The sequence below is a fragment of the Ursus maritimus genome, unplaced genomic scaffold (genome assembly GCF_017311325.1).
Source record: "Ursus maritimus isolate PB19 unplaced genomic scaffold, ASM1731132v1 scaffold_11, whole genome shotgun sequence".
In the NCBI taxonomy this organism is placed as follows: domain Eukaryota; kingdom Metazoa; phylum Chordata; class Mammalia; order Carnivora; family Ursidae; genus Ursus; species Ursus maritimus.
Window position 1 is genome coordinate 51,958,475 of NW_024423453.1, and position 59,640 is coordinate 52,018,114.

The 59,640-nt window shown below is 42.7% G+C and overlaps 2 protein-coding genes across 5 annotated transcripts; one reads left to right on the forward strand and one right to left on the reverse strand.

Moving 5' to 3' along the window:
• The first annotated feature begins 11,597 nt into the window (after positions 1-11,597).
• Positions 11,598-17,260, forward strand: LOC103658125 (putative tripartite motif-containing protein 75). Of its 4 annotated transcripts, none has more exons than XM_040626414.1 (3): positions 11,598-11,703; positions 13,679-13,752; positions 14,406-17,260. In XM_040626414.1, exon 3 carries the CDS (start codon positions 14,717-14,719, stop codon positions 16,124-16,126), a length of 1,410 nt encoding a protein of 469 aa, XP_040482348.1. In that variant the 5' UTR covers positions 11,598-11,703; positions 13,679-13,752; positions 14,406-14,716; the 3' UTR covers positions 16,127-17,260. The 4 variants fall into 4 exon arrangements, with proteins under 4 accessions (XP_040482348.1, XP_040482350.1, XP_040482349.1 ...); XM_040626416.1 differs by having other exon boundaries at positions 14,504-17,260; XM_040626415.1 differs by lacking the exon at positions 13,679-13,752 and having other exon boundaries at positions 11,613-11,703.
• Positions 17,261-34,591: 17,331 nt separating this feature from the next.
• TMEM192 (transmembrane protein 192) lies at positions 34,592-58,709 on the reverse strand. The gene is made up of 6 exons (XM_040626417.1): positions 58,548-58,709; positions 51,896-52,042; positions 44,971-45,235; positions 41,333-41,467; positions 35,266-35,368; positions 34,592-34,957 (listed from the first exon to the last, which is right to left on the reverse strand). The coding sequence occupies exons 1-6, from the start codon at positions 58,572-58,574 to the stop codon at positions 34,819-34,821; spliced, it is 816 nt and encodes a 271-aa protein (XP_040482351.1). The 5' UTR covers positions 58,575-58,709; the 3' UTR covers positions 34,592-34,818.
• Positions 58,710-59,640: the final 931 nt, after the last annotated feature.

Genomic DNA, 59,640 nt, shown 5'->3' on the forward strand with positions numbered 1-59,640 from the left:
CTGAGGAGCCGCCTGAGAGTCAAAGACATTAAGTTAACTCAACATTACAGGCCTTAAGAACACATCCCAGGAATGTAGCACTTTAGTCTACATAGACATTCAACACCTATTTAGTGAGTACCTTCTATGAAGTACATTGTGACAATGTAGGAAGAAATGGGAAATGTCACCTAGGTTACGTGTCACCACCACCAAGTATAAACATGGAGAAGTGACTATTCAGGGATGTCAGAGAAGACTTCCCAAGGGAAGTGTAACCTGACAAGGGCAAGGGTGGTGATGTGAGCAGTTTGTATTTGGGCTTGAGAGTGGGGAACAGAGTAGCAGGCTTGGGTCAACTTTCACAGGAGAGCTCAGTGGTTGCGGTGAGATCTGAGAAAAGAAAGGGGTTCCTAGGCTGGTGGACGTGCAGTAAAGAACTAAGCTTGCCCAATGAAAGTCCTTTGCCTCTGGCTCCTGGGAGGTAACCTCTAAACCCTTGCAGTGTCCTGCCTGAAAGTCATGTCTTTGTGTATCTGGGGGCCATGAGCCAAGCCACATAGCCCAGGATAACAGTGTCATTTATGGTGCGAGCCTGGGGCCATCTAGTATCACCTTGACCTCTGGAGGGGCTAGAGACCAAGGGTGAGCCAGGAGGGCGGTTAGCTGTGTTCACCTGATCAACCCCTGTAAAAACTCTAAACTCTGAGGCTCAGGGGAACCTCCCTGGTTGTTAAACTTCATTGCTGGGAGATATAAGCACTGTTCACACAATTCCACTGGCAAAGGCTCACCGAGGCTCCCTGCCTAGTCTTTCCCTGACACTGACCTTCTTCTGTTCCTGGTTTTAATCTGTGTCCTCTTGCTGTAATAAAGGTACTGGTTAGTGTAACACTCACGGGGGGGTTTGTGATTCTGTCTAGCAAATTATTAAAACTAAGGGTGATCGTAAGGACTTCCTAAATCTGTAGTGGTGATTGGAAAACCTGTGTTTTCCATTACACCAGTCTGAGGTTGTGCCAAAAAGACGGGAAATGGTTTAGAGAATGATATTCACCACTGAGTAAGCTTACGGGTGTCAGGCACTGCGGTAAACACTAATACAGCTCTTTTCTTTTTTAATGAAATACTTTTGAATACATATAGCATTTTAAACTTTTCTTTATAAAAATACATGGTTTTTTAAATTTTTTTAAAGATTTTATTTATTTACTTGACAGAGAGAGAGACAACCAGTGAGAGAGAATACAAGCAGGGGGAGTGGGAAAGGAAGAAGCAGGCTCCCAGTGAAGCAAGGAGCCCAATGCGGGGCTTGATCCCAGAACCCTGGGATCACGCCCTGAGCTGAAGGCAGACGCTTAATGACTGAGCGACCCAGGTGCCCCAAAAATACATGTTTAATAAAGAAATGTGCAAAGAACCTGACATTAAGAGAGGAAAAAAATACATTTGTTACTGCATCCCTTACAAAGAACCCCTCAACGTATTAATGCAGCTGCTTCCAGCCTTTTGTCAGAGCATTTTTAAAAAAAGATTTATTTATTTTAGAAATAGAGAGAGAGAGCGTGAATGGGGGGAGCAGAGGGAGAGGGAGAGAGAATCCTCATGCAGACTCCCCATTGAGCACAGAGCCCAAAGCAGGGCTTGATCTCACGACCCTGAGATCATGACCTGAGCCAAAATCAAGAGTCTGATGCTTAACTGACTGTGCCACCCAGGCGCCCCCAGAGCATTTTTTTAAAAAACACATTTGTTTCTACACGCTGTGAAAAAATTTAAACTGTTATGTTTTATCTCTTATCATATTAATATAAGCAATTCCATGTGTTAAATAAAATTTTGACTGAGTATATTTTAAAGATCTAATTGGCTTTATTAATTGATTGATGAATTGGGCAACATCCCATCTAGCAAGTAGAAGAGAGCTCCAAAGGGCTACAGAAAAGGAGAGGTCTTTAAAGGTAAAGAGGAAATGGAGAAAAGGAAATTATTAGCAAAGAATCCATTCTTTTAGGCAAGGTCGCCTTCCTAAGGGAACGGAAGGGGTCTATGAGTAAATTTCCTAGTGCTGGCTAAGAAATCCCCATATAATGACTGGGTAAAGCTACATTGGTGGGGGGTGGGGGGTGGGGATGGGGCATGGGTTGTAACTTCAGTCACATTAGGTATTAAGTCTTGACTTACTGACTTGGGGCCTTAACCTCAGTGATGATATTTTGGGCCTGTGGGTTTTTTTTGTTTTGTTTTGTTTTTGTTTTTAACACACGTAATTAGGATCTCTTTTAATACATCATTTTAACAGTTTGTATAACATTCCAAGAGTGGACATACAATAAATGTTGAGTTGATAATTTACACTTTTTTTGCTATTGTATGTAATGATATGGTGAAAGAGGCGGCAGATAAAGCTTTTTATTTAAAAAAGATTACTAAGTCTTGGGGCACCTGGGCGGCTCAGTTGGTTAAGTGTCTGCCTTCAGCTCAGGTCAGGATCCTGGTATCCTGGGATCGAGTCCTGATTTGGGCTTTCTACTCAGTGGGGAGTCTGCTTCTCCCTCTCCCCACCCTGCTCGTGCTCTCTTTCTCTCTCTCTCTCTCTCTCTCAAATAAATAAAAACTTAAAAAAAAAAAAAAGATTATGTCTTTAGGAGAGAATTCTAAAATAAAAGAAGAAATATAATAGTTTTGATTCATACTGTCACATAATTCCCAACAGGGTATGCTCACATCCCTCATCAGTGCTTATATCCTAAGGCATCACCAGCCTCAGAACTTTCATTAGAAATAAAACTTGGCTAACTTAATTCAGCAAATCAACAAAATGTCACCTCATTTTGGATTTCCTTCTTTACTAGAGAAGTTGGCAACTATTTCACATTTTTTCAGTTTCATTTCTCTTTCAGGAGTTGTTGACTCATTGTTGTTGGTACCCCACCCCTTTTTTGAGAAAGGCTTAATTTGTTTGTGCCCTTTAAAGTTGGAAAATATTTGTGGGAAATAGGATTCCTCCCTTTCTTGTAAATTTGTTGTAGGAGGTTTAAATTTTGAGATGACTTTTGATCTTTTCCATTGTGATTTCTTTCTCTTCAGATAGGTCAGGAAATGACATTTTAAGCCACCTCTAGGCCCTCAAGCCTCTGCTCACGGTTGAGTCCTCTCCCTCTCTGCCACATCCACCCTTTTCAATGAGAGAACGGCCAGAGGTGATCTCCATCTTATCACGGCCTTCAGCTCCAGGTCTCTGAGATTCTCTGGAAGTGCACTTCCCTCAGGAGTGCCAGAGCTCCAGATGGGGAATGGCTTCTCTGCTGGGCTGGAAGGGGCCTTTGGCAGAGAAACCAAGCATTGGACAGTAACGTGTTTCTGCGCCAAACAGACAGAGTGGAAATAGCAAATAAAATGTTGGAGTGATTACATGGGTGTAACTTTTAGAACTGGTTTCTTCTTGTTAAGATAACTTTCCTCTCCCATAGAGTTGTTGTAATTTGAAACCCCAACGTCCAACCACATTCCCCATCATCAAGCTTCAGGGCTAGCCTTCCCTCTCCATTTCGCTGCCAAAAAAAAAAAAAAAAAAAAAAAAAAAAAAAATTCCCAGCAATTGTGGCTCATTGGATTTCTCCTAAGCAGTGACAGAGAAACAGTATTTGTCCTTTCTGTCTAACCTTTATTTCTAGTAAAGATACACATGAAGATAAACCTTCCGTGTTTCTATGAGGCTTACTCCTGTCTGTGACTGCTGTAATCACTGCTAGTTTCTAAGAAGCCACCACTTACCACTCTCCTGATCTTTTCATTCTCCCCTTCCCCTTCTTTCCTTCCTTGTGTTTGTTTTATTCCTAAACTAAATCCAAAATTGTCTAAACACCCCCCTTAATTCATTCAAATACACCTGGCCTTCCAGCACTTGGTCTTGCAGGAGCCCCTTGGGGAGCTTCTGACCTGCTCTGATCCAGAGAAGTTGCTCTGTGGGCTGCTGCCCAGACGTCATCCTGAGGATCCCTCCGGTGTCTTCCTTGAGGTGCTTTCCCTTTCCCAGCTTCCCAGGTGCTTTTCCTTCAGAGGTCAGTCCCTTGTCCTGGTGGATTGTATTTTTCAGCAGCTTCTGGGGGAACGAAGCGTGGGACAAAAATGTTGGGAGTTCTTGCATGAAAGTCTTTCGTCTATCGCTATGCTTAAGGAAAACCTTGTCAAGATTACTTTAGAAGAGTAACAGCAAAGCTTACAGTGGCGAATCCTCTGGCAGGCACCACCTTCGCCAAAATGACCTCAGTTCTTGTTTCCGGTAATGATGGTAACCAAGGGTGTGTGCCTTTCCATACGATACACTGAGTATTAGCATTACTTCTCTGCTCATCCTGCTAACAGGCAGACCTGAATCAAATCGTGAGGGAACATCACACAGACTATTGGAAGGACAACCTACAAAATAACTACCCTGTGCTCTTCAAAGATACCAAAGCTATGAAACAGACAGAAAGCCTCAAAACTCTGCCAGATCAAAAGAGACTAAGGAGACACGAAACACACAACTCCCTCTGGCTTTCTCCAGCATTATAATTAAGTTTCTTCAATATTCCTACACCCATGTTTTATATGTCTATAAATATGCAAACAAAGAAACACTCTTTAGTTTGTATTTATACCAACGGGAGAGCAAGTTCATGTAGTATTCTGCATGTTGCTTTTTTCACTACAATATATCTGGAGGTTTTTTTCATACCCATCTGTGTAGATTGATTTCATCTATTTTTTTAAGCTTTTATAGCCTCTTCCATGAAAAGCCTGAATGAGATTTATATTTATGGTAGGTTTTTTTTTTTTTTGAAGTCTGAGTAATTATTTTAGAATTGCAGAAGAATTTGTATTGATTTTCATACCTTCCTTATAAAATGGACATAGCAAATACCAAGATGCAGGTAATCTTCCAGAAACAGAGCGACAAGACTGTCTTTTGGCAGTTGGGAAAAAATAACAAAACTTTGGTGGGGCATAACCCTATAGGGTGGGACAGACCTACCCAGTCAACTAACGAGATGTGAACTCATGAAGGAGTGGTTGTTCCTTTCATTTCACGGTTAACCACACCACCTGGCAACCCCTACCACCTACTCCATTCAGTGAGCCCAACATAGGTGAACCTGTTACAGTGCAGAATTCTCCACTCCCTTACCTTTTGGAAGAGGAAGAAGTGGTGGTGAAGCTTTTAAAACCAGTCTCCAGAGACTTTAGTTTAGTTTGACCCTCAACTTCCTCAGAGGAGTAAAAAATATAAAGAATCTGAAAAGGCTGCCACTGGAAATTAGAAGACCACCCTAAGCCAACAAAGCCCTGATAGCTGTCGGCGGTACACGCTCAAGACGTCTTCCCCTCTCTCCTTCCTTGCGGGGTCATTGAGCATGCGCAGGCCGACTACCAGCCCCCTTCCAGGGGAACAGCCAATCACCACACAGAACACATCGGCGCGGCTGTGGATAGAGCCGGCCCCTCGGGGGCGCGCTGGCGTCTCTGTCTTGCCCTGCCGCTGGTTCTGAGCACCCTGTGCAGTCTGCGTCCTGGGCGTCTGAGCTGCTTGCTCCAGGTAAGGCCAAAGGGCAGGAGAAAGGGCCAAGCAGAGCCCGACGTGAGGTTTAGCTGAGCAGAGACTTCCTGAGTGTCAGCTGGGCTCCAGATCTCGGGGCTGTGACTTGTCCACGCTGGAGTCTCCTCAGGCTCTGTGGAAGGCTTTTCAGAAATACTGATTCCTGGGCCCTCGCTCAGACCCATTAATGGAGGTGTTAGGACTGCGTTAACCGGACTTCCAAAGAGATTCTGTCTCTGGCCTGTTGGAGAAGCGGCAAGGAGATCTCGATGGCATTATTGTTGGGGGCGTTAGGGGAACATCTACCCCGTAGAGTGCCAGCATCTCCCTAGCAGATTCCCTCATCCTCTAGACTTCACGAGGATTTTGCCCAGGTCGGGAATTATCATTCACATTTTACAGATGTGCAGTTTTGCTCAGATGTGGGAAATACCAACTAAGGTCACAGAAAGTCGAATCTTGGCTATTGGAGCCTACCATAGGGTTATTTCTTAGCTTAATATTTATTCAGCCTAAGCTATGAAATAGCGATAAGAGTAAGAATAGGTAATACAATTTTGAGTGAAAACAAGGGAGAATTCAGATCATGAACCATATACTCCAGGGTCGTGTCATTAACCAAACGTTGACAAAAATAAATGTAAAATCTCAGCTGAGCTGTGTGGTATGAAAGATATATGGAGCCAAAAAATGGGACTTCTCTGAGATGTTGGTGTCCTCTAAGCCTTATTGTTAGACTAATGAAAAGCTATTCCATTGCTTGAAATTGAACATAATAGTATTATATTTGAGTTTGAAAAGCATAGAATTAAAGAACTGATAGAGGGGATGGAGTAAAGGGGGTAGTTATAGTAGTAGGCTCATGTTCGTAGCTTCAAATAGGAAAATGAAAACCTTTGTTTTCAGCCTCAGTCTGGAAGGTGAGTTAGGGAAGACAGTTACGTGGGTGGGGAGGACCCATTAGGAACTTGGGTTTGTATGGGAACAATCACCCATCTCTTTATTTTAAATGAAATACTCTTTTAAAAGCAATATAACTGGGGGCGCCTGGGTGGCTCCATTGGTTAAAAGCTTCCAACTCTTGGTTTTGGCTCAGGTCGTGATCTCATAGGTTGTGGGATCTGAGATCAAGCCCAGAGTTGTGGCCAGCTCCACGGTCAGCGAGTAGTCTGCTTGAAGATTCTCTCCCTCTGCCCCTCCCCCTACACGAGAGCTTTCTTATCTGTCTCCCGAATAAGTAACAAAACTTGCAAACATCTAAGATACTCTTTAGTAGGTGGTAGGTAAATAAACTATGACACATCCAGAAAATGGAATATTATGCAAGTGTCAGAAGGAAATAAATTATTAAGCTGTCACAGGATTTCTTTTCCTTTTGTGCCCGAGGTTCTTGGTCACGCTGCTTCAAAGAATGAAGAGTTAGACCAGACAAAGGGTGATTCGCAGCAAAGCAAAGCTTATTGAGCAATAGTAAAGTTTATTGAGTGATAGTACAAAGCTCCCAAAGAGGGAGGCGACCCGAGAGGGTTGCCAATTTGGTAATTAGATCTAGGGGTTTTTATGGGCTTGTTGGCAGGCTGTTTTAATCTGATTAACCCTCCATGTGCCTGTCACCCAGTCAGGTTTTTGTCATCTGTCTGTCACCTGGGAAAGGGTGGCGGGCTCCTTCCAGGGTGGTGTGAAGTCCTTTTAAAGGTGGTTTCCTAACAGGGTGGGGGCCCCTTTCCCTGCCTGCCTTTCTTCCAACTATCCTTCAGTAAAGCCGTGCAAAGTCATGGCGGAACCTTAAATGCACAGTGCTAAGTGAATGAAAAACCAATCTGAAAAGGCTACACACTGTATCGTTCCAACTATGTAACACTCTGGAAAAGGCAAAACTGTGGAGACAGTAATAATTGCCAGGTGTTGGGGTGAGGGTCGGAAGAATAGAGCGCAGAGGAGGTTTAGGACAGTGAAAATGCTTGTATGCAATTATGCTGATGGATACATATCATTATACATTTGTCCAAATACGTAGAATGTACAACATCAAGAGTGAACTCTAATGTACAATATGGACTTTGGCGATTATGGTAAGTCAACATTGGTTTATTAGTTGTAACAAATGTACCACGGTGGTGGGGGATGTTGATAATAGGGGAGGCTGTGTACATGTGGGGGCAGTGAGTATATGGGAAATCTCTGTACCTTCCTCTCAGTTCTGCTGTGAACCTAAAACTGCTCTAAAATGTAGTCTAACTACAAAAACAAACAACAAAACAGAACAAAAGAAGTTTAGAAGAGAAATTTAATCATTATATTCGCAGGCCCTTGGCTTAGTTACTGGCTCACCATAGACCCTCAGTAAATCCTGGCTCTCCTTTTTCATCTGGTGCCTTGGGAAAGCTCCTCCACCGTCCCGAGCCTCAGCCTGCTCCTCTGGAAACACCCGGATGGAGGTGGGGACGGGCAGTTTGGAAGGTCCTTTCCTCAGCTGTGAACTGCTTGCACTAGGAACAGGCATGTGCAGAATAACTGGTCTCCCCGCCCTTCCCAGATCGGCCTTTCTCAGGGCCGCCCTCTGCCCCGGTCTTCTCCCTCTCAGTCAATGGCAGCTCCTGTCTCTCCCCAGCTAGAGCAAAAACCTAGTGGCATCTCTGCTTTGTCTCCTGTCAGCGCGTGCTGTTGTCTGTCTGCTGCACTCTGTCCTTGGATTCTGATCCCCCCTCCCAGGGACACCTGGGGACCCCTTCCTTCTCTGGCTTGCCTGGCTCTGGTCTGACCTCCCTGGCCTAGTGGACCCCAAGCATCTGACCTTCACCTGGCCCCCTGCCTCACCTAAGCCAAGTCTCCCCTGCCCGCCCTCTTACCAGTGCTGCACACCTCCTAGCATTCTTGCCCTTCCAGCCACCTCATGTCCCTTTCTGCACCAGAACGCCCTTAATTGTTCACTTTGCCTGGACTGGACTGTCCTGTCTCCTTTGCCCGGATCACCGCTGCGGAGACTGGACTTCACTTGACCTTAGTCACCCCCAGGGGGGCCCTCGGTGGCCCCTGTGTGCTGGGTGGTGGGGTGAGCCTGTCACCCGCTGCCCAGTCTCCTGTTTTGTCATCTGACACTCAGCATGTCTAGTGAAATGGCTCAGGTCGTGCCCATCCTCGGACTCGACTGCAAACTCCCTCGTGGACTAGCAACTCAGGGAAAGCAGAGACTGGGTGGATCCACCTCTGTTTGACCAGAGCCTTAGCATAGTGTCTTGTGCAGTCATTGTTGGGAGAAGGAACCCGTGAAATGATGCCACAAGAATGAATCCAGGGCACTCAAGAAAACATGACCTTTTAGAGGGAAGATCTTTGACCCCTGGGGGATAAAGCTGTGGACTCCACAGGTAGAGGGAGTCTGAAGAAGATGTCCTCAGGCAACTAATGTGTGAACTTGGGGCGCCTGGGTGGCTCGGTCGGTTAAGTGTCTGCCTTCGGCTCAGGTCATGATCCCAGGGTTCTGGGATCGAGCCCCGAATCAGGCTCCCTGCTCAGCCAAAAGCCTACTTATCCCTGTGCCCTCCCCCCGCCCCCGCCGCCTGTGCACACACGCACTCTCTCTCTCTGTCAAATAAATACATAAAATCTTAAAAAGAAAAAACAACAAAGCTAAACTCAAGTGTGAACTTCCCCTGACAGGCTGCCCAGCTCACCCTGTTTTATTTCTGTGAGTGAGAAGACATTCTGTCCAGGCTCCTGCCTCACTCTTTATCCCATTAGCTGCAGTTTTATCCTTCCCACACTATGGCCACATATCCCTCCGGTTTCCATTCTCTCTTTCCTCCCCACACCCTGGGCACCTGAAATCACTGGACTTGGGCTGACTGGGGTTGTAGAAAAAGCAACTGTTTGGATTCAAATAGATGTTACACGGATTGGAGCCCGTTCTGACTCCTCACTTGAGGCTGTGTAAGCTGGTTGGGGTGAATAGTTCAACCTTCCTGACAAGGATTCAGGGACGCTGGGTAAATCTCTCATCTCTTTCCTACCTTGTGAGGAAGCCAAAGGAAGAACGTAGAGAGATCCATTTTTAAAATGCGTCTGTATATCAATACAAAGAAAATACAACAAAATAGTCTAAAACAATCCTTGGGTTGGGGAGGATTTTGACATCCTTGAGGTTTTTCAGACAGGCACTCAAAAGAGGGGCTGGGTCGTTCCTAGTACAGGGCCATAAGCTGCTAGAAGTCAAGTTAAAGTTTGGTCAAGGCTGAGTGCAGTTATTGGAATGGAGTGTCCATTTTGATAGTTTCTGTAGTTCTCACCATACAGAAAAAAATGTCTGGATATACATATTTCAGAATATCATTATTTCTGGATAATGGAATTACTTCATTTTTTGTGTCTGTGTTTAGGTATTTTTAAGCTATGATGTTATTGTAGCAATGATATTAATATTCCACATTATTTTTATTTATGAAGCTCCTTGCATACATCCTTATTTTTCCCATACTTATTTTTTTAATTATAAGAAATTTCAAATATATTCATAAGTAAAGAGAATAGGATAATAAACTCCCATAATCACTTATTCTCAATAGTCATCCACATGTGGCCAATCTTGTTTTATCTGCCGACTCTGGTCCTGCCTCTCCCCTCTTCACTTAGATTATTTTTAAATAATATATCATTTGAAGACATGATATCACTTGATCTGAATGAATTTCAATATCTATCTCTAAAAGATGAGGAGTCCTGGGCACCTGGCTGGCTCAGTCAATGGACCGTGCAGCTCTTGATCTCAGGGTTGTAGGTTCGAACCCCATGTAGAGTGTAGAGATTACTTTTTTTTTCTTTTTTGTAGAGATTACTTTCTAAAAATTAAAAACAAAAGATGAGGAATTTTTTTCAAAATAACAATACCAGATTCACCCTTTAAAAAGTAATTTATTTATTTTTAAAGTAATCTCTTTGCCCAACATGGGGCTTGAATTCATGATCCCAAGATCAAGAGTCACATGCTGTATGGACTGAGCCAGCCCAGGCACCCCCACTCTTAAAAAAATTCAATGTAATTCTAACATCAGCAAATATCCGTCTGTTTTCAGATTTCCCATGCTATCTAATAGTTATTTTTTACAGTTGGCTTGTTAGATACAGGGTCCAAACAACATCTACTCATTGATGTATTCTTTACTTAGTACTCAAGTAATTCTAGGGAGAACTGTGATCAAATATATATGCCTGTTTTCATATACAGATGAGAAAAACAAGACTTAAGGAGGCTATAAGAGCCTTGTCCAGAGGCTCCTGAGTGGCACAGTTGGTTGGAGCCTGCCTTTGGCTCAGGACATGATCTCGGGGTTCTGGAATCGAGCCCGGCATGGGGCTCCCTGCTCAGCAGGGAGTCTGCTTCTCCCTCTCCTCCTACGCCTTACGCGCCTGCTCGGGCTCTCCCTTTCTCTCAAATAAATAAATAAATAAAATCTTAAAAACAAAACAAAAAATGGGGTGCCTGGGTGCCTCAGTCAGATAAGCATCTGCCTTCAGCTCAGGTCATGATCCCAGAGTCCCAGGATCAAGCCCCAACTTGGGCTTCCTGCTCAGCAGGAGTCTGCTTCTCCCTCTGCTCCCCCCCTCCACTTGTGTTCTCTCTCGAGAGTTCACTCTCTCAAATAAATAAAAAATCTTCAAAAAAAGAAAAATAAACTAAAAATGAGTGAATGGGGCTCCTGGGTGGTTCAGCCGTTTAAACCTCGGACTCCTGGACTCAGGTCATGATCTCTGGGTCCTGGAATGGAGCCCTATGGGGCTCTGGCCTCAGCAGGAGCAGGGAGTCTGCCTGAGAGATTCTCTTGCCCTCTGCCCCTCCCCCCTTCTCTCTCAAAAATAAATAAACAAAAAATGAATGAATGAATGAAACTGCCCTACATGGTTATTATGAGGAAGACTCTAACGTTTTCAGGCCAAAGATACTTAAGTGCTTATTATAATTACAGGAACCGCCCCTCCCCCTCACCCCTTCTGTCCTTCCCTTGTCCATGCCCCTCCCACTTATAGGAGGAACCGTGTTTGCTGGGTGGAGTCCTCTGAGCTCCTCCTTTGCATACATATGGGGATTTGCCTGCCGCGTGTGGTTCCCTGCGTAGATAAGGGAATCTTGGCCCGAGGTCGCTGCTCAGGTAAGCCCGGAGATGGGAGGATGTGGGTGCAGGAGGCTGGAGTGGTAAGGTCTGTGGCCCCCTGAGTTAAGTACTCAGTGCCTGCGAGACACTGCGCCTGGAGAGAGCGCACCTCGCCAGAAATTCCAAACTCGGTTTGGATTATTTCAAAACCCGTCGCTTGTGTTGTGGTTCCCTGTCTCTCAAACAACATTGTTTGTTCAGAATCACCTGAAATGTTTGTTAACCACACAGATACCCAGGTCCCACCCTGTCCTAAAGGGGAATTAATATCTGTGTGTGACAGAGCCCGGGTCGGGTGGGTCTGACGTTGAATGTGTAATCTCCTTACAGGATGTCTCGGTGAGAAGTGGTTTGTGGTGAGGAGAGTGGAGGGCTAAGAGCCTTGGGCCCTGTACCCCTGATTCTCAAGCCCTGCATAGCCTTGATCTTCTTTAATTTAACCAATCTGCTTTCTTACAGAGGGCAGACTTAAGTCTCAGAGAGGTTAAGTAGTTTACCCAAAGTCACAGAGCTTGTAAGGGAGCACCAGAAACCTAATTCAACAAATACTTAATGAATTCCTGGGCTGGATGGTTAAGGATCAATTATGAGAAATAAGGATACTATCTTACTGTTTCGGTCGTTAGTGTGGAAGACAGCTTGACCTCAAAGAAAATGACAAGACTGGTTAAGGTGTCAGAAAACCTTGAATTAGGATATTGAGGACAGGCAGGAAGTGTGAGATCTGGGGGAAGAAGAGGAACAAGGGAAGGAGACTGATGGATGGGCCAGAACTTTGCTGGACCTCAGCTCAGCAGTATGTCAATGTCGTGGGGCCAGAGGTTGGTCCACTTGGAGAAAGTGAGGGAAGAACTGGGACTGAAGCTACCTTGGCGGGGGAGGGAGGGTGGCAGATAAAGGGTCAGACCCTGAGGGCTCTTGTGAGCCCAGGGAAGGACTTGGGGAAACTGACCACTTTCTAAATCCTGCACCTGCGTAAGCAGAAGCAGGAATGGCGGGGGCCTGGTTGACTCAGGCTCCAGGTCACATGGTCATCCTGAAGAGCCTACAAGTCTGAAACTCAAAACAGCTGTAAAACAAGTTTTTGATAAATTTGGTGCAAAATGTATTTGGCAAAACTTCACCTGACGTGAAGCTTTTTATAACCTATAAAGGATAGTTGTAATTACCTTACTTGGTTTGGATTTGCCATCCCAAAATACCCTCTTTTACAGCATAATGATTGTTTAAAGCTAATTATTTTTCAAAGGCAGCAAATGCAGGAGAATCGTTGAAAATAGAATAGATGTTGCCCTTTTGTGAGGGAAATTTACATTCGTCAGAGAAATATCCATTTGTAAGGGTTTCTTGCCTGCTCAATCAGGAAGAGGGGCAGGACTAATCTCTAGAAACATTTATCTTTGGAGAGGGACTCAAATCTGCCTAACCTTGCCCTTGTTTACTCTGTTTTGCCTCCGACTACCCTCCCACCCCCAACGTCTTTCATCTAGCTGGGGATGGTATTTAAGGTGGTGGCTTAGGCCATTTGGGGGAGTTACTCAGTTTTCCTGAGTATCTCCCTTGTGTACAGGATGTATACATATTATAAAACTTGCGTTTGTTTTTCTGTGTTAATGTTTCTTTATTAGAGTGGAGTCTCGGCCAAGAACCTAGAATAGGGAGAAAATAGTATTTCCTACCCTATACCTCAGGACCAAGGATGACAAAAGCAGACCAAATTTGGTATATGTGAATTCAGAGCCATCAGAAAGCTATGTTTCAGGCTTCAAAATTGAGATTTCCTTAAGTTCTGTACTCTCACAGGGCAAAAATTTATAGTGATACTATGGTCCTTATTTACCTGATTCTAAGAGTTTGGGATTGTAGGGGAGGAAAAATTTTCCCTCCTGTCCATTTAGGTTCTGTGGCTAGTCTAAGAATTGAGATAGAATAGATTAACAGGAAAAAAATTTAATAATGTATTTGTGCACAGGAATGTCATAAAGATAGACTCGAAAGACCACCAGACGAATGAGACTTCCATACCATCCAGAGCTCAGGAAAGAGGTAGGGGCCTGGGACTTCCGGCCTTGGGGGAGGCAATTCCTGGGAAGGTGAGTGGAAAAAAATCTGTGGTAAACAAAGATTGTCACGTTATGCAGATAAGTCTCTTAGGTGAAAAAAGTTCTCTCTGGAGAGGTAATAACTCTCTTTTTGCTATGAGCCCCCTTAAAATGTAAACTTCCTTTATAACTACAGATTTCCCCCACGAATGGGGAAATTATTTTTTGAAGCCAGTTAAGATGGAGGTAAAGGGCCTTTCCTGATTCTGCTGTGTCTTGATTGCCTTCATCTCAAAATAATTCCCATACTAGTGGCATACTTTTGGGTGGCATGTTCTGAACGCTTTCAAGATGTGAAATGAATTCCTCCAAGTTAATGGATAGGTGACCAAGGCTATGTCTTAATTTGGGTGTTAACACATCTATCTGTCCCACAGCTCATGCCCTTCCCACAGCCCAAGTTGAGGTGAATGGGAGGTAGATGGGATGCAGGGATTGTGGTACCAAGTGGGTAGGGATAGATGGGGCATAATAATAAAGGCATGGGAATAAAAGATTGGGTTAGAAAAGGATAATCGGACTAGAATGTGGTAGTGGTTAAGACCACCTGAAACAAACCCAGAGTTTTTGTTTTGTTTTGTTTTGTTTTGCTTTAAGGAAGTAATCCTCTCTCCTCCTCCTAAGGACATGATGTGAGGAAACAATCATTTTCCTGGGAGAGCTGCTTAGCTTGGCTTTATTTTCTCCGTTTCCAGAGGCTGGAGAGTAGTTGTCCAGCTGAGCTGTGACTGGCTGCAGGCTCTAGGACGGGCTCTTGGCAGCTGGAATTAAAAGGCCTGAAGATTCATGGGAACTTAGGAGCCGCCAGCAAAGTGAGGCCTGAGATTTTAGGGTGTAGCCACTTGTCACTGGGGAGCCCACGCTCCTGAAGAAAACCCACCTCAGTGCAGTCCTTCATTCACAGCTTAATGGCGGTCCCAGCAGCCCTGGCAGGACTCCAGGCAGAAGCCAACTGTCCCGTCTGTCTGGATTACCTGAGAGACCCCGTCACCACCGAATGTGGGCACAACTTCTGTCGCTGTTGCATCCAGCAGTCCTGGGCCGATCTGAAGGACAGGTTCCCGTGCCCTGTCTGCCGTCACTCGTGCCAAGAGAGGCACTTGAGGAGCAACACCCAGCTGGGAAGGATGATTGACGTTGCCAGGCTCCTCCACGTCGCCAGGAGCAAGAAGAGGAGGCGGGAAGAGAAACACTTGTGTGAGAAGCATCACCAGGTCCTGACCCTCTTCTGTGAGGAGGACCTCGAGGTGTTGTGTCCCGAGTGCACAAGGCCCCCTGACCACCAGGGCCACCAGGTGAGGCCCACGCAGGAGGCCGCCTCTCATCACAGGCAAAGGCTCAGCCGCTACATTGAGCCGCTGAAGAAGCAGGTGGAAGATGTTCAGAAATTAATAAACATTCAAAGCAAAAAACCCTTAGAGCTGAAAGAGAAGGTGGAAGACCAAAGACAGGAATTACTCTCTGAATTTGAGTGCCTGAAGCAATTTTTAGAACGTGACCAAGAAGCAGTTCTTTTGAGGCTAGCTGATGAAGAGAGGGACATTGAGCAGAAACTCAGTGCAAACATAACTGCATTTTCAAAGTACATCTCCACACTCAGAGGCCTACTGAGTAAGGTAGTAGAGAACAGTGTGCTGTCTGAAGTGGAATTGCTGTCACAAATTAAACATTTCTATAGGAAGTCTGAGGATGAGATCAGCCCATCAATTTTCTCAATCCAGTTAAGAAGAGAAGGCTGCAGCTTTCCTCCCCAGTACTCTGCTTTGCAGAAAATTATAAACAGATTCAGAGTAGACATTATCCTAGATGCTGAGACAGCACACCCTAATTTGATTGTCTCGGAGGATAAGAAATATGTGACATTTACAAAGAGAAAACAAAACGTTTCTCATTTTCCAAAAAGGTTTAAAGCCAATACAGTTGTCCTGGGTTTTCCATATTTTTATTCTGGCAGGCATTACTGGGAGGTGGAAGTGGGAGACAAGTCTGAATGGGCTGTGGGGATTTGCAAAGACTTCCTTCCCACAAAGGCCAAGAGATCTCGGTTGGCCTGGCAGGGGTGCTGGATGATTCAGCGGCGGGAAGACCGCTGTGAGGCAGTGGGAGCTGTTCCAACCCTGCTGCCCTTGGACGTGAACCCCAGAGGCATTGGCATTTTCTTGGACTGTGAGCTGGGTGAGATCTCATTTTATAACAGGACCGAAAAATCTCACATCTATACTTTTACTGACATTTTTACTAGGCCTCTTAGACCTTATTTCTATATAGGACCTGATTCAAAACCTCTCAGGATCTGTACGGAAACAGATTGCGAATGAAAACTCCCTGGACCGTCTTAGTTGTTTGTTTTAAAGAATGGAGGGTGGATAGGCTATTGTATTAATATGCCACTAAAGCTAATCCTTCCACTCCCCCCAGATTTTTCTTTACCAGTTTCTTCCAAGAAGACAGTATTATTGAACAACTCTCTAGAAAATAGTGCTAGTAATGCCTCACTCAGGAATGTCAGCAGGGGTTTGCTGAGTGGGAGGGTGAGTGATCATCAGAAAGTGCAGACCGAGTTTGCAAGGGATTAACCAGAACAACTGGTCAGCTTCACCACAGCCCTGTCAAAGTTGTGCTATGAAAACGTTGTGCTCTTCCTGCCATGTACGAGTTGTGTGCTAGGCAGGAGCCAGTTGTAACCTCGGCTTTCCGGAAGGGCACAATTGAAAGGGGTGGGGTGGGCATCCGGGAGAGCCTTTAACGTAGCAGGGTTTGACAGCTTTTCCCCTTACCTCGGAGGGGCCAGCTGCCGGTGGCGCTCCCCACATCTGCGTTCTTAGAAACTCCGCCTAGTTTTCATTTCAGTCTGAATTCTCGTTCTTATGCGTTGTATTTTACATCATGGGGACTTAGGCATTGAAGAGAATTGGAAAATCTTAGGTACCGTGCCAGAGTCACCAGGTAATAAAAACTATTCAGGCACGATGGCGTATCTATTTTTATTTAGCACTTTCTTAGAAGTGCAGCTAACTTTTACTGAGCCCTAACTGTGCCCCAGGAGTTACCGAATTTCAAAGCTACGGAGTGGAAGGCTCGGCTGCTAAAGATGCCCACACGTGTACATGCTGAAACCCTGGGACGCTGCACTAACTTCACCAGAAGGACCTAGGTTCTGCTCATTTTCTATGATGGACTTAAAACTAGTTTGCAAGATAGAGATAATACTTTTGCATGAAGATTGTATATATATATATGTGTGTGTATGACGCAGAGTTAACTTTCATATCTTTCCCTGTTTTGATTAAAACTTTATACCTTAGCCTCTTATTTCCATCTTGATAGCGATGTCATTTCCTCTTGTTTTTCTCTCCCACCAAAAATCTTCATATTTTTGAAGAAAATAGAATCAATGAATGTGGGTCATTTTTTGGAGCTTGATCTGAACAACTAAAGACTTTGTGACTCAGGGAAATGGGACTCGGGTGGTGTGTTAAAGGTGTGCTAAAATGGAGATTCAGGAAATGTTCTTACTCTTAAAAATTCCTGGTGAAATATAATCAGGGTGCAGTTTTGTTTTTATGATTGCCACTAAAGAACTCCAGCAAAAAGAGGACGGAGGGCAATACATGAGTGAAGTGTGACGACACGCTGATAACTGTGGACTCTAGGTGTTGGTGTGTGGACACTTGAGTGTCCTCTTTCCTGTAACTTAACTTTGAATCAAAAGAACAAGCCAAGGTGTTTCCCTTTATCTTTGCTCTGAGATAAGGTTTGAAGGCGTGCATTTGCAATTGAATGAACATACTTACTCCCCAGCTGGTCTGAAATAGGTTTATATTGTTGATTTTGGTTAGTCCAGATTTCGTGAGTTAGGAGAAATGAGCTGTTATTGAACTACAAATTTTAACTGCCCATTTCCTTAGACTTGGCGGACTGGATGTCCTTTGAACAGTTACCAAGTGGGCTGTGGGTTGGCATTTTATATATATATATAGATATATATATATATCTATATATATATCTATATATATAATTTACTGCAATAATAAAAGATGCTTTCCCTTTTCTATTGTCTATTGCCCAGTTTTATATAGATGAATTATGAACTTTTCAGGATTACATTTTGCTTTCCTTTTGTTTTTATTGGACAACTTTTTTAAGAGGGGGGGAGAGGGAGCGAGGTAGGGAAGAGGAGGAAGGGGAGAGAAAATCTTAAGCAGGCTCCACACCCAGTGTGGGGCTTGATCTCTCAACCCCGAGATCGTGACCTGAGCCAAAATTAAGAGTAGGACTCAACGGATTGAGTGACCTAGGCACCCCTGGACAACTATTTTTGGCAAATTCCTTGGTAATACAACATGGTTATGCCAGTAAAAAAGAAAATAGGCATATAGAAATTATTGGTGTAACCTCCTCCCCTTCTCTCTCAATGATAGAGGCACACACACAGTAACAGTGCTAACATTTTTGTATATAACTGTAGTGATTTCTTGGCATACATAAATTAGTATAAAGTCCTTTTTATGTGAACCAATTTGTAATAAGGCCAATATTAGGGAGAGAAAGATTGGAAGAAAGCAGACCTGTAAGGAGCCTTGCAAGTATATTAGGATTTAAGCACAATGGCAAGCCACGGAGGGGCTTGAAGTAGGGAACTGAACGCAGTCAGATTTCTGTCTCACTGGCTGTATCACTCTGACATTCAGATGAGTGGTGTGAGCTGGAGATAAAATTCAGGAGTCCTCAGTAAATGCTTAGAAACTGAAGCACTGGGAGTAGATAAAACTTGGAGAAACGATATAGATTGACAATGACAAAATTCATAGGACTGGCTGAGAAGCCATCAGAAGACTGAGGAGCAAGGACTAGGAAGATAGATGGAAGATTAATTTTCCTCCCCTAGAAGTGTAGAGGGGTCCTGAGGACAAAAAACAAGAACCTTAAAGTTTAGAAGGAAAGATGGTAAAGAGGGTGAATTGTGTGGTGTCTAAATGGGATGTCTCTCCATCAGATGGGGAGCCCCAAATGTGGGGCGACGATCGGGTAAAAGTTGGAGGGAGGTGAAAGAATTCACTTGAAGCAGGACAAAGGAGAAGCTGATTGAATACACAGCTAGGGAGCTGTGGGCAGGACCGCAGAGGAGAGGTGTCTGCAACCAGGCAATGCGTGGGGCTGTTTATTTAAAGGGGAAGGTGAAGAAGTAGGGGGACGAATGGAATCTTACCTTTTTTGGTAACTGCCTAGTTGTAAGTAGCTCATTGGTCACTTAGCGCCTACGGCTATTTTGAGGTGAGTCACCTGATGGGCCTGTCAGTAGTCAGCCAGGGGGTCGCTGTGGGGCCTTTCTCCAGTCCATCACTCAAGCCTGTTTGCCTAAAGCGGGCTGTATAGATGGGATGAGATTTGGGTCTATTATGTTCATTATAGAGTTTGAGGGATTTCCCATCTGATAGGCTGTATTTTTTAATCTGCATATTTACATTCTTATCTACATATTTATTTACAAATCTTTTTCTTGGTATGAATTACTATAAGACATTTAAAATTTTGTGGGTTCTGGTTTCAGGTCATGCTTAGAAAGTTATGCCTATACCAAGATTGTAAATTTTGGTATCCAGTATTTTCTTAGATCCTTATATTAAGGTTAATTTTAAATGTCAACTTGATTAGACATGGGGTGCCCAGATTAAACATTTCTGGGTGTGACTGTGAGGGTGTTTCCAGAGGAGTTTAGCATCTGAATCAGTGAATACTAGAAGGTCACCCTCCCCTATGTGGGTGAGCATCATCCAATCTGTTGAGGGCTTGAATAGAATAAAAAAAGGCTCAGGAAGGAGAAATTCACTCCTTTTTTTTCTGCCTATTTGAACTGCTACACCTCTCATCTACCCTTGGATTCAGACTGAATCACATAACTGGCTTCTCTAGGTTTCTGTTTGTCAGCTGCCATGCCAGTTCCTCATAATATATATGGTTTTTATACCTGTCTTCTGTTAGATACTAAATCTGTATAACAGAAAATATCTGTTTCTCTCTTCCTAAGATATTTTATGCTTTTTAAAATAGAATATAATAAATACATGCTCCTTAAAAAAATTCAAGTATTATAGGAATATATAACTTAGTAAATGAAAGACTAAGTTCACAAAAGAACCCTTGTTATCATCTAACAGAATTTGGTATGTATCCTCCACCATTTTTATTTTATAAAAGTTATACATGCACATACTTCAAAGTCAAAAAGTCCTCCACAACTTCTAAAAAACCCCAATCTCTAGTGTCCCCTACTCCTCTCTCAGAGATAACTACTTCCAGCTCTTCAGAGTATCTTTGGGTATTTATCTTCATATTTCTTAATAACATTCTTCTATGGCTACTTGTTTTTTCAGGCTTAGCCCCTGTCTACCAACCTACCTCTCCTTCCCAACCACACACATGCAGTCTTTTCTTCCAAATCTCCATTTACTTTCATTACAATTTTTGTGAACTTAACAATTAGTGTTTAAGTTACGACAGTGAATGCTTTAGTCACTTTTTTCTCCTCTGATCATTTTTCCTTTTTTACTCACGTTACTTTTTCTCAAGTTAATCTTCTTCCCTGTGAGCTTAGTGTTCTATGTGTTATTTATTACTGCTTGTTAATGCACCTTCACACTGCCGGTTCTGTGTCTCTCTCAAACATTAAGGATGACATGAACTTTTTTTTGCCCTGAACAAAGGCAAGGATGGTCTTGCTGTTGACTGAAATGGGGAAGATGGGTGGAGCAGGTTTGGGGTAGGAGAGATCAGGAGTTCAGTTTTGAAAATATTAATTTTGAAATATTTATAAGATATCCAAGTATCAACCATACAATTGGACCAGCAGTTCTGGAGCCCAGGAGAAAGAATGGCAATATAAATCTGGGGAATCATTTAGGCAATAATACTGGATGAAATCAGAAAGGGAGTGTGTGTAGACAGAGATGAGAAGAGGGCCCAGGACTGAACCTTTGGGCTCTCCAACCTTGAAAATCCAGGGATGTCAACCAAGTTTCCTGCTATAGTGTATCTCTCCCCTGATTTCAACTAAAAACCTGGACAAAATATAAAAGCAATTATCTGAGGACTCTGAAAAGTAAATAATAGCAGACAGACTGGGTTCGTGGACACACTTGAAGAGCCACCTGTAAGGTGGTAGTGACTTTCCTGGGGCTTTTCCCTTTTTATCTCCCAGCTTTGATCTGAGTGAGATAATGAATCAAGATGCAAAAACTCAAGAGAGCAATCCGTCTTGTGAGAGGACCACAAAAAAGGTCCCTGGGAATGTGATTTCTTTTTTTGTTGTTGTTTTTTCTTTCTCTTCTAGTTCTGCCCAGAAGCCAGACCTAACTCCAGTTGGGTATCTGCACTCCCAGGCAGTGGGAACCAGGAAAGGGGACCCCTACTTGAAAGGAGTGGTGGAGGAGCCCCCTGTTACTTTCTTGCCTTGTCCAGAGTGCAGGCCCATTTGTGTGGAATGGTACAATTGCATAGAAGTTAAATGTGCAAAAAAGCCCCATCTATCCGGCCACAGGTAATTGGAAAAGCGAGTCAAGAGAGTGGGGAGGAGAGGCACCAGGATGGCTCAGTCGTTAAGCTTCTGCCTTCGGCTCAGGTCATGATCCCAGGGTCCTGGGATCAAGGTGCATCCCATCGGGCTCCCTGCTCAGCGGGAAGCCTGCTTCTTTCTCTCCCACTCCCCCTGCTTGTGTTCCCTCTCTCGCTGTGTCTCTCTCTGTCAAATAAATAAAATCTTAAAAAAAAAAAAAGTGGGGAGGAGAGGAGGAGAAAGAAGGGAATTTCCTTTCTGTGACTATTTCCAGGCTCGCCCCATAGCTGAGCATAAGGGAACAACCCGAAGAAGCAAAGCAAATGCTTTGAGAAATGCACTACACTGTAAACCCCTAAGAAGTCCCAGGTGACTCCTGAGTGGCTCACACAAGGGGCAGATCAAATATAAAAACAGTTAAAAATCAACACTAAGAAAGCAAGCAATCTAGTAGAAAATGGATAAATGATTAGAACAGACATTTTATCGAAGACCCCAAAGACAGGGCAAATAAGCACACGAAAAGATGCTCAGGACTGTAACCAGTGGTTAAATGAAAATAAAGAACACAGTAAGATACTACTACACACCTATTAGAATAGCTGAAATTTTTCAAAAGTGGTAATGTCAGGCACCGGCGAGTGTGCAGAGAAGCTGGAATTTTTATTATGGTGCTGCTAGGGATGCAAGATGGTACAGTTATTTTGGAAAATAGTTTGACAATTTCTTATAAAGTTAAAGGTATACCTACCATAGTGCTCGGCAAGCCCATTCATAGGTATTGACCCAAATGAAATGAAAACATCGCTTACATGAAGTTGACACAAAAACATTAATGCAAATGTTTATAGCAGATTTACTCATAGGAGCTTTAAAGCGGAAGCAACCCAAACGCCTCAACTGAGCAAAGGATACACTGGTATGCTCGTCGAATACTGTTCAGCAGTAAAAAGGAATAAACTATTGATAATCATAACATGGATGGATCTCAAATGTATTAGCTAAGTGAAAGGAGACGGACCTAAGAGGCTACATATCATGTGATTCCATTTATATGACATTCTGGAAACGACAAAACTATAGATAGAAAAAACAGGTCAATCCTCGTCAGTGGCTAATAGTTAGGGGAGGGTTTAATTACAAAGGGAATATAGATTTCGGTATTTTTGGGGAAAGGGCTGATGAAGTTATTTTTCTGGGTTGTTGTAACAGTTCCTATTGCTGCTGTCACACGTGAGTCACACCTCTGTGGCTTAAAACAACACAAATTGTCTTCCAGTTTGGAGGTCAGTGTTCCAAAACCAAGGTGCTGGCAGGGCTGCGTTCCTTCTGGAGGCTCTAGGAAAGAGTTCCCTCCTTGCCTCTTCCAGCTTCCTGAGGCCGCCTGCCGTCGTTGGCTCGTGGCCCATTCTCCATCTGCAAGGCCAGCAGTGGAGCACCTTCACATCTCTGACTTCTGCTTCCCTTGTCACATCTTCACTGACTCTTACTCTCCTTATAAGGACCCTTGTGATTACCCTGGACCAACACAAGTGCTTTGAGATAACCTCTCCATCATTCAGGATACTTAATTTCATTACACCTGCAAATTGCATGTCAGTTAACATACAGGTTCTTGGAATTAAGACACGAACATCTTTGGAGAGGGGCCGTTATCTTGCCCACCACAGTTCACTCTCTGCCCCCAAAGATGCCCGTGTGTCCCACATGCAAAACACGTTCACTTAGGGGTGTCTAGCTGGCTCAGTCGGCAGAGCATGTGACTCTTGATCTCGGGGTCTTGAGTTTAAGACCCACATTGGGCACAGAGTTTACTTACAAATTTAAAAGAACAACAAAGAGAAACCAAATCCCGGCTTCCACCCCCACCCCCGGCTTCTCCTCATCTCAACCTCCCCAGACTTTCAACTTATTACTATTGTGGTATTGGTCATACAACTTTATCTGTGTTTTTTTCAAAAGTCACAGAACTTCACACCAACAGTGAATTTTGCTGTATATAAATGTTAAAACTGGGTCTACAAACCGGGACACAGCAAAGGAGACAGAAGAAATCGCTAGTAAGGTGAGAAGAAACCAAAAGTTTGTGGTGTCCTGGAAGCTGAGTAAAGAAAGTATATCAGGGAGGCCATGATGAACTCTGATGTTACTGAGATCCAGGACGGTGAGGAGTACCGATCGAGCAACGTGGAAGCATCTAGTCAACTACTTGACAACAGTAGTTTCTGGGGAGCAGTGGAAGCAAAAGCCAGACAGAAGTGTGGGTTCAAGAGAAAAGCGGAGAAGTAAAGACAGTTCATGAAGACCAGTGCCACTTAAGTAGCCAGTCCTTGAACCACTAACAGTTACTGGTCCTCTAGGAGATACGGAGTACACACTGGAATTTAAACCAACACACTGCTTCCTGTGTTCAGAAATCTTGCTATGGAAAGAAAAGTCCCCTGATCTTAATGCTTAGTGACAGAGTTGATTTACCTACTGGCTCTCCAGCCTTCCCTTCTCATGGACGTGTTGCCCTTGCCGGCACCAGACCAGAGACCACACTTGGAGCAGAACCGGCAACACTCCAGAAGTGTTTTGCTGCTTTACGTTTAAATAAAAAAAATGTTCCCTCTCCTATTCTTCAGTGTTCTGCATTTATGTTTAACAAATTCTTCACTGTCATTTTAGTGGGGAGGAAACAGTAGGAAATTTGTGTAGTCCCCACCATCTTTTCTTTCAAGTACCAGGTTTTCTTTGTATGTACAGCATGCACTATTACTTAAAAAGCAGTTGTGCTAAATATACTGAGTTGTATCTTAACATTTTTTAATTTACTATATGTTGAACATTTCTTTATTACTTAGAAAATAATAGTCACTGTAAAACTTTTGAATTATACAAAAATAGAATAAAAAGCCAAAAATCCTTTACTTTTATTTTATTCTCCTTCAACCCTTCAACCCTTCAACCCTTCTACCTTTCATTCTCCCATTCCATAGTTACACACTCTTTACAGTGCGAACTATTAAGTTTATTTTATATCCTTCTGGACCTACTTCTGTCTTGGCTCTCTCTCTCACACACACACACACACACACACAATTTTTAACCTAAGTGGAATGTCACAACATTATACAACTATGTTGAACAACATGCTTTTTTCACTTAACACTATATTAGAGGCATTATTTCCTGTTTATATGTGTATATACATATATTTTTTTAACTGTTGCTGTATGTTTCATGCCATGAATCTATCATAACTTCTTTAAGGATTCACCTACTGAATCTATGTTATTTCATATACTCAGTATGAAAAAAATGAAGTAGGGGCACCTGGGTGGCTCAGTCGGTTAAGCGTCTGCCTGTGGCTCAGGTCATGATCCCAGGGTCCTGGGATTGAGCCTCGCATCGGGCTCCCCACTGAGCTGGGGGGTCTGCTTTTCCCTCTCCCTCTACTCCCCCCTCCATGCTTTCTCTCCCAAATAAATACATAAAATCTCTAAAAAGAAAATAATGAAGTAAACCTTCACTCATATAACTTTTCACACATGAATACTTTCGTAGGAAAGATGGTTGGAGTCAAAATTATTAGGTCAAGTTACCACTAAATGATTTTCCATTTATTTGACCATTATTGATATATCCATCTGTGCACACCCTGCCAAAATTGGGTATGACTAATCTCATTCTTGCTACTCTTTTTTTAACTTACATTCAATTAATTAACATATAATGTATTATTAGTTTCAGAGGTAGAGGTCAGTGATTCATCAGTTGTATATAATACCCAGTGCTCATTACATCGCGTGCCCTCCTTAATGTCCATCACCCAGTTACCCCCACCCCCTCCACTCCAGCAACCCTCAGTTTGTTTCCTATAGTTAAGAGTGTTTTTTGGGTACAAAATGGTGGTTTATTAAAGCACCGGGATAGGACCTGGGGGCAGAAAGAGCAGCTGCACTGGGGTCTTGAGGAGTGGTCATTATATACTTGGAAGTTGGGGGAAGAAAAAGGGAGGTTTTCAAAAGAACATTTTTATAGGCTAGAGGACCTACAAGATACCAGAGGCCTTGCTATTGTCAAGTTGAGGTTGTTTTCCCCTCTGGCAAGGTATTAACATTAAGATAGTTGGGAGATTCTGGAAGAATATGACACATGTCCCACGGTGGGTGGGAAGGTTGCAGGGTGTAAGCTTATGCTTTGTCTTCAGCTAGACTTCTGCTCCCTCATCGTTCCTCCCTGAACAATTTTGACCCTTAAATCTTTAAGGTTGTGAAAGTGGAAGGTCTCATCTGTAATGTCTTCCTGATGAATAGGGGTGTAGAGACGTCCCTCCCTATGGGTCAATATTGGTCAATTGGGGAACATACAGGGGAGTTATGAAAGGGGAGGCAGCTGAATCCAACGCCGTCAACATATATGAACCTCTAGGTAAGAGTTTCTTATGGTTTGTCTCCCTCATTGGCAATATACCCTGTGTAACTTCTATTTCCCAGATAGGTAATAAGGTGGAACATTTTTTCACAGGATTTTTGGCGACTATGTTTGATCTGTGAGCTGCATGTTCTTTTTAAAATCTTAAATGTAGGAGCACCTGGTGGGTCAGTTTGGTTAAGCGATGGAGTCTTGGTTTTGGCTCAGGTCGTCGTCTCAGTGTCGTGGGATCAGCGTCCACCCTCCCCCCATTTTGCCCCCTCCCCTGCGCACCTTCCCACCTTCCCAGAGTGGAGTCTGCTTGTCCCTCTCCCTCTGCACCTTATCCCACTGTCTCTCTCTCCTGATAAATAAATAATCTTTTAAAAAAATCTTAAATGTAATATTTGAATAGGTATGAAAATCAAGTTTCAAAATTCAAAAGGTAGAAATGGCTATACAAAGAAGTCTCACTCCCACTCATCTCGTAGCTACGCAGTTTCCCCCACCACAGGTTGGCCGAGGTGGAGTGTTAAGTTCCAACTCTCCCGGTGCCTGGGTGGCTCAGTTGGTTAAGTGACTGCCTTCGGCTCAGGTCATGATCTCAGGATCCTGAGATCGAGCCCTGCATTGGGCCCCCTGCTCGGCGGGGGGCTGCTTCTCCCTCTGCCTCTCCCTCTCCGCCCCCCCCCCCCCCCCCGCTTGTGCTCTCCTGCTCTCTCATTCTGTCAAATAAATAAAATCTTAAAAAAAAAAAAAGTTCCAACTCTTAAAGTCATGTGATTGGTCTTCCAGGCAACCAGCCCCTATCCTTCGGGGATTTCCAAAAGTCATCTCAATAACATAAACTCAGGTGTGGTTGAAAGGGGCTTCTTATGAATAACAAGACACTCCTTTCACTTTTATGGCTCTGAAACTATTCAGAAACCCGCTGAAAGACCAACTATTGCAACAAAAGATGTTCCTAGTGCTCTTAGGAAATTTCAAGGGTTTTAGGAGCTCTGTGCCAAATACATATTTACCTTTTATAAATCATAAATCGCAGTCTGTGACATTAATTGCAAATATATATATTTAAAGATTTTATTTATTTATTTGTCAGAGAGAAGGAGAGAAAGAAGGTGCACAAGCAGAACGAGTGGCAGAGGGAGAAACAGACTCCTGCGGAGCAAGGAGCCTGATGCGGACTCAAGGCGAGGACCCTGAGATCAGGACCTGAGCTGAAGGTAAGACGCTTAACTGACCGAGCCACCCAGGCGTCCCTGTAAATATTTTTTTATCTAGTTTTTATTTGTCTTCTTTTAGTTTATTCATCTCATAAAAGTTTTTGCCAAGGGAAGATTTAAATTTTTATGTAGTTAAATATATCAGGTTTTTCATTTATGGCTTCTAGGCCAGTCTTAGAAAAAGCTATCTTACTCTGAAACCATTTTAAAAACCTCTCCCATTATTTATAGTACCTTCATAGCTTCATTTTAAACAGTGAAATCTTTGAAACAGCTAGAATTTATTAGCTATGAATTCTAAAGTAGAGATATAATAATCTGTTAACCTAAATAACCTAAACCTAAACTGAAGCAAGCTCAAATGAGCGAAATTGAGCTCATCTGGGAAGAGCAGAGGAACTGCAGCTCAGGGGATGCGTGGTCTCCCAAGCTACTGGCGAGTTTGGGAAGGATTCGGGGCGGGCCGTATTTATGGGCAAGGAGCACAGGGGCGGTGGGGGGATAACCAGCTAGAGTTCATACAGTAAGTTCACTGGCTTGAGGCTGGGGAGAGATTCTTGGTCAGAAGATAAGTCTATCTTCTGTGAATCAGGCATTTATGGGAATCAGTCTCAGTTCTTAAATTCCATGCTTCCAAAGGCACATGTGAGGTTCTTCATTTCATACCCTCCAGTTCCATTTTAGACGGAAATCCTTTCACAAACCTGTTTTTTTCCTTGATGGTTTACCTAGTTGTCTCAACACCATTTACTGAATGAGCCAACTTTTGGGTGGTGATTTGAAGTGTCACCTTTATATCCTAAATTCGCATATACGCTTTAATCTGTTTCTACATTTCCTTTTTTGGTACACTGATCTGATTAATTGTGGACAGTATCTCGTCATTCTAATTATTATTATTACAATATGGCCAAGATCTTAGCCCTAGTCCTCATAGATTGAACCACCCAGGCCCCCCCGTGCCATGACTTTTCATCATGTCTTACATCTTTCAGTCATGTTTTTAAGTTTTCTTCAAAAAGATCTGCGTATTTCATCTTTTGTTGTTGTTGTTGTAAATGGGGCCTTTTTTTGAATTGCATCTTCTAGTTGGTAGTGGCTTATATAAAACAATAGATTTTTACATAGTAACTTTGCTCCCAGCCACCTTACTGAATTCCCTTATTCCTGTATTTTTTTAAGTTTTCCCAGTAGGTTCTTTGGAGATTTCTGCATCTTCATTCATATTATCTGCAAATAATGGTTATTTTATCACTTCCTTTTCAAATTATATAGCTCCATATCCTTTTTCTTATATACATATTTTGTTAGAACCTCCAGAATAATAAGCGTGGTTGTTCTTGTCCTATTTCTGATGTTACTCCATACATGTCAGATATTTCCCACTTTGTTTTCTGTTGTGTTCCTTTCAAAGGAAAATTTATGCAGGATAATGATTTTATTTTTTTCTTCTAAATCTTTGCTATTTCTGAAATTGATATGATGACATTCTAGTCAAGAAAATAAAGTGAATGATGAAATTATGTAATTATTGTAGGTGATAAGTACAGTGGAAAACAGCTCAAACAGGGTGTAGGGGAAGAAAAAATTTCCCTTCTTCCCTTCTAGATTCTTTGGTGGTCTAATAATAAATGGATATAAGACAGCTTAACAAGAGAAAAACAAATTTAATTGGATACATATAAGAGCCCCATAAAAAGATGAGACTCAAAGAAGTGACCAAAGCAGGAAGCCTTTAAACCTTTTAGACGAACAATATATTTACGAAAATTGACAAGGCAAAGGGGTTTGGGCTTGGGGGTAGTGAACTGGTAAAGAAGTAACAAGGTTTGTTTATATAGTTTCTAGCCCTAAATCCCATCTCTGGTCATATGGTGGTCTTCTACCCTCCTGGTACAGGGAGGACACCTTTCACATGGGAGATTCATAATCTCCTTTCAGGGGGACAGAGGCAGGTCAGAGAGTCCTTGCATTCACTGTTTCTCAGGTATCTTTAATTCAAAATAATCAATAAGCCAAAGTGGCATATTTTGGGGTGACAGAGTATAAACCCCTACAAGGGTAAGGGAGATAGAAAGTGCTGACTGTGGGGAAAGCTGTAGTTTTAAACAGTGGTCCAGAGCAGGCCTCACTGAGAAAGTAACATTTAACAAAGACTAGAAGGATGAAGGGTATATGGGAATTGATCATTCCAAGTAGTTGGAACAGCAGCTTGCAAAGAAAGGTCTGAAGTAGGGATGGGCTTCACAATCCAAAAACCACAATGAAACTGAAATGAAGTAAGCAAAGGAAGAGTAGGAAGAGATGAGTTGAGGGCGGAGGCGGGACATTTTTGGGGGAGGCGGGACATTTTCTAGAGCCCTGGAGTTCACTGTCAGGCTTTGGTTTTACTGAGATAGGGAGCCATTAGAGTAACATGATCTGACAGATGTTTTAGAAGAATCTCTTTGCTATTGTATTAAATACTGATGTTTTGGGGGAGAGAGAGAGAGAGAGAGAGAGAGAGAGAGAGAGAGAGTGTGTGTGTGTGTGTGTGTGTGTGTGTGTGTGTGTGTGGTGGGCGGTGGATTGTGGCAGTGAGAAGCTAAAAGACCACTTAAGAGACTCTTAAATAATCCATGTGAAGATGATAGATTCTGAATCTGTTTTAAAGGAAAAGTCAGCAGGATTTGCTGAGAGACTGTATGTGGGGTGTGAGGAACCATCACCATGGAGACAGAGAACAGCTTGGGAGGACAGCCCCGCTTTGGACATGTTATGTTTGAGATGTCTTGGACATTAGAGCTCTAGGTGAGGCAGCTGGGGCTAGGAGTCCAGAGTTCAAGAAGACCTGGCTGGAGGTACACATTTGGGAGTTGCCAACTTGTAGTCTGTACTAAAGCCACAAGATTACCAAGAGAGTGAATACTGATGGAGAAGAGGCCTAGGGACTGAGCTCTGGAATACAACTGGAAGAAAAGGAACCTGCAAAGGACACAGAACAAGAAGCCAATGAGGTCAGAAGACAACGGAGTTTGCGGTGTCTTGAAAGCCAAAATGAAGAAGATGAATCATGGAGAGAGTGCTCAGCAGAGTCTCCTACTGCTGACAGGGTAAGGAAGAGGAGACCTATGCGTTCATCCTAGCTCAACACAGAAGGGCATCTTGGTAGCCTTGACAAGAACAGTTTCAGTGGGGTAGTAGGGTGAAAAGTGAGACTGATTTAAAAATGTGGAGACAAGAATTAGAGACAGGCTTCCTTGGTTTACAAATGCAACAGTTTTCCTTAGGAAACCCAGGGTAGGTTTTGAGTTTTTTGTGATTTGCGATTGTCATATATTCAAGGTTTGTTTCCTTAAAAATTTAAGGCTTATAAAACCATCTCTGATCAAATTGTGAAGTCACTAAAATAAGTCTTTTCTGTAAAAAGGATGGGGAAAGAAAAACGTAAAGTTCATTTCATTTGCCATTTGATTTTCTGAATGGTTACAGTACAGAGAAGTTAAATTTTCTCTATAAGTCATATTTTTTAAAAAAGATTTATTTATTTGAGAGAGAGAGAGCACGCACAAGCATGTGTTGGGGCTAGGGGCAGAGGGAGAGGGAGAAGCAGACTCCCTGCTGAGCAAGGGAACCCAATGTGGGGCTTGATTCCAGGATCCTGGGATCATGACCTGAGCTGATAGCAGCTGCTTAACCAACTGAGCCACCCAGGCGCCCCCTCTGTAAGTCATATTAACATAAAGAGTGCTCCCGGAGGTCTAATTTATAGAAGAATAATCAAACTCATTAAACCCAATGGTTTGTTTACTTGTCTATTGTGTTCACGTCCATTTTCCCTCTACTCCCACCCCTGACACCATCATTAGAATGTAGACTCCACGAGAATAGGAACCTTCTCTGTCTTATTGATCCCTGAATTCCTAGCACCTAGAATACACTCCTGCACATGGTCAGTTCTCAATTAAATGCTAAGTGTTAAATGAAATGAAATGCATGTTATGGAGACATTTTTGGCTGTAAGAAATGGGGATACACAGGGGCATCCTGAGCCAGAAATACTAATAAACATCCTACAATTCACAGGATAGCCCCTCACAACAAAGATAATCCAGCCTGAAATGTCAGTAGTGCCAAGGTTGGGGAATGCTGCCTTAGAGGAAAGAGGAGAAAGAATTAGCTTGATTCATGTTAAGACTTGGATTTGAGTCCCTGCAAGAAGAAAAGGGCCTCCAGCAGTGGCGTGGGTCTATTCAGATTCCCTCAAGACACTAATGGCTCTCACACAAGAATACATTTGATGGGCTTTTAGGGACTCATTTGTGTGACCTTTGTCACCAGTGCTGCAGCAGATAAAATCTAGGCTGCAGGGTCTGAAGAGAGCATGGCAGAAGAACACCAAACAATGGAATATTTCCAACAAATAGAAACTGACGACTATCCTTACATATAAAGGAATATGTTTGTCAAGAAAAAGAATATCTCAGGAGAAAAATAAGCAAAAAACTTGATCTAGACACATCACAAAACACTGATAAAAGGCCAAAGAATATGGAGGGAGATGCTCAACTTCATTAGTATGCAAGGAAATGCAATGTGAAACAATGATGTATTTGTTTTAATTCATCAGATGGGCTGGAACGAAACAGACTGGTAACACCCACAATAGGTGAGAGTAGGGACAGCAAGCAGCATTGCTACAATTCCTTGGCACTGGGATTTCAAATGATTTTTTTCCTCATATTTTTCTTTTCTTCTTCTTCTTTTTTTTTTTTTTAAGATTTTATTTATTTATTTGACAGAGAGAAAGACAGCCAGCGAGAGAGGGAGCACAGGCAGGGGGAGTGGGAGAGGAAGAAGCAGGCTCCCAGTGGAGGAGCCCGATGTGGGGCTCGATCCCAGGACTCCGGGATCACGCCTTGAGCCAAAGGCAGATGCCCAACGACTGAGCCACCCAGGCACCCCATTTCCTCATATTTTTCAATATTGCTCTTCCAAAAAATGAGCTTTTAACTTCTAAGTCATGAAGCTATTGTCATCTGAAATAAAATCCCCAGATTATAGAAATACATATTACACATATATACATACAGACTTTCAACAAAATGTTACTATGCCTGCCCTAGTTCAGCACCAAATCTTTCTGCCACCTCGCTTCGCTCCTCATTGCACTGTGATCTGATCCTCCTGAAAATAAAGCCAACTCTGTCATTCCTTGCTTGAAACTCTTCAGTGGATCCCATTCCAGGGGATCCATCACATAGACGGCATCAGGGCACCCTCCCGGATCTGACGCTGTCCAGCTCTCCTCCCGTGTCCTCCCTCACACTTTAGGTTCAAACTTGGCACACCGTGCTTGTACCTTTGTGGCTGCCTTGCTTTACTCATTAATTTCCCTGGAATTCCTACAGCCCCGTCCCCGCTATGTTGCTATAGTTGCTTGGGCTTACAGCCATTAATTCACTTAGCACAGAGCCTAGAAATCCTCGTCCCCTTCCTCCTTACAAACCAGGGTCCTCTTAATTTTTGTATCTCCTGTGCCAGCCACTACTGCCTGGTGAACAGAATGCTTAATTTAAAGTGCTTTGTTCATTACCCTGTTTTCCTAGTTCCGATACTTTGTTGTTCATTATTGAGTTCAGAAAAGTCTTTGTGGTTCTACAGACATACATCAGAATCTGAGTATCCTAACTTTTAACTATATCTTTCTCTGTAAGCTAAAGTTCATCCTATAAACCGTAGAAACTGACTACAGATCCCAATTAGATTTACAACTAAATACGAATCATCTCCCACTGCTGTTTTCCTTTTGAAAAGGAAAATAGCTGAAGGCCATTGGGAGGAGGTCATCGAGAGGACATGACTGCCAGTTCATCCACGAGCTGGACTTGGGCCATCAGAGGCTGCTCAGCCTCTCCCCTGTCCTTGGAATGTATGTTCCGCCCACCGTTCGCACAGTGGGAGCTGGTCCAAGGACACAGCTGCGAGAGAGTAGTGTGCTGTGGAGAGCTCTGGATGGTATATGGGACTGAACCCAGTGAACGCTTCTTCATAAACTTTCAAGATTCTGGCCCGTGGATGCAGGGATCTGCTCACCTTGTAGGCACCCAAGACAAGCCTTGTAACAAGTCAGTTCCCTCATTTATTACACCTGCTACCTAGCAGTCTGGAAGGGTCTGCCTCTTTCTTTGGTCTCTCCCAGCCCTCCACGTACAAGGGCCAGTTTCAGATTATACCCAGGAAGCTCCTGAGGAGGCTGCAGACCAACAAAGGCAGTTCATAGCTTCTTCCAGAACACAGAGACAGATTCCTAGAGAAGGCAATGGCTCTGAGATATACTTATTAAAAAGGAAGGAAGGGGGAAAAAAAGAAGGGAGAGAGGATAAATCAGGAAACTTGGATATAATCTGAATTTTAAAAATACAATTTTGGCTTTAGTTTGTGAAGGTTGTCATTTTGGGGCCTCAAGGGGATTGCCTACGGGTGACACACCATCACTCTGACCTTGGTAGAAAACTTCTCGAATGTCCCAGCAATGGCTAGATCTAAAGGAAACTGGTACCCTCCTAAGTACCTCGATGTGACCAAATCAGTACACCCCCTGCCAAACAGTTGTGTATAGCTTAAGGGTTTTCAAATGAGGTCTTATTGTTCAGCTGATGACCGACACATAATCGCAAATGTCCCCTCCCCTCATATTAAGCTTTCTAGGGCAGTATATAAAGGTGCTAATGCAAATGGATAAATTAAAGGGGCAAACTAGGAAAATGGGGGAAATAATGCCCTTCACTCATCAAATACTTCATTTCACCTGGAGTTAGATATGATTAATATCTATATATAAGCTTATATGACATCTTATTCTTGTAATTTAAAAGTATAATCCAAGGAGGGGCCTGGCTGCCTCAGATGGAAGAACGTGTGACTCTTGATCTCTGGGTCATGAATTCGAGCCCCACACTGGGTGTAGAGATTCCTTAAATAAATAAAACTTAAGAAAGCGTAACTCAGGGCTAAAAAACGTTCTTCTTAGACCACCTTAAAGCCACAGAACATACCTTTCTTGATCTAATCAAGGTATAATCAATACTGAAACGCGTGGCAATTTCTTGAAGAAGGATTAAAATAAAGGGAACGTTCTCAAGTTTTCTCTGAAGTATTTTAGCTGTTGCCAATGGAAGGTGCTGCTGATGTAACGAGCAACACTGGTCAGTCTGACACTGGTCCCAGTGATCTTGATCATCTTATTCCCGGAGAACGGAAAACTGTAGGAGTTTGCATAGTAAGTCACCTAGTGAGACTGGTCCTACATGGAGGAAATTCGCTCTCAGAGCTACACTGGCCGAGCTGTCATCCCATACCGCACACGCATGTCCAGTGCGTGAAGAGGCTCTGCAGGGGAAAACCACTTCAGCCACAGAAAATAATGACTTCTCTCATCAGTTTAAGAGTGGGAAGAACTTATTTGATCAAACCCTTGTTTCAACTAGATCATCGTGACAGATTTCCTCCATATAAATAGCCAAATTATTACCGGGTTCTAATGTCCTGTGGAAGAAGCACTGGGCGAGACGATGTTTAAACTATACCTTTGATCCTAGGACAAACCAGACAGTTCAACTTCGAGATGTGCAAACACAGAGGTTCTCCTTGAGTTATCTGGGCTCTACGAAGTACCCTCCAAGTGACCCACAAGTCCCACCTCCTAAACAGCCACACAGGTGAGAGTGAAATTCAAGTTTCCAACAAAAATTGTCAGATGTTATCTGGCAAAAACTGCCATTTCCGAGGACAACTTGTCAGGTTGCCAATCAGTCTTCATTCCTCTGCAACCACTGTCCTGACCTTGAGCCCCTCACACGCGACTGGGTGGAGAGTCGAGATCAGAGGAAGTGCAAGTCAACAAGCGCTTACTCAGCAGGGCATTGTGACGCTTCAGGTAGGCGATTATGTCTCCTTGCTTTTCCACGACGTCTTCTAGGCTTGAACTAGTCCTGCAAAGAATCCACATATACACCAGTACTCATTCGTCTCTTTGCAGATGGGTCCCTCCCAGTTTGCAGTACAGCATATTGTATTTGTGACTTTTTCTTAAGATGTAAGCCAAGGTAAGATTCCAAAATGAGATTCTTTCATTAGATTTGGTTTTATCCAGCTGACTGGGTGTAAGCAAATCAAACTTAATTCTAAAGGCACATATGCATAATCATAAACTGCAAGCATTGGAATGTTTTCCAGATTACCCGGGGGGGGGGCTTATAATTCTCTCTCTCTAGTCTTTCATCCCCCGCCCAAAGCTTACCTGAATCCAGTCTCCGAGGTAATATTGCTGGGGTAAGCATAGAGTTTTTCTTCTTCAAGTACATCAGGCTGTGGTTTGGCTTTATTAAATTTTCGAATTTTCACTAGAATAATAAAGTCGTTATTGTCAGGTCATCTAATTATGAAAAGAATCTTTACTTCCATTTATTCAAATTACATTAATTGGCTATGCTTTTCAAGTAAGTTACTATGGATAAAAATCCTTCATAAAGTGAATGAACAGGTTTGTTTATTGATGTACGCAAGCCTTTGAAAGCCTGTGTGCCAGGCCTGAACTAAACACTGGGAATACAGAGAGTATCATTACTGTTGATAATAATAACAGCTATGATTTTTTTGTGAGTTTAAAACACAGAAGGCACAGGTGAACTATTGTGAATGGATGGCCTCATCCAGTTCCCAGAACCACCCCCTGAAGTAGATGCCCTTATTACTCCTACTTTCTACAATCAAGTGAAGCCCTGGAAAGTTAAACAAGTAGCCAGGTTTCTAATCCAGGAATCATGACTTTGAAGCCTCCACTGTTGATACTACTCTATAAAAAGAGCTACTAGTCCAGGGAAAAATACAGATGATAAGTGTACATTCCAAGACAGTATGAAAAGAACCCAAATCAAATCTTGCACAAGGAGCAGTAACAGCCCTGGAAAGCAGCCCCTTAACTCAGCGGGCGTGGGATGGGAGGGAGGATCATGGGGAAGGAGGATGGTAGGGCGTGGGTCCAGCCTTGAGCAAAACATAAGAACTAATTGCACACACTAGGGGAGGAGAGAAGAAGGGTGTTTTAGGTGTGTGAAGAGCCTGAACAAATACTTAGGACCTTGAGAAGGGGTGTGTGTGCGTGTGTGTGTGTGTGTGTGTATGAGGGGGTGGAAAGGCAGACATGGAAGACATGAGACTGGTGTTGCCATGCCCAGGCATTTAGATTTTGTCCTGAGAGTAAATGGGAGTCACTGAAAGGAGCTCACCATCATCCCTGAAGGGCAGGGATGAGTAGGGCCAGCTCATGGAGGGCCTTTTATGCCACACCAAGATTTCAGATTTTCTTCCTTCGGCCTTTAAGTAAACTCTGTACAGGGAAGCTTTTAAATGATCAGAGTTACCTCTGAATACAATTACATTGGCAAGAGGTAGGAATACAAATTAAGAGGACAGAGGAAGGGAGACCAGTAGGGTGCCTACTGAAATTATCCACTCAGGATGTGATGAGTGTCTAGTCGAGGCAGTGGCAGTGATGAGGAGAGACAGATCTGGGAGGCAAGCGGACTGAACAGGACTGATGATTGAGGAAGGGGAGAATAAGGTGGAAGGAAGAATCCAGGATGACCAAAAGGTTTCGGATTGAGCAAGAGCTGAGGGCTGGCACTGTTAGCTGAGAGAGGGGAGGAGGGACAGGATGGGGGAAGGTTTGGAAGAGGAAGATGATCAGGTCACTTCTGTCTTGGTACACTGGAACACCCGGATTGAAATGATCACTAAGCAGGAGAATGTAAAGGTTTGGGCGGCTCTGCTCATCTGAGGGCTGCCCACGAGTGTATAGATGGTAACTTTTAGTATGTACAGAAAAAGGACACGGGAACGCTGCAACCCGCCAATATTAAAGAGGTGGGGGAAAATCTGTTAAAAGGGAATGAAGCTGAGTCGCCAGAGAGGAAGGAGGAGAACCGGGAAAGAGCTGTCGGTGTTCACTGCCAGAAAGGTGAAGACAAGGAGAGGACCCAGGCGATACGGCAGTTCGGAGGCCACTGATGAACTTGGCAGTTTGTGGGGAAAAGTGATGTTATGGACTAAACCGTGTTCCCCTGAAAACTGACATGTTGAAGCCCTCACCCCCCATGTGGCTGTCTTTGGAGACAGGCCTTCGGTGAGGTAATTAGCATTAAATGAAGTAATAAGGATGGGGCCCTGATCTGACAGAAGAGATACCAGGATGTGCTTGCACAGAGCACAAGGCCGGGTGCAGACACCAACAGAAAGCAGCTCAAGAAGAGAGGCCTCAGGAGAAACCAAGCCTGTCTACACCTCGACCTTGGACTGGCAGCCCCCAGAGCTGGGAGAAAACGAATCTGTGTGGTTTTAGTCAGCCACTCCAGGGACTGGTCTACAGTGGCCGCAGCAGACAACTGCAAGTGGGGGGAGTCAGTGGCAAAGAGGCGGAGAAGCAGACGTGGTGAAGGCCACTGTTCCCCACTTTCAGGGGGTGACAAGAGCCCTGGACAGTTCGCACCTCTGGATAACGGTTAACTGGGCTGGGCCTCTGCCCTGTCTGAATAGTAACTCTGGGACTGGACTGGGACTAGCAGTCTCCACCAGCCCTGGGAGGCAGTCATTGTCAACCCCGACCGCACAGGAGAACTGGATGTGCGACGCCACCTGAATGAGAGTATCTGCCATGTGGGTAGGGGGAGGGGAAACAGGTTAGACCCCGGCGCTACCCTTTTTAAAAGCTCCACATGCCATTCTTCCCGTTTTTAGAGCAACTTTTCAGATATAATTCATGCAGCACGCATTCACTCATTTGAAGTATACAACTCGACGGTCAGTGTTTCAGAGACTCCTGCAGCCACCTCCACAGTCAATTTTCGAACATGTTCATCACCCGGAAAAGAAAGCCGGTATCCATTAGCAGTCATTCTCCATTTGCCCCCTGCCCCCCAGCTCTAGGCAACAGCTAATCTATTTCCTCTCTCTATGCACGTGCTGTTCTGGGCATTTCACATCCATGGTCTTCTGTGAATGGCTGCTTCCCCTTAGCACAATGTTTTCCAGGTTCATCCACGCTGTAGCACATATGAGTACATCAGTCCATGTATTCACTCCTTTTTAGGACTGAATAACATTCTAGTGTGCAGATCGAACACATTTGGTTTACCTACTCATCAGTTTACCCTGACGCCTTTGGGCTATTATAAACAGCGCTTCCTTGAACAATCATGTACGTGTTTTTGTGGTGAGGTCTTGGAGAGATGCGCAGAGTCACGTGACATTGTTTCTCCTTTTGTGGAACTGCCAGGCTCCACATACGATTCTAACGTGCACTCTCAGCTGAGAACTAGGCTCAAGAAGTTGAAGAGAAGAGGTAAAAAGTGAGAAAGTTGGGAGATGTGCAGAGGGTCCACTAGGAAGGACCAGGAGGAAGCAGACAGTATGATGCCAAAAGAACCAAGCGTGCCCTGTACCTAGGTGCCCTTGACTTTCAGGCATGGCAAGAAAGTTGGAAATAAGAAGCACCTACGGCTTCGAAGGCACAGGCACAAAACTTGAGGTGCTGCAGCTCGCACGTCAGAGAAGTCAGACTGAGCCCCGGGGCCCCCTCCAACAGGTCAGGGGGAGTGCCTGACAAAGGAGACTATGGGGCCCCAGTGAGGCAGGCAGGAAACCAGGAAAACCAAGGGCCCGGAGCAAGTGAGGGGTACACTGCCAGGAGGTAAACTGTGTCCAATGTCATCCAGTAAAGATGAAGGCCGAGAATCGACTGTGGTTACGTGACAGCTGCCAGTGCATCTGACTTGTTCAGTGTTCAAATCTTAATTCTCTAAAATGGTATCTTCCCCAAGATAATTCCTGAATAAAGGAAGAAGCTTGGAACAAGTGTAAGTTTCTTGAACTAGGGGACAGGAAATAGCAGCTATACAGTATTAAAGTAAAAGTTAGGGGACAGAAATAAAAGACACACCACAGTCTGACAAAATAAAAAGGTCTCTGTGGTCTTTCAAATAGATGACGTTGAACGCATTCAGCATTTTACAGATCACAAGTTAGGCAGTAACACCAGTTCCAGCTGCTCTTTCCATCATGAGCCAAGGAAAGCAGCTGGCGCACTGAAACATCAGAATGCTAAGAAAGATAGGTGGACTTTTCACCACTTCCATCTTCTTTCTTTCTATACTGAACCTCTTCCTGAACTTCAGAGCAGTGATACCGGCTGCTGGAAGGCTAATAAATGAGTGGCATTAACTGAATCTTGTGCTTATTTTTAAATGAACAGAGAGCTAATCAAATTTAGTATCTCAAAACTGTTTCGAGCTTTATTTTCCTAGTTTTCCCCCTAAGAGGCAGTAAAGTAAATTAGTGCTCCATGAGAAGGGCCCATCTTGGTTTCTAGAGATTAACTACTTAAAATGCAAATAAACCAGTCGAGGTTAGGTTAGAATTAGTACATCAAAGAATCATGTCCTCAATTGTCGCTATCGATGTTATCAAACCCACTATCTTTTAAAATCATTTCAGTATAGAGAAACAAGAAAAATCCATACATCAGGGAAGGAACCTTAAATTTTCTATGACACTGAACAAAAGCAATATCTGTCTCTAGAAGCTACTACCTAAATCTCTCTTGTCAGAACCTACAATACATTTAAAGGAACATTATAATTTAGTAAGTTAGGCTTACTCTTGCGGATGTGGAGATAAAACAGTCATACTTCAATCTTTTAAAGAAATTCAATATTTGCAGAAACCCTAAGTTTATAACTATGATTATCATAAACCTGTCCTATGTAAATCATCTCTTTACTTTGTGAGTCCGAATTACCAATTACCAGGTTTTCTTACAGTAGGAAGCATATTCGTTTGAAATTTAACAAGATAGTTTTGGGTTTTTGTTTTTTTGGGGGTTTTTTAGGATTTTTATTTATTTATTTATTTGATAGAGAGAGAGAGATAGAGCAACTGCAGGGGGAGCAGCAGAGAGAGGGAGAAGCGGGCTCCCAGTTAGCAGGGAGCCTGATGTGGGACTCGATCCCAGGACCCTGGGATCATGACCTGAGCCGAAGGCAGACACCCACCCGACTGAGCCACCCAGGTGCCCCTACCACACAGTTTTTAATGGTGTTTTTATTCAGATAAAAATTTAAAAATTAATGCAAATAAGGATGAAATATGCTACTAAGTCTTTGAGTATAGAATAAAGCAGTTCTTTTTACTTAGGAAGACAAGATATTAAAATAAGTGGAAAAGAATAAAATAAAAGAAAATCCTTTTGTTTAAGTTTAGGTGTCATGTAACTATTTGTGTCCAACTATAAAAATGAGTTCCTGTCAGGATTCTTGGAATATCTGTTTCCTTTGCCTCTTAGACATTCTCAGGTCTTTGTCTTTTTAACATTACCTGTCTTATTTATAACTAATTGTAACTGCTACAGCAAATCCTTTAAAAATAGTAAAGTCCTAGAGAAATAAATCTTGGACCACATTTTAACAGTATTGATTTCCCCTTACTCACATGATGACATACACGTGATCTTTGGAATACTGTGGTTACCACCTTCTATGTCACAGAGCATTCTATAGGTATTACAGAAAATACTTTACTACAAGAAAGCTTGCACCCCTGTAGCAAATAAAAGTTGTAGAGTACTGTAAAATAACATGCTAAGTGAATTCTATATTCTCAACTATCACCTCGTTTACAGCATTTGACAGACATGTTGTAGATTGGAACTGCTCTCAGTCAACAAGGTAACTCAATATTCATTTGTCATATGGGTCACTTGACTGAGATAGCAAGCTCTTTCTTATATACTGAAAAACTAACTTTACTTTAAAACTAGTCTCATTCTTTTCTAGGAAGTTAAGTGGGTGATATACAATATATTTTTTTAAAGTGAGGTACAAGATGCAATTCTCTCCATAATTTAGCTCATTGTTATCTGATAACTATAGAAAAATTTATAAAGATCAATCAGTAATGTGACATTCACATTTAAAAACTAGTCACCCCATTTGTATTCTAAATACTCTTCCGTAGGCCTAAGGAGATGCCATGTGTAATTTTTTTTGTTTTTGTTTCTTTAATGGTAAGGTGTCACTTGACTTGACAAAAATTAGTTGATGACACAAATTTAGAAGCATGACTCACTGGTCTGTTGCTGTTGGTTTGAAACTGAGGAAGTTTGGATGTGGTCAGCAATGAAAGGTACAGGTGCTAAACAGGCTCTCGGTTGCTAGAAAAACCTTGCCTCGAAGATAATGGCCAAGCTTCCCATTATCAGGGATGAAACAAGCAGTTAAAGGTCTTTAGTCCAAGAGTGTAGTTGTAATTCTCACCTGTGTAAATGAGCAGACACATCAGGGAACAGATCAGTTCCAGGGCCAGGATGGCCAGGATGAGGTCCAGATACAACCTGCTGGGCTCCGGGAAGGAGTGCTGCACGCACAGCACGAGGAGGAGAGCCGTGCTGCCTGAGGAGGAGAAAGAGGCGCGGGGTTAGCAGAGCCCCGGGGGGCCCTCAACGGCAGGTGCGCACCCAGGCCCTGTTACACTGAGCAGTGAAGGAAACTAAGGTGAAAACTCCAAACTGCTGCTCTCTTGAGGAAAAAACCCCAACACGTCTAAGAATCAATGATGCCCCTTAATAAAATTACATAAGAATCTGGATTTTCTTAAAAACTAAGAAACGATTTTTTGCTCTATAAAATTATTAACAATGGCATTGCGTGGAATCCCATGTGCATTTAAAATGGGATGCAGGGGCACCTGGGTGGCTCAGTGGGTTAAGTGTCCAACTCTTGATTTTGGCTCAGGTCATGATCTCAGGGTGGTGGGATCGAGCCCTTTGTCGGGCTCAACATGGAGTTTGCTTGTCCCTCTCCCTCTGCTCCCCACCCCCGCCCCGCTCTTAAATAAATAAATAGGGAGTTTTTAGAAATTTGCATTATCCCAGTTCCTCAGAATCCAGAGGTACTTGAGGACCCTCATGGCCCATTCTGGTCACATAATGTAACAACAGAGAACTGCACGGAGATTAGGAATGTTGCAGTTATGGGGACTGCCTGGGTGGACAACTGGGACACGCTGATGACCATGAACAAATGACCTCACACCTCTGCTCCTCAACTTCCTCTTCTGAAAAGGGGAATGACAGCACCTTCCTCACAGTGCTGTTGTGAGGAATAAATGAGTTAATATGTGGAAAATATTTAGAATGGTGCTTGGCAAGTATTTGATAAATATGAACTGTCCCCCCCGACACACACACTTAGTGTATCTCTTATTTGGTTTTGAAGACTATTAGCCTTGTTCTGTACTTTTATTTTGAAAAATACAACAAGGAAGAAAAATAAAATTCTGGAGCAAAGACGCTGGGTCTTGCCATCATGTAGGCTATGACTGTGAGTCTGCCACAGGCACCTGCTTGGAGGAGGGGTTGTATGGCAGCGTGCCTCGGACTGTGAAAGATTACAAGAAACCAAAATTATCATTATTATTATTATTTTAAAGATTTTATTTATTTATTTGTCAGAGAGAGAGAGAGAGAGAGCACACAAGCAGGGGGAGCGGCAGACAGAGAGAGAAGCAGACTCCCCGCTGAGCAGGGAGCCTGATGTGGGGCTCAATCCCAGGACCCTGGGATCATGAGCTGAGCCGAAGGCAGACACTTAACTGACCGAGCCACCCAGGCATCCCGAAACCAGAATTATTATAATGATGCTGATGATACCTACATTTATTGAATACCTACCAGGCACTGTTAGTTCACTTCCTCCTGCAACACAGTTTGTGTGAGAAATATTATTTCCCCAATTTTATAGAAAAAAGGTGTCAGGGCGAAGCTAATCACTATCGAACAATACTATCACCTGCCATAAAAACACTGGTTACACTCATCTGATTAGCTGGACGTTCTATATCCTCATGGATTTACCTTTTTATTCTTCATATAAGAAAAAAAATACTTAAAGAAAGTAGAAACAAGGTAAATACCTGCCCCAATATCTTTGATTTTCTGGGTCCTTATATGAGCAACATAAAAGTGATGCCATCTGTGACTAAAGTAAGGGTCCAAATGCTTAGAAACATTAAGGGTCATATGTTAGCAAGAATTTGACAGTGAGGGGAAAGGTAAAGATCAGACAATCTCTTGGTGGGCCTCAAAAATACTATGTATGTCCAGACCGCTCACTTGAGAGACTGAACATTATTTTGGTCATAATGCATATAAGGTCTTTAAGTTAAAAATGGGTTTTGGCTTTTAGCTTTGTGGGTGGGACGAAAGGTTATAGTGACATCTTCTGGCCAAAAGCAGTACTACACACCAGCCGCTGAACTTAGAAGCCAAGCTCTTCCTCAGGGAGCAGTAAAAATGTCGCCCCCTTCAGGATGAGTCAAAATCAGCTATCGCTATAAAATGCTTCTCTGCTATTGCATGGGCCTGCAGCTTCACTGAGGGGTGAACTCGCAGCTTGCCTTTTATGAAAATGTATTAACAGAACATAGAAGAAAAATAAAAATTAAAGTGTGTAGAGCTATTTTTCTGGGAAAAAAGATTCATTTCAAATCTGGTTAATCTGGTTTTAAAATGTCTAAGTATTTATTCTGGACTCAAATTGAAAAAGAGGGTCTTTTAAAAACGTAGGAACTTTGAACACCAAGGCAAAAAGACCTAAAGAAGTTCAATTTAATTCCATTCAGCCTTTACAAATATTTGCAACAATAAAGCAGATACTAATTCAGCTAAGTCCTGTATAGACTTTCTGATCTTGCCTTCATAAACTGTTTTTCAAGTTTTCCATTTTGGATAATGCATTTTATTATATCACAATCTCTCACTGAAACAAAAACACTGAACTTCATTTAAAGTAAAGCCAATTCCTTCCTCTTATCCTACAAGTATCAAATAGCAACAGCATTTGTATCATTTTGAGATGATTAAGACGGCTCATACCCAAAGGAGGGAAAAGTCTACGTCACACACAGGGAGATAGGTGGACACCATGTTCACAATAATGGGGGCACAGAAAATGGCACCCCCAAATATGCTTTTTTGGCATAAGGATTATTTCAGGCTGATTATTTTTAAGAAACAGCAGAACAGGTGAAGCTCTGAAAGCTGAGTAGAGGGTACCGTTTTTTAAGGACAGTTACAAGGGAAAACTACAGTTTGTACGCATGTCCTCCTCTCTGTACCAGGAAGAGAAGGAAGACTTTACATTTCTAGAAACTATTATCCACAGAGAAGGCACAGACTTAAATCCACGTAACAATCTTACCATTGTTTACAGAACTTTTCCTGGTAACCTCCCATAATTCCTCCAACCACCTCACCACGTCATCTCTGGTCTCTTTGGCTAGAGATTGTATTTAAGGTGATGGCTTGGCCCATTTTGGAGAGTTACTCAGTTTTCTTGGGTCTCTCCCATGGACACAGGAGGTATGCTTATTAATAACTGTTTATTTTTCTCTTGTTAACCTGTCTTTTATTACAGGGGGGTCTCAGTCAAAAATCTACCTAGAAGGGCAGAGGGAAATCTTTTCCCCCTCCCCTATGATAACAAACACAGATGTCAAAGGAAAATTAAGACTATATCAGGGCACCTGGGTGGGTCAGTCAGTTAAGCATCTGCCTTCGGCTCAGGTCATGATCCCAGGGTCCTGGGATCGAGCCCCATGTTGGGCTCTCTGCTGAGCGGGGAGCCTGCTTCTCCCTCTCCCTCTGCCCCTCCCCTGCTTGTGTTCTTTCTCTCTGTCAAATAAATAAATAAAATCTTTTAAAAAAAGGAAATTAAGACTATATTATTTAAAAAAGCTTCAAGACATTAAGGTGATCTGAGTTTTAGTGGCCACAAACAAATCACTCTCACAAACATAAGAGAATATATTTGATTATAACGTCAAACTTCACATTTTCTTTCTGCTCGCCTTTCTGCCACTCAAGCAAGGCGCAGACAAGCTGAGCCAGACTCACCAGTTGAGTGTATCATCAGTGCAAGTCCTTTAAGATGCCTCGTGGATAGGTATATCATGCTGTAGCCTCGGTTTCTTACTTTGTTGTGGTGATACTGGATGTAGCGTTCGAGAAGGAAATGCAGAATCCACAAAATAACTTTTCCAAGGATTATGACGGTCTGAACTTTCAGTGGGTTGGTGTAGTTTCCTGGGCACTTGTCCTCAGTTGGATTTGGGTAAGAACAAAGTACACCTGTTAAAAATGCTAAAATGACAAATACAACCTGGTAGAAAGGAAAGCAGTGGGATTAATATTCAGTATTTGGAATTAAGAAATGATAATCACCATCTCAGCACATACTCATACCTATGACTTCTACTATCCTATTTTTATAAGTGAATTTTAAAACAACTTTTTTTTTTTTGCCATTTTACAAACATTTCAAACAGAAAATTTGGAGAAAAATTTGCAGAAAATTTGGAAACAAATCACAAATAAGAAAAGTCACCTCAAATCCCATCTAACAGAGATGAGTACTTAATGTTAAACAATTTCTTGCCCACTTCTCTTCTATTGAAAAGAGTAAAAACAGTTAATTTAGTGTCTCAGAGGTAACTAATAAAAATCATGGTTTAAAAAACTTTATTTCTAGTTTCAGTTTTAAGAGAACAAAAATAACTATCCAATTAGATTGACAAAAATTTAAAGGACTGGTACCAAAATACAGGCAAACAGACATTTGGAAGGATGTCTGTTATGTTAAGATTAAAAGAAGCTGGAGAGTAGTAGTTCAAAGCGTGGTTTACAGACTAACACAGTCAGCATCACAAGGGAAGTAGTTAGAAAGTGAAATTCTCAGATCCCTCCCCCAATCAGCAGAATCAAAAATCTCTGGGGGGGTCACCAAGCTATCTAGTTTAATAAGCCTGCCAGGGAGTCTGCCGCATGCTGAAGTTTGAGAAACACCTCTGCGGAGTAATAAATACAGTATTATCCAGTTGGGGAGTGTGAGGAAGATATGGGGGAAATCCTTTTATATATGTACTAATCTTTTTGCGTGTGTGTATATATGTGTGTGTGTGTGTGTGTGTGTGTGTGTGTGTGTGTGTGTGTGAATATTTTAAGTAGGCTCCATGCCAGCGCAGAGCCCAACACAGGGCTGAACTCAGGATCCTGAGATCAAAACCTGAGCTGAGATCAACAGTTGGTCACTTAACCGACTGAGCCACCCAGGCACCCCTCTTTTTGTATTTATTTGTAGGAGTTAAAAGAAAGGTACTGAGATACACCCATTTATTAACTCAATGAGAAGGCTGAAACAGAGAAAAGGGAAGATATCTTTGTACACTTTGGTAATGTTTTACTTGTTACAATATGGAAGTTATTTTATAATTTTAAAAATCAAGTAAAGAAAAATATATAATTACTATTCATCACCAAACACCCAATAGCAGGCAATCCTAGCCTATAATAAATCTATTTAAAATATATGTGATTTGTCTAAGTGATTTGTCAAGAGCAGTCATATTTGCTATGGCAACTTAAGATGCCTATTACCATAAAGGAAAAAGTTGAAAGGTCACCGTATTCCCTATAGTGTAAAACATTGTACATTGAACAAAACTGATCCATTTTATATAAAGCAGCATATAGACATTTTTCTTGTTTAAGTTTTTACTTAAATTTCAGTTAGTTAACATACACTATAATATTAGTTTCAGGTATACAATCTAGTAATTCAACAATTACATACAGGACCCAGTGCCCATCACGACAAGTGCGCTCCTTAATCCCCATCACCTATTTCACCTATCCCCCCATCCCCTCCCCTCTGGTAACCATCAGTTTGTTCTCTATAGGGAAGAGTGTCTTTCTTGGTTTGCCTCTCTTTTTCCCCTTTGCTCATTTGTTTTCTTTCTTAAATTCCACATGAGTGAAATCACATGGCATTTGTCTTTCTCTATTTTGCTTAGCATAATACTCTCTAGCTCCATCCACATCATTGAAAATTCTTCTTTATCCATTCATGAGTTGATGGACACTTGGGCGGTTTTCGTATTTGGTTATAGTAAATAGTGCTGCTATAAACATCAGGGTGCATGTATCCCTTTGAATTAATGTTTTTGTATCCTTTGGGTAAATACCCAGTACTGCAATTGCTGGGTCATAGGGTAGTTCTGTTCTGTTTTTTTTTGTTTTTTTTTTTGAGGACCCTCCATACTGTTTCCAGAGTGGCCGCACCAGTTTGCATTCCCACCAACAGTGCAGGAGGGTTCCTTTTTCTCCACATCCTTGCCAACACCTGTTGTTTCTTGTGTTGTTGATTTTAGCTATTCTGACAGGTGTGACGTGATATCTCATTGTGGTTTTGATTTGCATGTCCTTGATGATAAGTGATGTTAGACATATTTCCATGTGTCTGTTGGCCAACTGGATGTCTTCTTTGGAGAAATGTCTGTTCGTGTCTTCTGCCCATTTTTTAATTGGATTGTTTTTTGGGTGTCGAGTTTTATAAGTTCTTCACATATTTTGGATACTAACCCTTCATTAGATATGTCACTGGCAAATATCTTCTCCCATTTTGTAGGTTGCCTTTTAGTTTTGTTGTTTGTTTCCTTTGCTGTGCAGAAATGTTTTATTTTGATGTAGTCCCAATAGTTTAACTTTCATTTCTCTTGCCTCAGAAGACTTCCCTAGAAAAACGTTGCTATGACCAATGGCAGAGAAATTACTGCCTGTGCTCTCTTCAAGGAGTTTTATGGTTTCCGGTCTCACATTTAGATCTTTCATCCATTTTGAGTGTATTTTTGTGTATGGTGAAAGAGAATGGTGCAGTTTCATTCTTCTGCATGTTGCGGTCCAGTTTTCTCAACACCATTTGTTGAAGAAACTGTCTTTTTCCCGTTCAATATTCTTTCCTGCTTTGTCGAAGATTTAATTGACCATACAATTGCGGGTTCTTTTCTGGGTTTTCTATTCTGTTCCACGGATCTATTTTTGTGCCAGTACCATATTGTCTTGATCACTACAGCTTTGTAATATACCTTGAAGTCTGGAATTGTGATGTCTCCAGCTTTGTTTTTCTTTTTCAAGGTTGCTCTGGCTATTAGGGGTCTTTTGTGGCTCCATACAAATTTTAGGATTGTTCTAGCTCTGTGAAAAATGCTGGTGGTATTTTGATGGGGATTGCATTTAATGTGTAGAGTGCTTTGCGTAGTATACATACTTTAACAGTATCTGTTCTTCCAATCCATAGGTGTGGAATGTCTTTCTATTTCTTTATGTCATCTTCCAATTTTTCATCAGTGTTTTATAGTTTTCAGAGTATAGGTCTTTCACCTCTTTGGTTAGGTTTATTCCTAGGTATCTTATGTTTTGGTGCATTTGTAAGTGGGACTGATTCCTTGGTTTCTCTTTCTGCTGCTTCATAATTGGTGTATAGAAATGCAACAGATATCTGCACACTGATTTTGTATCCTGTGACTTTACTGAATTCGTGTATCAGTTCTAGCAGTTTTTTGGTGGAGTCTTTCAGGTTTTCTATATATAGTATTTTGTCATGTGCAAATATGTGAAAGTTTTACCTCTTCCTTGATGATTTGGATGCCTTTTATTTCTTTTTGTTGTCTGATTGCTGAGGCTACGACTTCTACTAGTCTGTTGAATAAAAGTGGTGAGAGTGGACATTCTTGTCTTGTTTTTGGCTGTAGAGAAAAAAGCTCAGTTTTTTCCCATGTAGGATGATGTTAGCTGTGAGTTTTTCATAGATGGCCTTTACTGTGTCAAGGTCTGTTTCCTCTAAACCTATTTTGTTGAGGGTTTTTATCATGAATGGATGCTGTACTCTGTCAAATGTTTTTTCTGTATCTATTGAAATGATTATATGGTTCTTATCCTTTTTAAAAAAATTAATGTTAGAATCATGTTGATTGATTTAGGAGTACTGAACCACCTCTGCAACCCAGGAATAAATCCCACTTGATCATGGTGAATGATTTTTTAAATGTATTGTTGGATTTGGTTTGCTAGCATTTTGTTGAGGATTTTTGTTATCTATGTGCATCAGATATTGGCCTGTAGTTCTTCTTTGTGGTGTCTGTATCTGGTTTGGGTATTAGGGTAATGCTGGTATTTTTCTTGTTTTTTAACACAAGGTTTTCTTAGTCCTAAAATTAGGCCAATCGATCCTATAGTATCGTAGGCAGGCAATTTAATATAAGAAGGTTTTTCAAAGTCATATGTGTGTATATTTGTGTGTATGTGGGGGGTATAAATACATAGAGAGTGTGTTACATGAATTAAAGAGTATGTTATAAAACAAGTAAGAAGAAAAACAGGCCATAATCCAGGGACCAGGAGGCCACCTCTTCAGCTGATAATCTAGGGATCAGGAAGCCATGGCAGACCAGGCCACACTGTCTACACCCTCACAAGGAAAAAGGATGCACCTCTCTCGTCAGGGTATTCAGTTCTGAACTTAAGTCTATACAATGTGTGTCACTGGAGCAGCGGCTGAACGAGTCAATGAACCACATTCATTCTCCTCATAAACACCTGGGATTGCTAAGAATTTGCCCTCTTGATTTTTCATATTGTAGCCAAGAATAACTACATCCCCTAGTGCTTCAGATCTCAATAACCAAAATGGAGATGATGAACAGACTAGATGCAGAGCCATCAATAAGCCTACACCAAGACCATTTATACATAAAGGTTTTTTGTTTGTTTTTCCATTAGGGGTTTCTTTTTGTGTGTAAGTGATGTTTAATTTTTTTTTTAAGATTTTTATTTATTTGACAGAGAGAGACAGCGAGAGAGGGAACACAAGCAAGGGGAGTGTGAGAGGGAGAAGCAGGCTTCTCCGCTGAGCAGGGAGCCCAATTCAGGGCTCAATCCCAGGACCCTGGGATCATGAGTTGAGCCGAAGGCAGATGCTTAACAGCTGAGCCACCCAGGCACCTCTGTGATGTTGAATTTATTTACTTTATTACTTTATTTACTTACTTATTTTTACTGATATGACTGATATATATTGTGTAAGTTTACTGATATGACTGATATATATTGTGTAAGTTTAAGGAGCACAACTTGGCCTTTTGTTTGTTTAACTCTTTATTTTATTTTTGGTAATTTCTACACCCAACGTAGGGCTCAAACCCACGACCCCCAGATCAAGAGTCACACTCTCCTCCAACTGAGCCAGCCAGGTGCCCCTACAAGTTGCTGATTTGATACACTTATATATTGCAATATAATTACCTTCCTGGCATTACCTAACACCTCTGTCACTTCACATAATTACCACTTCCATTTTGTGGTGAGAACAATTAATATATCTAATCTCTTGGCAAATTTGAGTTTATGATGCATACAATATGGTGGACTGTAGTCACCATGCTATGCATTTGATCTCCAGGACTTCTAAAAAAAATTTTTTTTTAAAGCACTAGAAGTTTATTAAGCAAGGATGCAGAAAAAGCTCTCAGGAGTGAGAGGGGTCCTGACAGGGTTGCCCTCACCAGGACTTACTTATCTATTAGCTGCAACACATGTGTCTTTAGAAATCCCCAGACATTTGGGGTGCCTGGGTGGCTCAGTCAGTTGGGCATCCAACTCTTTTTTAAAAAATTTTCCCCACTATTATCTATCTATCTACCTATCTATCTACCATCTACATATAATGTATTATTTGTTTCAGGGGTACAGCTCTGTGGTTCATCAGTCTCACACAACACACAGGGCTCCCCACAACACATCCCCTCCCCAATGGGCATCCAACTCTTGATTCCAGCTTGGGTCATGGCCTCAGGTCATGGGACCAAGCCCTGTGTTGGGCCACACACTGAGGATGGAGCCCGCTTAGGATTCTCTCTCTCCCTGTCCCTCTGCCTCCCCGCCCCGCAACTCACACTCTCTCACTTAAAAAAAAAAAGTCCCCAGACATTTGTAATTTTACTATTGTTGAAAATATGGTGCAACACTACTTATTGTTCTGCTGCAACTTAATGTCTCTGCTTAACATTACTTAACATTACTTCCTAAGTGTAGATAAATTGATAAATTTCTGTGTCAACATGTATAGATTTATCCACATCTTTTTTGTTTTAGTAACTGAAAAATACATGCATATGGCAAAAAGAAATTTCAAATAGCACAAAAGGCAAATACTAAAATATATCAGGTGTGCTTTCTACTGCAGTGGCAACTAGTGTTAAAGGATCTTGTGAATGCTTGTAGAAATTTTGTTTATATATGGGAATACACATGCACACCAACCCTCTCAATTACCTTCTAAAATGTGCAAATAGGAACATTCTGTGTAAACCTGAATGTAAACCTATGTTGTAAACACTCAACAATGTAAGTGTGAAGACTAGTCTAATTAATATGTACACATCCATGCTGTTTTGTTTTCCACAATTGCAGAGCATTCCTTCCTATGGATGGGAACTACAAAGTGTCCTCTGAATGATGGTAGTTGCAATATCTTGATATTACAGACAACATTACTATTGTTAACAATATCCTTAGACATGTGCAAATATATCTACAATGAATTCTCTGAAGTAGAGAGATAAGTAAAAAAGTATGCACATTTTAAATGTTGGTAGATGTAGCCAACCGCCCTCTGAAGAGCATATATATATATATATATATATATATATATATATGCTCATATATATATATATATGCTCATATATATATATATGTAATTTTTAAAAATATTTTATTTATTAGAGAAAGAGAGAGAGAGAGCACAGCAAGGGGAGCGGCAGGCAGAGGGAGAAGGGAGCCCGTCATGGGGCTCAATCCCAGGATGCTGGGATCATGACCTGAGCCCAAGGCAGACATTTAACCAACTGAGCCACCCAGGCATCCCAAGTTTATATATATTTTTAAGAACATCACCTCTGTATGGAGAACTTTGTCCCAGCCAACTTACATGTATTAATAAGAGAAGATTTGCTATGATGACCGTAGGAAGAGGATGGAATCTGGGTCTGAAGTGAGCATGTAATGAATGGTGTGGGAGATGCTGGGTGTCCAGAAGGGGGTCATCTTCAATACTTTGGGTGAGATCCAAGGAACCCTGAGGTACAGACAAACAGAAGCAAACTATAATCACCACTTTTCTAGATTGTTTCTAAGATAAATCTACTAAACTCTAAAGCATCAAAAACCATTACACAAGTTAGAGGCAAGAAAAATACACTCCCTACCTAGAGCCAATTAAAAAATATCATAAACTCCCAGGTAACCACTGCATACAAATTGGTGAAAACAAGTATTAAAATGGGTAGAGGAAATCTTACTTCAGTTATTTTCAAATGAGGTAATACAGAATGAGATTAAAGCAAACAATTTTTTCTTTAAGTCCTCAAAGCTTAGATTTTGATTTATCTAACATTACTTAGATTATTGATGAAATAATTACATATAGTTGCAATTCTTAAACTACATCTTGGGGCGCCTGGGTGGCACAGCGGTTAAGCGTCTGCCTTCGGCTCAGGGTGTGATCCCGGCGTTATGGGATCGAGCCCCACATCAGGCTCCTCTGCTATGAGCCTGCTTCTTCCTCTCCCACTCCCCCTGCTTGTGTTCCCTCTCTCGCTGGCTGTCTCTATCTCTGTCGAATAAATAAATAAAATCTTTAAAAAAATAAAAATAAAAAAAATAAACTACATCTTGATGTTCCACAAAATTCTGGAAAGTTGGTGGAGTCTTCATTCAACTTTCAGTTATGACAGAAATGTTTTAGGGACGGAAACAGATCACCCTGATAGAGCTTCAAGGAGACTTCCGTTTACAGACACCAGATTCTCAATGAAAACAACCAGTTGCAAAGTCACTGAAGTAGCTGATGGGGTTGAGCTGCAACCTAAAACTTCAGTTTGTCTTATTTAAAGGTATTGTCTCGGCAGGAGCAGTACTATCAGGTGTCTGGTGTGTATAACCACCCTTAATCTCAGACCCTTGCTGAAGACTATTCTATATAAGGCACTGTAAGATTTAAAAAAATATAAAACACAGTCCCTGTCCAAAAGATTATATTTTCATTGAGGAGGCTAGGGATAAAGGCATACAGGATGAAATAATAATTGAGCTAATTATTAACAATAATTAGAAAATAAGATGGAAATGAAGATTTCATCGGAAAAAGGGAAGCCTGAGAATAGCATTTGGAAACAGAGGTAAGGGCTCTTTGGAAGCGGTAGAGCGAGACAAATGGTATAGGGATTGTTTCTGGGCACCAGATCACAAAGATAAAAATAATAATCTGGAGCCTAACTCAGATCTGGGGCTGGCTTCTCAGTCTCCAAACTCAGGCATTCAATGATGCTCTGCAATTTTTTTTCATTCAATGCCTACACAGCTTCCTGTTTAGTTTGCCGTAACTTACGGCATGATTCTGATTATCTCTGTTCTTTCCAAGAGTCCTCTGCCTTTAGCTCTCTCTCCGTCAGCAGATGTCCCAGTTTCCACAGCGCTTCCCTTGGCTACCATCTGTGCCTCCTTCCAGGCCCCGCTGGGTCAATTCCTACAGGCAGCCTCCCCGGGCATCCAAGCATCCGGATCATGCCACACCTCCACGCCTTCCCACACGTTTGCTGCTCGCCTCCTCTATCATACTACCCTGTGATGGTCTTATTTCTCACCTATCTCCCCCACTAGATTTCATGAGACCCATGAACTCCCCATCACTTATTTGTCTTTGTAATCCTAGCACCCAACAGTGACTCAGGGTTAGTACCCATGGAACAGATGAGGAATGAACGACTGTTCCAAACCTATCTCGGCAGTGCTCCTAACTCAGGGCTTCATCAAAGACCTGGGCTAATCAGGAGAAACTACCAGGAGCTGTGGGGGAGAATCAGCCCGACGCAAAGGCAGTAAGTACTGTGGTTACAGGCCAGCTCCTAGGGCCAACTGCCCGGTTCAGATACAACTTCTGCTTCCTAGCGGTGAGCAAGTTCCTTCATCTCTGTGTCATAGCTTTGGTGCGAAGATCAAATGAGTTACTACTCATAAAAGTGCCAAAACACTGCCTGGTGCAGAATGGCAGTCACTAAGTATTAGCCGCTATTGTCTCTAACACTTGCTCTGCCCTTGCTCCCCACATAAATGCCTTACCGTTCTGTCTCCTGATTCTGTTCTTGCCTCTCAATTCTCACCATTCAGCCCAGGCGCCATCCTTTCTCATGGCCTTTGCCCTCCAGTCTCCAGACCGTAGCAACCTCTTGCTACAGTCAGACTCTTCTACATGAATGTTCGTTCACGTTTCTCTCCCCCAAAACTTGAGTCCCTCCCTGTTATCCTCAGGACAAAGTCCAAATTCTTAGTCTGGCTGTTTTACAATCCATTCCCAAGCTACTTCTTGGGACTTGCCTCTCGTTATTTTCCCTCCTTCCTGATGCTGACTGCTCATGCTCCCGTCTCGAGCAAAACTCTTTTCAGTCCCTGTGCCTTTACTTACTTTGGCCCACGTGTCAATGCTTGTCTTAGCAGAAACACTGGCTTCTCTGATGCCTCTACACTGTTCTACCGCCCTTTTCATCCAACATTGTACTTTTCATGTCCCCAAGTTTGACTTCGATCTATTTTATATCTTCCGTATGTCTTTTTACCCTTTTGAACATATAGAAAAGAGTTATAATAATTTTTTAATGTTCCTGTTTGCTATTTCTAGCATGCCATTTCTGAATCAGTTTCATCTGACTTATATGTCGTATTTTCCTGCCTTTTGCCATGCTTGATAATTCTTTTCAACTTTATTAAGATATAGTTGACACACAGCTTTGTGTACGTTTAAATTGCACCACGAGTTAATCTGATACACTTACACATTGCAAAATGATTCGCACTGAAGCATTAGCTAACACCTTCACCATGTCACATATTTATATTCTTGAGCTTTTTTTCTGGAATGCAGTTAAGTTACTTGGAAACAGTTTGATCTTTTTGGTCTTGCTTTTTTAAGACTTATTAGGTGGGACCATAGCCATGTTTAGTCCAAGGCTAACTTTTCCCACTATGAAGGTAAGACCTTTGTGAGCACCTAGTACCCTGTGAATTATGGGGTTTCCAGTCGGACTGGTGGAATGGGCACTCTGTCTGGCCCTGTGTGAGCACTAAGTACCGCTTCCTCTAATCGTTTCAGGTGGTTCTTTTCCGGGCCATGGACAACATCCTCCCAGGCCCATATAGAGCAGGACTCTGTGGACTCCCTGAGGGGGACTCTGCGCATTTTCAGTTCTCCCTCTGTGCCGCTCTCTCCACTCCAGGTACTGCCATGTGAACCCCAGTTGCCTCAGTCTCCCCAAACTCTCAGCTCCACCTTCTCAACTCAGGGAGCCTGCTGACCTCTGCCAGGCAGCCCTTTCCTGTCCCAGCCTGCAGACTCAGCTGGGGCAATCGTCTGACTCACTCTGCTTCCCTTCTCTCGGAAAGCACGGTCCTTCACTGCCCGATGTACAATAGCTCAAAAAGTGTCGTTTCATATATTGTACATAGTTTTTTGGTTACTTCAGGCAGAAGGATGAATCCAGTCCCTGTTACACCGTGCTGGCTGAACAGTAGTCCCTACTGCACTCTCACACGTCTCTATGACAACTTACAATACTAACCACAGATATCAAAGTTGTCAGAAGAGTGTGCTTCACAAGGACAGAGACTCCATATTGCTTATTCTTTGTACTTTTAGCTCCTAACACAGAGTAGGTGCTCAATGTGTGTGTGGAGTGAAAGATTGCCCAACTTCTTGAATACTTGCGGCCTGAGAATTTAAACAAAGCTGGCCTTGAAACCTTAACTGTAAGACTGCTGTCAATTTATTTCCCATCTACCTCCCTTTCATGCTCCTGCTCCCCTAGCCTAAATGACCTTTCTGGAGTGCCCCACAAATATCCTTCTTATTTTTTTCAGAATCCACACAAGCCTTAAGTTCTCTATAAAACTTGTTCTGCCGGACGCCTGGGTGATTCAGTTGGTTAAGCGTCAGACTCTCGATTTCGCCTCAGGTCATGATCTCAGGGTCGAGATGGAGCCCCAGTCGGCTCTGTGCTGGGTGTGGAGCCAGCTTAAGATTCTCTCTCTCCCCCACCCTCTCTAAAACAAAAACAAAAACAAAAAAATAACTTGTCCTACCGTTTTCTTTCTACTTTAAAACTGCTATAAAATGTACTGCTCATTAAATATTAATTTGGAATGTTTTTTTTTTTTAAGATTTTATTTACTTACTTGAGAGAGCAAACAAGAGTGAGCAAGAGTGACCAAGACAGCATGAGCAGGGGTGGAGGAGCAAAGAGAGAGGGAGAAGCAGACTTCCTGGCGGAGTAGGGAGTCCCATGCGGAGCTCGATCCTAGGACCCCAAGATCATGACCAGAGCCAAAGGCAGACACTGAACCCACCGAGCCACCCCTAATTTAGAATATTTCTTATGCTATCATGTATTTTTCCTTCTTTAATGTATATACCTTGTGTTTCTCCTGCCTCCACTGAAGGGGCTGCAGACTGCAGTATGGTTTCTTCTCTAAGTCACTTATTAGATGTTCAGTAAATACAATGTATTTGGTGGCTATATCGAATACCCAGTCCAGCAGGTTCCACAGGAAGCGTAGTACAACCACACGAACGCCTTATCGCTCTCAGATGGCAACTCACCAGCTCCATGGGAAAGGGAAAAGGAAGACAACTCCTGAATCCAAGTAATTTCTTCACTTACACTGTTAATAACTACATCATGACCTGTACGAGATATCTATTGTTCTGCCCACATGGATCTCTTTCCTCTTCTTTTGTGACAACAACTCCATCTCCTCTGGAGACTCACTGTCTGCCTCTAATTAAGTCTCAATGAAACATCCTTCAATACTTTTCACTCTCCTCTGCCAAGGTGGAACCTCTGGCCTCTGATGGAACCTAAGGGGGCTGGACAATTCAATTCGTTCTGTGAGCAACAAACCAAAGGGAGACCGTGGTGGGACAGATTCATTCAAGGGCAGACTCTGAAAGGACCCCTGTCACTTAGATCCATTGAGCAGCCCTTGTTTGGAGCCCTTTCAGAGGCCTAGGTGTCCACCCACCCTGTATCATTTCAAAGACATTCCTTTCTTCCTTAAATCAGCCAGAGTTGGTTTCACAGCTTGCAAACAATGAACCTTAACTGAAAAGCCTTTGCGTCTGTTAACTCTTTTAAGTGTCTAGGCTTACAGCATACACCAAATTTTTAGCTTTTTACGGAATGGTAGAAATCATATCCACAAAGTACCCAAACCAGGCAACTTGCTCAGATCTAAAGTATTTAGGTATGTAACTGTTGGTGAAACATTAATCTCCATTTGTTTGGTGGAACAGATTTCTAGAATTGTACTCATCCTAAAGCTAAAAGCTACAGATTCAAGAATCTGGGGCAACTTATTATCAACCAAGAAGCATTTACTGCACATTTTTCTAAGAGTCTCTCATTTTCCTCAGGTTTTTCCCCATACATTTCAGCTTATGAATCTCACCCTTAAAAATTCAGAAACGATGACTTTTTTTCCTTCAAATGTGTATGAATGTCAAATCTACTTTCATGTCTTAGTTTTCCATTTTCTCAACTAAAAAAAATGTAAAGTTTTAGTCTTATCATTAGAAATTGTTCGGTTCTTAGTTAAGATACTTTAACTGCGGTTGCTACTTACACCAGAATCTAAGCTCTTATAGGAGTGGGACTGTTACGTGTCTTGCTTGATGCCCCTAACTCAGTAACAGGATCACAGTAATATTCCTATTAATGTATTTATCCAAATTAGCGCTTTAACGTAACTGTCAACTTTGCATTTCTCAAGGATAAATTTTATTACCTATCAATGACGCAAACCAATTAATTCTGGGCACAATTACATGTTTCCCCTAAAAATGTTTCTATATACTTAAGCAAAGATTTCACTCTGTACTAGACTGTAAGTTAGGACTTTGTCTGTTTTTTAGAAATCTGGTTTGGATCCATTAAGTAAAGCGATTTAAAAATCCTTCCATGCCTATCACGCTTACATTCAAAATACCACGGCACTGTTTTTCTCCAGTGCGGGTTTCTGGGCAATGACAGCCGGCGGCCCGCCTGCGTGTCTGGCCGCTGCAGGTCCACAGCCCTCTAAAGCCAACGCAGAGAACCCACGACGAGGGAGATTGGTCCCCTGCGCCCCAGGACGTGTGAGCCGAGCCAAGCGGCCGGGCTCAGAGAAGCGCGCCGAGTGAGGGCTGTCAGGCCAGACGCGCATCACGTGAAGCTCCCAGTTCCGGGATCAAAGACGCGCGCCGCACGTGAGCTGGGCGCCCGCCAGGGACCCCCGCATCCGCGCACCCACCGCCAGGCAGCCCACCCGCCCTCCACCCGGGAAAATAAGCCCAGAGCCGGCGCGCCGCGGACCCCACGCTTCCTGCGTGTCTGGCCCCAGGACCCGCGCCCAGGGCCAGCCCTGCGCAGGAAGCGCCGCCTGCGGCCGCGGTCGCACCGGTTAAGGGTGGCTTCCCCTGGCAGTCTCCGCCCAGCGCGTCCACAAGGGAAGAAAAGGGGTTCCGGGCCAGCCTCCCTCCACTTCCGCGCACTCACGTCCTCCATCCTGCCCCTCGTAGCCATTTCCCGAAGCCTGAGGCCGAAGCCCGGGCCAGCCGGGCCTCTCCACCTGCGCCCTGCGCCGCCGGCCCAGGAAAATTGCCACCTTCTAGGACTTAGCCTCCCCCACTTCAGACACACCCCTCCTGCTCCCGCTCCGCCTCCGGCTGTCCCCCGAGCCCCGCCTCCTCACTCCCGATTGGCCAAGGCGTGGGGGCGTGTTCCGCCCCGAAACCCCTGTCTGTGGGCCGCTTCAGCTGCACGGACCCCCTGGTTTCCGAGGATTCCAGCAATCTCCGCTCGGGTCCGCTATTGGCCAGAGCCTTGGGCATTAAAGGTTGCGTTCCGAATCCAAGAATTTAACTATTTTTGCCTCCACTTGCTTCTTTTTAAAACATTAATCTTTTTCGGTGTACCTTAGTTTTTGTTTGCAGGCGGACAGCTCCATGCATAAATAAAGCCCGCTGTATAATCCTGCCGCTGCCATTTATAGCTTGAAACTCCACCTGTAGAGTGCCACGAACAGAATAAAGTTGATATAAGACTCCACCTGATCTTTAAAATCTCAGGAAATTTGAGAATTTCCTGATATTCTATAAATTCTTTTTCAAGAGCCTTTTCTAGGTGTCCATTTTCCTTCAACATTTTATCTCGAACAACCTGGGGAAAGGTTGAAAGACTAGTCCGGTGAACATGCACGTGAGCCTCACAGAGATTCATCAGTTCATATTATGCCACAGTTGCTGCGTGTGCGTGTGCACCTGTACACAAGTGTTCGCACACAAGCAAACCAGTTGAAAATAAGTAGAGGACATTATGAAACTTCATTCCAAATACTTCATTGACTGAAAATAAGGACATTTTCTACTTAAGAACAGTATCATTATCACAACTAAGAAACCAATAGTAGTTCCATGTTTGCTAATAACCAGTCCATGGTAAACATTTTTCAAAATCTCCCCCAAAGTATTTTTTTTAATTTTTAAATCTTTTTAAAAGACTTATTTATTTTAGAGAGAGAGAGAGAGAAAACACAAGCAGGGGGAGGGGCAGAGGGAGAGAGAGGGAGAGAATCTCAAGGACACTCCCC

What these genes read in the sequence shown, in the direction of transcription:
- LOC103658125 (XM_040626414.1), top strand. Translation starts at nt 14,717, where the DNA reads ATGGCGGTCCCAGCAGCCCTGGCAGGACTCCAGGCAGAAGCCAACTGT.
- TMEM192 (XM_040626417.1), bottom strand. Translation starts at nt 58,574, where the DNA reads ATGGCTACGAGGGGCAGGATGGAGGAC. An exon ending in ACTGATGATACACTCAACTG is followed by an intron (nt 41,468 to 44,970) that starts GTGAGTCTGGCT and finishes TCTCCTCCTCAG; the next exon opens with GCAGCACGGCTCTCCTCCTC. An exon ending in ACCTCGGAGACTGGATTCAG is followed by an intron (nt 34,958 to 35,265) that starts GTAAGCTTTGGG and finishes GATTCTTTGCAG; the next exon opens with GACTAGTTCAAGCCTAGAAG.